General features: G+C 36.5%; 1 protein-coding gene across 4 annotated transcripts; it reads left to right on the top strand.

The window, feature by feature from the left end:
- Positions 1 to 21,356: 21,356 nt before the first annotated feature.
- LOC140796141 (uncharacterized) lies at positions 21,357 to 58,017 on the top strand. 4 transcript variants are annotated; one of them, XM_073149029.1, is made up of 8 exons: positions 21,357 to 21,778; positions 21,943 to 22,085; positions 27,911 to 28,016; positions 51,245 to 51,427; positions 52,585 to 53,064; positions 53,161 to 53,244; positions 53,327 to 53,421; positions 57,679 to 58,017. In XM_073149029.1, exons 2-7 carry the CDS (start codon positions 22,038 to 22,040, stop codon positions 53,392 to 53,394), a joined length of 969 nt encoding a protein of 322 aa, XP_073005130.1. In that variant the 5' UTR covers positions 21,357 to 21,778; positions 21,943 to 22,037; the 3' UTR covers positions 53,395 to 53,421; positions 57,679 to 58,017. The 4 variants fall into 4 exon arrangements, with proteins under 4 accessions (XP_073005130.1, XP_073005132.1, XP_073005134.1 ...); XM_073149031.1 differs by having other exon boundaries at positions 21,363 to 21,778; positions 53,170 to 53,244; XM_073149033.1 differs by lacking the exon at positions 51,245 to 51,427 and having other exon boundaries at positions 21,363 to 21,778; positions 53,170 to 53,244.
- Positions 58,018 to 72,089: the final 14,072 nt, after the last annotated feature.

Genomic DNA, 72,089 nt, shown 5'->3' with positions numbered 1-72,089 from the left:
AAAAAATAAGAAAATTGATGAATGATCATACCTCGCAAAAAGTGAAGAAAATCTTGAAGTTTAGGCCAAAAGACTTTAAAAGGGTTTGAAGTGAAAATTTTGATGAAAAAGATGAAGATCTTGAGGATTTGGATTTTTTTTTTTTTAAATTTAAACTAAAACAAATCAAAAATCTTTTTGGAGATGCACTTCTAGAAAATTCAAAATAGATTCAAGACATAGAATATTACAAACAAATGAAATAAGTCATACACAGATCAATCAAATCATCAAGAGCATATTATAATCAATTCTAATCCATCACTCAAAATTAAATTAATCTTGATTGATCATAACGATATGCATATGCAAGATGAGCATAGATAACATGAACCAATCTTTTTAAACAAACTTTTCTATATAAACAATGATGCAACACAGTAGTCAAACCGACTTAGTATTGAAATTTTACACTTTTCAACTTATTCTCCATAACATAATAGGAATTTTCCTGTATTATTTTTTATACATAAACCAATATAGGTGCAATGATGACTTTCACACATGAGTAGGTAGCCCTTTTCTTGTAATACAAATCAAACAAAGTGCAAGAAGAAATTCACATATATTTTTTTTGAATTTGCATATAATGTACTGAGTCAAACTGGACTCGAAACAAGACGGCTTTCACACTAACTCATTATAGCCCTTTTCATTGATTTTTTATGAACATATTTTTTATGACTAAGCATGAGGTCAAACTGTGCAAATCAAAGTTAATAGTGAGCTATTTTAAAAAAATATTCATGATATCATGCTCACACAAGAATACACATATGTTATGAGTGCATTAAACTTTTTATTATTATAGAAGTCGAGGGAGTGACAAAATCAAAATTGAAACAATATACGACAAGATGACAAAATTGACTATAATAACTCATAATCAAGAGAAAAATCATATTTTTATGTCAAGAGTATATTATTGAATCTAGGAGTGCATCAATTTTTTTTTTTAGCAAAAAACTCTCGACAAATCTGAAACTAAAAGCAAAGAAAATTTCAGAGTAAAATAAAACCTAAAAAGAAACGAAAAAAAAACTCATAAAAATGAAACATGCAAACCAAAACAAAAAGAAAATCAATCCAAAGCACAAATTCCTGAAGAAGTACGAAGATACTCAAATCTCTGTAAATCCAAAGGTTTTGTAAACAAATCACCTTTCTTGACCCATATAACCTTTGTTTTCATCCCATAAATAAAAGCACTTCTAGGTTTTTGCAAAAGTTTGCAATGAGGTCGAAAATGACCTAGAATGCCGCAATGATAGCATGTCGGAACAAACCTTTTTCTACTCACATTTTGTCGAGGAGTGTGACTAGAGTTTTCCTTTGGTACCGTCGAAGATTTACCAGTTTGTATATTCAAGTTCTGTTTAGAAGGGTTCATCCAGGATTGCTTTGTAAATGCGGTTGTTGGCTTCAGGTATTCCTCCTTTTGTATACCGCGTTAAACAAATACGATTTTATTATTATTTGAATTACCAAAGTGTATCCAACACCATACTGTCTTTTCTAGAGATCTCGAGCTTTTAGAATCTCATCAAGTTTGTTCTTCCCTTTTAGAAATGTCACTTCCTTATTCAATCGCTCTAGTTCAATTTCATCAGCCTTCATTTTATTTTTCACATTGTCAAGTTGTTCAGAAAGGTCTTTGACACGTTCAAGCTCCAATTTGTACTTCTCCTCAAATTTAATTCTTTCTGGTTCAATTACCTTGAGTCGTTGATGTAGTCTAAGATTGCTTTTCTTGAGTTTAAACGACTCCAGGTATAGGTCATTATATGCCTTTTGAATTTCATATTCATCTTCTTCAGCTGGTAAAATATCCTTATCATCTGTACTATCAGTATCAATAACGGAATCAATATTAAGTAGAAAAGAGGCAAAAGCTATAAAGTTTTCTTCATCTTTTCCAGAATCATCATTAGATTCATCTGAGTCATCCCAAGTAACTTTCATAGCTTTACCCTTCTTCTTAAGGCGATTAGGGCATTCTTGTGCGATGTGTCAAAAAACAGAACATTCAAAACATTGAATTTTATTCTCAGAATTCTTATTTTTCTGTTTGACATTGTTGTTGGTACCACCGTATTTGAACTCAACAGTATTCTTCTTTTTCACAAAAGCTTTTGTAACGCCCCCCGCCCGGCACGGCACGCCCACGCGCCCACACGGCACGCACGGCGCATGCGACAAGTCGGGCGAGGCCCGTCACGCACAAATACTCTCCTGTGCACATATAATCATGACATCATAAAAAAAATATCCTGCTAACCTATCCATGATCACATAATCCATCGCCAAATAAATCATACTCTTAACCAAATAAACCTGTTAACATATGAATATCAAAGTCCTCAATAATATACACTAAACTGCTACACAATCTGGCAGGGCCCACACAGCCACAACAAACCATCAAGATACCATTAAACAACTGATACAAGAGTACACTATGATTCGACCTGTATTATACAAATCATCGTCTAATACAAAAGAGTACAAATAGCAAATACTAGTACAACTCAATTTCTATATAAACCATCATCTATTCCATCTCGCATCTATAGCTCACCTCATCATCACTCTAAAATATCTTCTCAAGATATCTCAGGTCGCTATCACGTACCACAAATCTGAGGGGTTAGAAAAGAAATAAAGAGAGTCATGAGCAAAAGGCTCAGTGAATAGACCTTACCCTGAATCAGTGATGCCAAACAGAGAGTAAATCATGTACTGGATAATATGAATTAGAAAGCAACATCATGTCATGAATGAGTATATGAATGCATCCTAATTAATACATAATTGAAAAGTAGATAATATGTCATACTGATAAAAGTATACAATCCTCGACAATGAATAAATAAATCTCCATGTCATATGATCATCATAACTCTCTATCAAATATGATATATGATGCATGCCGACCATGACCATGCGATGATATCAAATGCAACCATATATGATATATATTGACCACTCAATAATCAGGTATGTCAGATAAAAATGAAATCATATGCATTTCTCAACATCACGATCATCACCGACATCTCGGTATAATATCATCATACTAGACCACTTTGTGCACAGTCAATACCGTACCCGGTCTCAACATCATGCCCGAAGGCTCAGAGCATACTCTGCCATCCGCAAGGAGTATCTCAAATATAATCATACCTCGCCACCTGCTAGGGTATCAACATCCATCCAGACCGGGCACACACATAGTTGATAGAAACCTCGTGAGGATAACTCGCCACATATGCCCCGGCGAACGGCATGTGTCCGAATGTTCGCTGCGCACACGGACTAACGACCTCGGACGTAAGGCCAACAGGATCGCGACCATGTCGAGCGATCAATCATCCACCAAGTGCGTCCTAACCCTCGCGCCCACTCGGGTATCCTCACGCTTTCTATCAACTATCCTATCAATCACATTTCATGCTTTCCTTCTAAATGACAAATCATATGCATATATCCGATACGATAACAAGTCAATGCATAATAGGAATTTAGGTGGAATAGGAATCAAGAGAAAATGATGCAATGTAGTCTCCAACCGTATCGTCAACACATGCATACTCATGCTAATCTATTACATGCATACTCATGCTACGGAGATCAACTCGGTAAACAATCATAACGGTAGAATCATCTCGATTATCTCTATATATATCACCAATGTACTCTTATTCCAAATCAGCGTAATCGAATGCATGATAAAATATGCTCGACTATAATCATCTCTAGATAAAATCATATAATCATCTTTGGAGGCCAAAACATGCATATACACAAATATATAATGTAACCTAATTTGAGAAAGGCGTCTAAGGGATAAGACTACTCACGTCCTGATAAGAAGACACGAACCACGCATCTCTCACGTCCGTCAGTCAAACATCAACTCATTTTTAGGATCCACGGGGTCTCACATAAGGGGTTCGGGGTCTGAAAATATTTAAATGATATGATGTCAGCCGTTTATCCCATTTAGAATTCATTGGTGTAAAATATAATAAATTATTTGGTTTTATTAAATAACTTGATATACATTATATATATATAATTATGATAACCTTATTCAATTATTTGGCAATTATTACTTTTACTTAACTAGTTACTAATCATACATATATTAATCATTATTCATAAATACAAAAGTAATTATCTGAGCTCAGCATTTTATTGCATAGAAAATAATATATAATAATAATAAGGTGCTAGAAACACATTGAATACTCAAATGTATTAAATATATGCATGTATAAGCATACATAAACATTAATAGAAACTTATAAAATTTATTTATTTTTAATAGAACTAACTATATAAAATATAAGATTATTATCAATATGATTACATGTATTAATCTAATAAACAGTGGCAAAACTATATATAATCATATGCAAGTACTTATAACTATAATTAATAAATTATTATACTAATAATGCTTAGCTAATACTTATGTTAGTGAGTATAAATTATCAAAATAATCAATCATCTAGATAACTGATTTACCTATATTTTAGAAACTAAATCACATGATTAATATAAACAAATTAAAAAGGGAGCAATCCCTTGTCATAGTGCTGGGCTCGGCACTACCTTTCTGATCCGGGCCGAGCCCAAAGACTATTGCGAAAGGGAAGAAAAAGCGAGGAAGATGAAGAAGAAGAAAGAAGGAGGAGAAAGAAAGGAAGAAGAAGAAGAAGAAGAGAAGAGAAGAGAAGAAAAGAGAAGAAGGGAAGAAAGAGGAGGGAGGTGCGGACGGGCTGGGAGGGGAGGGCACCAGGCGGTGGTGGTGGTGGTTGACCGCCCGGCCTCTCGCCGGCGGCTCGGCTCCGACGGGCCCGAGCCCAAGGTAAGAAAAGAGAGAGAGAGAGAGAGAGAGAGAGAGAGAGAGAGAGAGAGAGAGAGAGAGAGAGAGAGAGATAGTGAGAGAGAGAGAAGAAGAGAGAAGAAGAAAGAGGAGGAGAAAGAGCTCACCGGCGCTCGTGGAGGTGGCGACGGCGGCGATAGTCCGGCCTCGGTGAGAGAGAGAGAGAGAGAGAGAAATTTAAAGAGAGAGAGGGAAGGCGGTGGGAGGTAGCTGCGACGGCGCTGGGCCCGCCGCTGCTAGACGGCCGCAGCCGGTTGGCTGCGGCGACGCGAGGGGGGGTGCGTGGCACCCCTCCCACGCAGCCCCACTGCATGGGCACGAGGCCGGTCACACTGTGGCCGGCCACGTCGTGCCCATGCAATTTTTTTTTTTGGATTGGGTTGTTACAGCTTTGCTTTTATCAAGTTTTTCAGCATTCAACTTGTTTGGCTTCCGAAAGAATTTATTGAACTTTTTGACAAACTTGGTCAACATCTCAACATCTAAATCACCTTCATCATCAGACTCCTCTAAATTTTGTTCAACTGTGGATAGGGCCATCCCTTTGAACTTCCTTGGTTTTGAAAGACTGGACTCAAATGTTTGTAGATTTCCTACCAATTGTTCAACTTTCATAGAATCGATATCCTTACTTTCCTCAATAGCTGTAACTTTTGCCTGAAACCTTTCTGGAAGAGACCTAAGGATCTTACGGACAATTCTGTTTTTAGGAATTTTCTCTCCTAGGTTGAAACTAGAGTTGACTATATCACTCAGCTTTGCATAGAACTCATCAAATGTCTCATTCTCCTCCATACGCAGGGTTTCAAAACTACTAGTCAACCTTTGAAGTTTTGAAAGTTTTACAGCCATAGTTCCTTCATGAGTTGTTTCTAAGATCGTCCAAGCTTCTTTTGCTATCTCACAAGTAGAAATTCTTCTAAATTCTTCCGAGGAAACACAACTAAAAATTGCATTTATTGCCTTGCTATTCCATCCAACTTTTTCATAGTCTGACCTATCCCATGACTCTATAGGTTTATCAGCAAGTTTATCATCCACCATGTACATTGGTGGACTCCAACCGTTCACAATGGCCATCCATACTCGCTCATCTATAGACTTCAAATAAGCTCTCATCCTAGCTTTCCAATATCCATAATTTGATCCATCTAGAATAGGAGGTCTAATAGATGATAGTCCATCTCTATGAAAATCCATGACTATTTGATCTCTCTCAAAGGGTGAGAGAACCTGCTCTAATACCAATTGAAAAAACCCCTAGACACACGTACGTATCTAAATACTAGGCAATGATATCACTCGCTCGCTTAAGTAAAAGTCCGTAGATATATTAAGAACGAAAATAGAGATGAACGCCAAGATTTTAACGTGGAAAAACCCAAACGGGAAAAAACCACGGATCCAAACTCGGATCAAAACCAATCACTAGAATAGTAGCAGTTACAAGACTGACTCTCAAAACAATCCGTCGAACCAAACGACTTTCTTCCTCTCAGTCTTGCTCGCTAGAACCCACGATTCACCGCTTCTCGTGATTGAAGTCCAATCTCAGTAACCCTCGAGATTGATCTTTCGTCTAGATAGCCCTTAAGACGAAAGATTAAGATTTGTAGATGAGAAGAGCCTTGTTAGTTGAAGAACCGATGTAGCCTCAAGAAGTCTCCTTCAATAATGCTTCTTCAACCACCCTAGAGATAGGGTTTCACAATCCTTATATATCATCTCCAAGATAGAGCCAAATCCAAATATTATCCGTACTCACGAAAGTACAAGATAGAGCCAAATCATAATCTTATCCGTACTCAGAAAAGTACAAGATAGAGCCAAATCCAAATCTTATCCGTACTCACGATCTTCAAGATAGAGCCAAATTCAAATCTTATCCGTACTCACGATCTTCAAGATAGAGCCAAATCCAAATCTTATCCGTACTCACGATCTTCAAGATTCTTAAACTTTGTTGGTGCGTTCGAACGGGCTCGAGTGCGTTCGAACGCGACAGCTTGAATTCTTCAGGTTGCGTTCGAACGCATTTGTGAACGGAGCTCTCGGTCTGTGTGAACGCAGTACCCGCATTCGAACACATTTGTGAACGCGGCTCTCTGTCTGTGTGAACGCAGATTTCGCGTTCGAACGCGTTTGTGAACGCGGCTCTCTGTCTGTGTGAACGCAGATTTCGCGTTCGAACTCGTTTGTGAACGCACCACGTTCGAACGCGTTTGTGAATGCGGCTCTCTGTCTGTGTGAACGCAGATTTCGCGTTCGAACTCGTTTGTGAAAAGACGAAGAAAACTTTGTAGCTTTTGCCTCTTCTCTACTTAATATTGATTCCGTTATTGATACTGATAGTACAGATGATCAGGATATGTTACTAGCTCAAGAAGATGAATCTGAAATTCAAAAGGCATATAATGACCTATACCTGGAGTCGTTTAAACTCAAGAAAAGCAATCTTAGACTACATCAACGACTCAAGGTAATTGAACCAGAAAGAATTAAATTTGAGGAGAAGTACAAATTGGAGCTTGAACGTGTCAAAGACCTTTCTGAACAACTTGACAATGCGAAAAATAAAATGAAGGCTGATGAAATTGAACTAGAGCGATTGAATAAGGAAGTGACATTTCTAAAAGGGAAGAACAAACTTGATGAGATTCTAAAAGCTCAGATCTCTAGAAAAGACAGGTATGGTGTTGGATACACTGGTAATTCAAATAATAACAAAACTGTATTTATTTCTGCAGGTATACAAAAGGAGGAATACCTGAAGCCAACAACTGCATTTACAAAGCAATCCTAGATGAACCCTTCTAAACAGAACTTGAATATACTAACTGGTGAATCTTCGACGGTACCAAAGGCAAACTCTATTCACATTCCTCAACAAAAGGTGAGTAGAAAAAGGTTTGTTCCGACATGCTATCATTGCGGCATTCTAGGGCATATTCGACCTCATTGCAAACTTTTGTAAAAACCTAGAAGTGCTTTTATTTATGGGATGAAAACAAAGGCCATATGGGTCAAGAAAGGTGATTTGTTTACAAAACCTTTGGATTTACAGAGATTTGAGTATCTTCGTACTTCTTTAGGAATTTGTGCTTTGGATTGATTTTCTTTTTGTTTTGGTTTGCATGTTTCATTTTTATGAGTTTTTTTCGTTTCTTTTTAGGTTTTATTTTACTCTGAAATTTTCTTTGCTTTTAGTTTCAGATTTGTCGAGAGTTTTTGCTAAAAAAAGAAAAAAAAAATTGATGCACTCCTAGATTCAATAATATACTCTTGACATATAAATATGATTTTTCTCTTGATTATGAGTTATTATAGTCAATTTTGTCATCTTGTAGTATATTGTATGATTTCTGAGTTATTCACTCTCTCAACTTTTATGATAATTATACTGAAATTAATGCACTCATAACGTGTGTATCTTCTTGAGTGAGCATGACATCATGAAATTCTTTTTAAATAGCTCACTATTGACCTTGATTTGCACAGTTTGACCTCATGCTTAGTCATCACAAATGTGTTCATAAAAGATCAATGAAATGGGCTATAATGAGTTAGTGTGAAAGCCATCTTGTTTAGAGTCCAGTTTGACTCAGTACATTACTTGCAAATTAAATAAATTTTTTTTGCTACTTGTGTATATATTATCGCACATTGTTTGATTTGTATTACAAGAAAAGGGCTACCTACTCATGTGTGAAAGTCATCATTGCACCTATATTGGTTTATGTATAAAAAATAATACAGGAAAATTCATGTTATGTTATGGAGAATAAGTCGAAAAGTACAAAATTTCAATACTAAGTCGGTTTGACTACTGTGTTGCATCATTGTTTATATAGAAAAGTTTGTTTAAAAAGATTGGTTCATGTTATCTATGCTCATCTTGCATATGCATATCGTTATGATCAATCAAGATTAATTTAATTTTGAGTGATGGATTAGAATTGATTATAATATGCTCTTGATGATTTGATTGATCTGTGTATGACTTATTTTATTTGATTGTCATATTCTATGTCTTGAATCTATTTTGAATTTTCTAGAAGTGCATCTGCAAAAAGATTTTTGATTTGTTTTAGTTTAAATTTAAAAAAAAAATCCAAATCCTCAAGATCTTCATCTTTTTCATCAAAATTTTCACTTCAAACCCTTTTAAAGTCTTTTGGCCGAAACTTCAAGATTTTCTTCACTTTTTGCGAGGTATGATCATTCATCAATTTTCTTATTTTTTATTCAATTAAGTCTCTTGATCTTGATTGATTTCGTGCAGTTTCGAGTTTTCATCATATTAAAGTTAATATCTTGATGTTTCTTGTGCGATTGAATGTGATATCTTAGCGTTTTCAAGTGAAAGATGGGTTTCAATTAGGGCCTTCATGGTTTCTTCATCGTCAGTTCCCTCCGAGTTCCTAGTCTTTGGCATTTGTGTCAAAAAGGGGGAGAGTGTCTAGTGTGTCGTGTGTGGTGCGAGTTTAAAGTTTTAGAGTTTACGTGTGTAGGGGGAGCATGGCAATAGGGGGAGTTTATTAGAGTCTTTCTGTCTTTCTAATCTTGCTTATAACTTTGCTTGGAGAAATTGTGAACTTTGTCTGTTTAAATTTTTGCTCTTGTGATAACTTGTGTTTTGATTTTTTTTTATTTCAAGTTATTTTCACTTGATCTTGGATTGGTATATGTTTCTTTGCAGGGATTGATATGCTAAATACTCTAGACTTGTTGATTGCTCAGTTTGAAGTCTTTGTAATATCTTGTAACCTAGGTGTTTTGTCACAAATTGCTAAAGGGGGAGATTGTTAGGTTTTTATTTGTTGGCAATTGTGTACAAAATATTCTTAGTGTATTTTTACATGTATATGAGCTTTACTCAAGTCTAGAATATCTCTGGTGTGAAGAATTGCAAGATCATTGGAGAAAAGCCGTCGCGTTCACACCGCGTTCACAAACGCGTTCGAACATGAAATCTGCGTTCACACAGACAGAGAGCCGCGTTCACAAACGCATTCGAACGCGGGCACTGCGTTCACACAGACCGAGAGCAGCGTTCACAAACGCGTTCGAACGCGGGCACTGCGTTCACACAGACCGAGAGCAGCGTTCACAAACGCGTTCGAACGCGGGCACTGCGTTCACACAAACCAAGAGCAGCGTTCACAAACGCGTTCGAATGCGGGTACTGTGTTCACACAGACCGAGAGCAGCGTTCACAAACGCGTTCGAACGCAACCTGAAAAATTCAAGCTGTTGCGTTCGAACGCACTTGGGACCGTTCGAACGCACCTGAGATCAAGTCAGGCCGTTCGAACGCACACGGGCCGCGTTCGAACGCACCTATGAAGTTTGCAATTTATTAGATTTTCGTGAGTACGAATATAACTTGGATTTGGCTCTATCTTGGAGATCATATATAAGGATAGTGTTGCCCTAACTTAAGGGTGGGGGAAGAAGATTATTTAAGGAGACTTTTTGGAGGCTACATCGCTACTTCAACAAACAAGGTCCTTCGCATCCATAGATCTTAATCTTTCGTCGTAAGGGCTATCTAGACGAAAGATCAATCTCAAGAGCTACTGAGATTGGACTTCAATCACGAGAAGCAGTGAATCGTGGGTTCTAGCGATCAAGACTGAGAGGAACAAAGTCGTTTGGATCGACGGGTTATTTTGTGAGTCAGTCTTGTAACTGCTAATATTTTAGTGATTGGTTTTGATCCGAGTTTGGATCCGTGGTTTTTTCTCGTTTGGGTTTTTCCACGTTAAAATCTTGACGTTCATCTCTGCCTTCGTTTTTAATATTTCTTCCAATGTTTACTTAAGCAAACGAAAAATATCATTGCCTAGTGTTTAGATACATACGTGTGTCTAGGGATTTTTTTATGCTCTCAAAAATTAGGCACTACAAAGCTGTATGCTAACATTACCCTTATACAATGTCTTATGAAAAAGATATAACAGAAAAATAAAATAACCCTGATGTAACACAATTTTTGGTCATTATTCAAACATTGATAATATTATCTCTAATATCCTCATTGTTATCTTGATCTCTATCAAGACAATTTGCATAGGTTGCTACTCTATCAAAGGTTGTAGGTAGATATCAATGTTATTTCCAGAAGCCTTATCTAAGAATAAATAAAGTAAGCATTATATAAGGTTGCTTCATGCATAACCATGGAGGCAAATTATAAGCAATAAGAACAATGGGTCATGTGCTATTGGAAATGCTCATTGATCCAAAAGGATTAAAACCATCAGTAGCTAAACCAAGCCTTACATTTTGATTGTTGGATGCAAAAGTTAGGTGCATTACATCAAATGTCCTCCAAACTTGAGAGGCGACTTGAATATGCCATAATTATATCGAGTGAAGTAGAATGACCTACACTATGCCGTAACATATCTTTACCGGTTATTGGTGACATAAAAAATTGATGAAATAAAATCCTGTTTGGTATCTTACTAATAGTAGTAGAACAATGATCAACATCTGCATCTTTCCTCAAATTTCTAATCAATTTATACTTGGAGGCTCCACATATATTACATGAATATGTGTATTTGAAGTCTTTCCAGTACAACATGCAATCATTCACACATGCATCTAGCTTATCGTAGTTCAAACCTAGATATTTAATTATTTGTTTTGCTTTATACCAACTCTTTAGCAAAGTTTCTGTAATAACCCAAGTAGGGTTAAAAAAAAAATTCATTATGGGCACGACACGACTGGCCACACTATGATCGGCCTCGTGCTCATGCAAGCTGCTCTTTATTTTTACTTGCATGGTAGGGCGCCACGCACCCCCGGCCGCTGCCACAGCCAACCGGCTGCGGCCAGCTAGCTGCGGCGGGCCTCGGCGCCGCCACTACTCCTCCACCGCCTCTCTCTCTCTCTCTCTCTCTCTCTCTCTCTCTCTCTCTCTCTCTCACTCTACTCTCTTTTTATACCGACACCTTCCCTAGAGCCGCCGCCGCCGCCAGTGAGACCTCTCACTCCCCCTCTCTCTCTCTCTCTCTCTCTCTCTCTCTCTCTCTCTCTCTCTCTCTCTCTCTCTCTCTCTCTCTCTCTCTTGCCCGAGGTTAGGCTCGTCGAAGCCGATCCACCGGTGAGAGGCTGGCTAGCAGCGGCCGGTGCCCTCCCCGCCAACCCGGGTCCACACCTCCCTCCTCTTCCTTCCCTTCTTCTCTTCTCTTCTTCTTCTTCCTTCTTCCTTTCTTTTTCTTCTTCTTCCTTCTTCCTTTCTTCTTCTTCCTCAGCTGCTTCTTCTCTTATTGTTTTCTGCAACAGTGCTAGGCTCGGCCCAGCACTGTAGTAGGCCACTACTAGGCCAAGCCTAGTACTAGTACTAGTGATCCCTCATTTTTTTGTTAATTTTTATTATTTATTATTTTATTTAGGTATTTTTGTCTTAACTAATACAAATAGATTTAGACATTATTTATTTTAATAATAATACATATTCATCATTATGATTATTGTTAATTATAATTAATTAATGATTAATTAGGTTATAAACTATTACACATAAATATAGATAATACTAATATTTATTTGTTTATTTATTTACTTATATGTATATTAGATTAATATATAGATTTGTAAATTATAATTATTATATTTATATTATAATATTCTTATGATATACATTTTAAGTAATTCTATTAATTTATTATATATTGTTATTTTTGTATCAAATAAAATACTAGGCTTATGTATTTATTTATTATTATATAAAGTAATTTCTAATTAATCAAGATATACTTATAGTTAGGTTTTCATTTATATTTATATTTTTATTTTCTCTGTAATTAAAAATCTAGCTAGTTATAAAGATAAGTAGAAATTCTAAAACCTTCTAAATGATCATATATTACATGAAGGATTTTAATCAGATAAACGGCCACATCATACTACTTAAATAATTTCAGATTTCGACCCCCCTATTGAAGACCCCGTGGACTTAGTTATCGAGGCTTGATTATTGTCGTAGCAACGTGAACGAGTGGTTGTTTGGTATTTGCAGTGGTGGTGAGTAGTCTTATCCCCTATACGCCTTTCTCAAATTATGATATATTATATCTTATGTACATGCATGTTTTGGCCTCCAGCATGATTATATGACTTTATATAGAGATGATTTTAGTCAAGCATATTTTTATCATGAATTTGATTAGGCTAATCTGAGATATGAGTCTATTGGTGATATATATAGATGATTATACTGTTATAGTTTTTATGCCACGATGATCTCTATCATGAGTATACATGTGATAGGCTAGCAAAAGTAAACATGTGTTAGATACATGGTTAGAGTCAGCATTGCATCATTTTTCTCTTGGTTTCTTTACCACATAAATTCCTGAGTTGCATGATTTATTATCGTACTGAATATATATGCATATAATTTATCATGTATAAGAAATCATAAAAGTACATGTGTATGTGATGTGATGTGATATGATGTGATGGTTGGAACGGTATCTGATTCGGACTGGTACTGGACATATTCTTAGCGTATGACAAAGTATAGTGATGGTTGATGGTTATACTCTTAGCGTATGATAGGGTACAACTATCATTGATATACCCTTAGCGTATGACAGGATATGATTACTTTCTTCTGAAATACCCTTAGCGTATGGCAGAGTATGATTTATCCACAGAGATACCCTTAGTGTATGGCAATGTATGATTTATCTACAGAGATACTCTTAGCGTATGATAGGGTATGCTTTGAGCTTGTGACATAATGTGTATCGAGTTTGGGGCTGGGTACCGTAGTCTAGCATGGTGGATGATATTCAGATTTGAGACAGATGATTGTGATAGTGAGAGATATGTGGATTATATTTGCCTCTGACATATACGATTATCTAGTGGTTGGTATGCATCATGCATCATCATTGATATGACTAGTATCATTGGATCATAATTATTATACATGATATGTTGTTATATTCAATGATGTTATATGGTAATTTCATCATGTGATATATTTTTTGGTTGAGGATATAATATGCTCATTCATGAGAATTGATTTTATTCATATATATGTCATTGAGGATACATATATACATGCTCATACATGACATCATGCTGCTTTCTAATTCATATTATCTAGTACATGATTTACTCTCTATTTGGCATCACTGATTCGGGGCAAGGTATATTTACTAAGCCTTTAGCTCACGACTCTCTTTGTTTTCTCCCTTCTAAAAACTAAGTGAACGAGAAGAGTAGGATACTCTCTTAGAGATCTTATCGGTGGGTGAAGAGTAGTATGTGGTTAGTGTTATGCGCTAGATGAGTTATCTTATCTAATATATTAGTAAACATCCTCCAAAGTGTGTATGTATACTGTTGACAGTCAGACTTAAGTTATTCTTAGTTTAGATGTTATAGATGAAATCATGATATTGCTATAGATTTATTTGATTATCAGTAACTAACCAAATGGTCAGGTGCTACGCACGTGCCGTGTGGACTCGTGTCATACACGTGTTTAGGGTTCGGGTGTTATAGTTTCACCTAAGGGAGTACGTCTCTCAATAGCTTCATAATCATATGAAATCTCTTATTGCTCTAATTATTAAGACACTTTATATGAAATAACTTTACAAGGAAGATAGCTTGGTAAAATTTTCACATCCTGGATAAAGAGGCCTTCTAGCATCTTCCAACAATTTGTAAAGCCGTGCAACCTCTTCATTTGGTTCCTCTTCTAGATCTACAGTTGTTCCTCAATTTAAGTCATGTATCATTTCCTGTAAATTATCATGCTCTTCTTTGTCATAGTCAATTTCTTTTATATTGTTAAGTTCAACAATATACTCTCCATGTGCTACCTAATGGGTGTATGTTTGTAAAATTTCATGTATAATTAATTGATCGTTGACCTCTTTTTAAGTCCTGTGCGAGCATTATTATATTTCCAATATGGACACAAAATTTCATCTTCATGTATTTATGTTGAAAGGCAAAATACAAAAATGTCTAAACTCCTTTGTACGCGTTACTTAATCTATCTTTATTTTCCATCCACCTTTTATCTATTTGATCCATTTGCAATCTTAGCAATGAAAATTTTTACAATGATATACATATTACTGTATCACTAATTAAAGTATTAATTAATTACTAACGGTCATATTTATTAAAAGTATAGTCTATATGAACCGTCAATATAATTAATCATATCAATTCATAAAGAAAATATCATGAAAGTCAGAGAATTATAAACAGAAAAATCAAACATGGCTAAAATTTAATGAACTTTTAGGTGACCAAATGCATAAAGTTTGGGGCACATTCACTTCTCATTAATAAATCATGCTCATATCCGAGATGCATTGGAGCTAGATCTACCAAGCAAGAAATAATCTAGGTCTTCATATGCTTTTTTTAATATAATTTAGAGAGTAATTATAAAAATACTCACCAACTCTTACATCAGGGAAGTTTAACCAATTACTAGTACTACGGAAAAATAAAGGACTTCTTTCCATTGGAAGAGAACTAAAAATATTACATAAAAAAAAAAATCTAAAGGTATTCGACCTTGTTATGGAAGCGATGACTGTGATAATAAGTTTTTCGAAAAAAACTTCTCAGAGATTTAAAGAAGATTAGTGACTCAAGACATCTGATTTTAAATAAATTCTTGCAACTGAAATAAAAATGATAATATTCTTACATCAAGTAATACTTCTTGTTGAAAAGATATTAGAAATATAAAAAAAAAAGTAGATATTAATAGCTAAGCATGCACGTTGAAGTTAAAAGGAAAATTAAAATTATACTATCAAGTCGCAAGCTAGCTTACTCTTCAAACTATCTGTACAATTGTTAGTTAAAAATAAGAGTGTAGTAGTAATTGCATGATTTTCAAAAGCACAACACTATTTAAAATTAGTCAAAAAGAGGCAACAATTATAGTTGTATATGACCTATGATTTATTGATTGTTTATTTTAGGGCTAAATCAATAGAGTAAAGTTGATGCTAATCATTCGATCTTATAATAGGCTAAAACGGTCTAGGTTGAGAGTAAAAAAATGTAAACATATACTAATTTAAAATAATTAAATCTCGCTTCTTTTATGCATGTGAACAAAGATAAGGTAAAATGGGTGAGAAATTGTAAATGAAATTCATTGTAGCAATATGAGAAGTAAACATGAATAATACTCTACAATGAGAGATGTCAAGATTAATCTAATGCGTGAGAAAAAGAGGTGTTATCAACAAAGAAGACTGGTTAGAAAGAGGGCGAAAGTGAAGATGGCATACTTAACTATTTGCGATATAGATGAGAAAAATAATTAGGAATTTAGAAAAAACAACACGGGTGAGATTTTAATCTTGCGCTCGCGAAAAGAAATTTTCCATAAATTTATTAAGTTGCGGCCTTGCGGGGCCTTACTATATTGATTTACATAAATTTATAAAAAAACTTTTACTAGTTAACGAACACGTACTGATTTATAAAAGTTGCAGGGCCCACTACTATTCGACTTCTTTAATCCCTTTGAGAACTGAATGCTAGTGATCTTCTTATAATGTAGATTTGTATTTATCTAAACAAATCTACATCATCATGAATAAATAAAAATAAATAATAAATCTGTTTCAAATTAAAAAAAGTATTTGCAATCACAGGATTAAATTTTTTTTGTCTAGAGGTAAATTTAAAAAATTCAATAAATTTTTTCTTTTGCAATCACTCCATTAGTATGAAATTAATTAATTATGTTAGAGAAATTAAATAGATTTAAGGAAAATTATAAAGAACATCCCATTGAGTCAATGAGGGATGTTTTCATCATTTATTTTTTAGGATAATTCTACTTAGACTCCTTGAAGTATTTACCTATTTCCACATATGTTTGGTACACATAAACCCTCAAAACTATTTAGAATATGTGACTATATAATGAGGAACTAATGAGGGAGATTATAGACATTTCCCATAATTTAGGAATTGTAAGTGGAATTTTCCCTTATTTTTATCCATAAAGTAATATAATATTTTTTATTTTATTACTTGTTAGGAAAAAAAAATTAACTTATGATATTTATGAGGTATAAAAACAAAATATAGTAATAATAAAAGTAAGTATATGGTGTTTTTATAAATTTTTGAAATAATTTTAATCCAATGAAAATGGAAAGAAAAAGTTATCAAAGTTAATTTTATCTTTTATGTGGATTTAAGGAAAATGAAATTATTTAATTATATTTAATATTTTAATAATATGTTTCTATGAATCAATCCGGCTATTTTTCCTCTTATTATATGTTAATTTCTTCTTATAAAGTGTTTTGTGCTCGATTGTTATTTCTCCTTGTTTATGTATATAATAGTGATGACCGTACGTGAAGATATTATTTGTAATGCTATTAATTGTGCTTGAGATATTTTAAGAGTTGGTAATTAAATAGGTATTGAAATTCAAGTTTTGTATTCCTTATTAATCTTCACTAAGTCTTCCACAAAGTAAGTTATATATGGGTCTCTTAATTGAATTATTTATTTGGTTTTATATTTGCATCTACTGTTTACAAAAAAACTTATACTTTTGCATGGCCAACTCTATAATTATTGGTGATTACCTCGTAAAATAGTCACTAAAATAATACTTATTGTGACACTTATTTTCTATTATCACTAAAAATAATTATTTATGTCATCTTTTATACCCCGTCATGAAAATTAAAGTAGTTGTCACATATATTATATAATCGTCATAATTAAGATCCTTTATATGTCAACCAAACAAAAAGTGACGCAAAAAAAAAAAACATGTCCCATTTACTAACCATGACAAACAGATATATATTTGTGGCCAAATAAAATTTATCTCAAATAATATGTATTGTAGTGGATTTGTAGTCCATCATAAATACTGCGTCACAAAGGTACAATTTCTTGTAACCACCATGATTGGTCAAAAGTCTCTCCAGCGGTGGTCATCTTCCACCAATGGCGGAGTGTCATCTAGGTCACGCCATAGGTCAAAGCTCGCAAGAGGCTCCCCATTAGGGTAACCTCTCTAATGCGGCTCGACCATAGCCGGTCTATGCAGGACTAGTTGAGGTGGTGTAATGAGGGGCTCCCTTTATTGCGATGGAGCTAGTGGTGGCGCAAATGCCGAGGTCAGAGTAGTTACGGATGGCGTTGAGCCTTCGTATAGGATCTACGCATATAGCTTCGATATGCGTTCTTCAGCCTCTTTTGATGCTTTTGTCTCTCATAACATATTCTTAATTATTTGGTTGGTCATGGCGATTTGCTCAACAAGGTTATTGAGCTAGGCGTGGATTGAAGAGGGGTTGGTATTAGGGTTCTCATGATGATTCGCCCTAAAAATTGCAGCACCCAAAGTCTCCACCATCATTGGGTTGGTCTCCTCCGCTGCACGCCTCATTGACATAGTTCTTATCGTCATCATGAAGGTGAAAGCACGCCGAGGACAGCTTGGTTTTGATACTAAAAACTGATATGATCACATCTTAGTTTCTAGCTTAGCTAGGTAAAATCTCAGGTTGGGTAGATCAGTGGTGGAGCGAACTACCCATGGAAGGTGATGGCAGTGATAGTGATGGTAGGATGGTAATTGACAAAAAGAAGTAGGAGAATGAGGACTAACCCTAAGGGACTAGGGGGTATGGTTGGATAGGAGGAGGTAGGGGACGACGGTGCTAGGTTGATCGTGGGAGGAGGGAATTAGGATTGAGGAGAGTGAGATAGTTATGTCAAGAAATAATTTCAGTGTGCACTACGATGCTTTGTTGGTGGCTACTAGAATCTAGCTGCTTTGGCTAACCCAACTGATTAATCCAACTTGACTCAAGCTAATGAGCATAACTAAAACACAAGAACCAAAGTACAAGTACAATTGTCAATTGCAAAAGTAAGATAAAGTAAAAGATAACTAGGATCTAATCATGTCGTATATATCATGAGGCAGTTTGGTCAAGTCCAAACATATCACTACACTATATGCACACCAAGCTTTCATGGACAATCGTACCACAAAAGAAATAGTGATGGGGTAGCCATTTGTACTTGGCTTTCACCTCAAGGAATCTCCTAGCAGGAAGAGAGATGGATAGAGAACTAATCAAAGGTTTAGTGATATTGATAATGACTCTCATCCAGATGAACTTTGCCGACTTCGAAGGGTTAGTTGCACTCGATTCTATGAGCTCAGCGCTAAGGCATATTTCATGGACATGACCTATTGAGGGATACCGTAGAACTTGACTCATTATTTTGATTTGGAGAAGTCTCATGCTTCTACTAGGATATTTTGCTGAAATGGTGATAAGATGAACAAATCTCGGTTGAAGGACCATGGAGCACCGAACCATACGTTCCACTTATCGTGCTCAAGTTCAAAGGAGAGGAGAAATGTATTCTTCCCCACCTTAGTAAGCTCAAGGGAGCCTTCCATGTACCAAGATTTTGTAAGAGCGTTCTCTAGGCCTATTTGGTTGAAAGGTTTATCCAATAGGAGCTTTCAAACTAAACATAGGTTAGGCTTTTATTTAGAATTAAAAGTCCTCTATAAGAGGGATAATTTTTCACATTCTATTTTCAGACAAGAGAGCTGAAAACCTCAGCATTAACTCCTTATTTGCTGCAGCCATAGGTCGATGCAAAATGGAGAGAGTAAGGCGAGAACAGAAAGCAGAGAAAGAGAATAGCAAGAGGGGGAGAGGGGAAGGGTGACCAAAAGAGAGAGCAACCAAAAGGGTCATCGGATGGCCGGAGGAGGAAGAGGAAGGAGTAGGAGGACAATGTAGATGACGACAAGGGTTGTCAAAATAATGATACAACTCGGGCCAAAACACCTAGTTTAACAAGATAGGGGCCGAAACACCTAGTTTAACAAGATTTATTTAGTTTACAATTTAGTTCTTAGTCAAGTTAGTTGGGTCGAGCTCTTTAAGCTACCTAGTTTAGTCAGGTTAGGTAGCCACCAACTTGTGGTGTGCACTTGACTGTATAAGTGAAGTTAGGCACATTTGCTTTCAATTCCTTAATTTGGGTTAAGTCTAAGCGGTCAGACTAGCTTAATTGGTTTTATTGTGGCCACGTATAAATAATTAGGTGCGGACTACATTTTGATTATCGAATGAATATTGAAACTGTTGGCTTTGCCATAAAACTCTTCTCCTTTGAATATTGAAACCGTTGGCTTTGCCATAAAATCGTTGGCTTTGCCATAAAGCCGGACTAGCTTAATTGGTTTTATTATGGCCACGTATAAATAATTAGATTTTTTTTCATCTAATGGCTAAACTTCTTTCTCTCTATATAATTAAATTACACTTTATTTCAAGCTTGGTTCAAGCCCAAAATAATTGAAGCTTGCTCAGGCTCAAAAATGACTTGAATTGATGCTTAAAAATGCTCAATTGAGTAGTTCATTTAAGCTCGAGCTCAGCTTGAATTCGAAATAGGCTTAAAATTTGCTCAAACTGAAATAATGTCAATTGAAGCTTGATCACAAATCTAAGCTCACAATTAATTTTAATTTAAGCTTGATCAGGTCAATTATGCTTGGCTCATTTACACCTCTAATGACCGTAACGAAAACCATCTGATGGCAGGAGGAGGGAGGAGTAAACCAACATGGGAGGGAGATCTAATGAGAGGAAAATCGGAGACAGCTCCAAGAGAAAGAGACCAGCTACATTATTCGCTACCTATATCAACACAATTAAATCCATCTTAAATATATAAGAATTAATACAAGCCAATTGGTTTTAAGTTCAATTTAATTCCAATGCAAGATCTAGTAGTTCCAAACTATTAATAGTACATAATACTATTACGATATAAATTAAGTCAAGCTTTGTAGAGCCAGTCTGAGCAACTCGTCTTGTGCTCAAGGCTCAAAATTAAATTTCGGGACCAAGTTAGCTATTCAGGCTGGATTGATATTTGGGTCGGGCTTGAATTGAGGCCGGGCCCAAGCCTGAGTCCAATTCAAACTGCTAGTTTATTATTATTTTTTATTTTTATGCTAACTTATCTTGACAAGCCGAGTTGAAGACTTACCGAGTTGGCAAAGCAGCTTTTAAATTTTACCTGAGTCAGACTACTGGGCCGCGGTCTATCCTCGTACCCGACTTGAATAGTCCACTTAATTACGCTGGTCATGTAGGCCTGTTCCCCCGGACCGATCTTGCGTGAAATCCAAGTCACGTTTATTTTAGAGACTTGGAAGTTGGAACAACGCAACCTTTTCTTATTGCAGACCATACTCTGTCGCTAACCCAGCAAATGAATATTATCAAAAAACAAAAAGAATATTAACCGACCTTATTCTTTATTGTGTTTTACAAAATATTAAAATAAAAATAAAAAGATAAAAAGAAAACTCTTTCTTTATAGTAGCCATCGAGGCGGAATAATTCATAGCCTGCATCTGGTCCTCTTCTCTTTTCTCCATTATTTTTAATTCTCTTCCTTTTAGCTACACTCTTGCTCCCCTTTCGCGAAACTTCTCCCACTCTCTCTCTTCCCTTCGGTTTCGCTCTCTTTCTCTCTTGGATGCCCTTGCATGCAACCAATTCAGCTCGATCACTCTTGCCAAGGGAAAGTTTCGTGTGATCCTTGATCCGTAACTTGTGATCCCTATCTTTTGCCATACGTTTCGTGTAAACTCATCTCTTTATTTGTCGAATTGTTACTCTTTTGGGTGGATTTTAGTCTGCGCCGTCAAGGGAACGTTGCCAATATCTAGAATCCTCTGATCGCGGATTTGATCTTTTTGGCTGATCGAGCTGTGCTGTTCTGGTCCTTTTCATCTCGAACTATGATGCGGTATGCACGGAATTTGTCTATCTCTCTCCTTTTATTCTTTTTCTAGAAATTAGGTTTTTGTTATCTGTGCTATTTCTTTCTGTTTGTAATTCTTTGATAGGATTAATTTTGAATTATAGGGCCTGATCGCTCTACTTATGAGGGATTTGTGTTTGATCTGGCAGGAGACTAGCGTGATCCTTCAAGTAACGAGATATTTGTGATAAGTGGCTCTGATTCTAACGAATTGTAGCTGGATTTCACTATATACGAGAGGAAGATGTCAGGTGGAGAAGTTCGGAAAGTGTCTCGTCAGGATATACAGCTCGTAAGAAAATTTTCGTTCCTTTTCTGATATTTTGGTTTTAGGCCAGTCTTCTTCATTATTTTCTTTACCATTTATTTTATTTTATTTTTGGACGATGCAACTTCCAGTCATGTCTGTCTTTCATATTCCATTTGATAACTTAATCTTAGTATGTACTCATTGAACCTGTGACCTAACTTATGTAGACAGTAGATGCAAATCTTCTATACATTTCCAAGGATTATTCGCCACCTTGAGGAATTCCAGGAGCTCATGAAATAAGATGTTTTTTCTGTGATAATTCACAATCATCCTCATATCCACCATACACTGTCATCCTCTTTCTTCTTTTCTTCTTGTGAGGCAACTATTTTGTTGTTGTTGGGAGTGGAGGTGGGGTGGGATGGGGAGTTGCATCTTACCATAAGATTGCATGTTATAAAGAAAATTACAAAAGATGTATAGTTGTACAAAAAATGTATAGTTGCTACTTAGTTCTTGAGTCAATTTATGCATACCATTGTATGATTTTAACTCAAAATTAAATTAAGCTTCTTTTTGTAGTCCTAATCCATTGAGCTTCTTATCTGTTGAGATTGGTGATTGTTTTTTTTCTTACTTTTTAAGCTTTAATCCTTTCAAATCTCGTTGCTCTTATAGGATGGTGAAACATCTTTGAGGTTGACTTTGATAAATGAGCATAAGATTTTGAAGTCTATGATAGAAAGTGGCACTTGAACAAGAGTTGGAATAAGGATCAACCCACGGAATTAGATACAGGATTCAGTTGCAAACTAACTATTCATAACAAACTGTGTAATTTATTCTGTTTTTCCAGTTACTAAGATGTAAATGTGATTCCTTCTAGTTTTATGGATCATACAAAATGCCCTGACATGAAATTCTAATCTACGTCTCCTTTAAATTCATTAGTTGTGCCATCTAAAACAACATTAAACTTACATCAATGAAGCACGAACATGAAACACGGGACACGGACATGACACGATACGGACATGGCGACATAGCAAATTTTGAAAAAAATAGGACATAGACACGACATACGATACGCTGAAATAAATAAATAAATAAAATGCAATTATTGATACATCTAAAGCAAAAGTTTACAATCTAATAGTGTAGAAATATACATAGATTAAACTATAAGTACTAAAAAGCATTATTTAAAGAACAAAGAACTATAAAGTATACACGACAAATTTTAATATCCATTTTTTTTCAACAGCAATAAAACTATAGAGGAGAGAGGCTTTAATATAATATAACAATTTAACTCCCAATTTTCTGCCTATCACATTATCAGTTTCACACTAATTAGAATTAATATAAATAACAAACCCGAACCCGATCAAACCCGAACCTGGTCTTGATCCCGATCTAGATCTAGGCTCGATCACCAAACTCTCTCTCTTTCTCTGTTTCTTTGCACTCTATCTCTTACTCTTTCTTTCTTTCAGTCTTCATTTTTTCACTCTTTCTTTCTTTCTTTTTTCCCCCCCTTACCATATAACCATTGTTTCTCTTACAAAGAGATTTAGCTCCGGCGAACTCTGTCAAACTCTGGTATATAATTTTTTAATTTATTTCTTTAACCATGGTTCGCCGGATTGATCAAACCCGAACCCGATCTAGGCTCGATCATCAAACTCTCTCTTTCTCTCTTTCTTTGCACTCTCTCTTACTCTCTTTCTTTCTTTCAGTCTTTATTTTTTCAGCTTTTCTTTTTTTTCCCTCCTTACCATATAACCATTGTTTCTCTTATGGAGAGATTCAGCTCCGGCGAACTCTGACAAACTCCGGCGAGCTCTGACAAACTCTGGCGAGCTCTGGTATATAACTTCTTAATTTATTTCTTTATTTCTCTCTCAGTTTTTTTTATTTTTTTCACTCTCTCCCTTTTTCTTCTCTCTTCTTTTTCACTGCACTATGGTTTTTCTTTTTTTTGTTTGATATTTTTTACTCACTCTCTTTCTAATCTCTTCTTTTTAATTTTTATTGCATTTTCATTGCACTATAGTTTTTCTTTCTTTATTTTTTTATTTTTTATAAATTTTTTTATAAATTTTTAGAAGTTTTCCTGCATTTTAAAATAATATTTAGAATTTAATGTAATTAAAAAGTTTGATTTGATCCAGGCGACTGATACGGCCGATGCGTATCGTTTTTTCGGAAGGCCGATCTCGATCCCAATCCAATTTTTCGAACCTTGGAAATAACCTTGCTTCTCGGTCTCAAAGAAGCACAGCCAGTCATCGCGCCGTTTGTTGCAGCTGTTAGTTGCTCACTTTGCTCAGCTGCTCATCGTCACTGCACTATCATTTTTGGCTAAGTGGGATTTAGGGTTGAAAGGGGTTTTCGTTTGGGGTGGGAGGGTTTGGAGAGAATTAGTTTTGGGTTTGGGTTTTAGATGTAGGGTAAAAAGAAGTGGTCCAACTCGACCCATTAAGAGTAGGATTTTCACTCAACCATGTCTCGCCCATGTTCGGGACATTGTATCCTTTTTTATTATTATTTTAGTTTTAATTACAAATACTTCAGACTTGTGTCGGACACGCATCCGACACGGACACCAAGGAGGTGTCCATGCTTCATAGACTTACATTAATACTTTTCCTAAATGAAACCTTTTAATGCCAAAATTGAAGGTAGTAGTGTCCTTTAATATGACTTAAAAACTGATACTTATGGAAGTATCCAATACATAACCCATTGGCCATATGATACAAACATACCTAGAGAATGTAACCATCAGTGCTTCCAAGATGCTTCTTTTGAGAAATGGATAAATAAATATGTTGAAAGATTAAAAGCTAAACAATCTAGAAAGCCTAATACTAAAATATTTTATTCTAATTTCTAAGGTGTTCTTGTCCTTATTTGCACAATGGATGATATGAACTCGATGGGAATTGGACCCATTGACGGCACGTTGAGCTTGATGGCTCAAGCCTAGTTATCTACTTTAGTCATTTACATTTTTTCAGCACCTGATATTTTAGTTTGAGCCATAAACTCAAGTACTTGCTAATTCTGGACTCAATTTGTTATTTCATTAGTTAGGTCTAGTTAAGTCAATTAATTATTTTAGTCGAGTTAGGACATGTATTATGAGTCCAAGTAACACTTGGACAAGCTAAATCACTTTAGTTGACTGAGTCCGAATCTAAATCGGTCTAGGATTAGCCTCTATATATATGTGGAGCGCCACCATAATTTTCACTAAGAATTATTTGGCTTAGCCCTTGTTGCGCCCTATCCCTTCTCCTCTTGGCCGCGGGCCTCACCTCCTCCTTTCTCCTTCACCAAACGGCGCCACCTCTTTCTTTGGCAAGGTTTCATTTAGCTCATAATCACCCTCTTCTCTCCTTTAATCTCTCCTTCACTCTCCTTCAATCTCTATTTTCTAATTAACAAACAAGAGGACTTTAATTTCTGCACTAATTCAGCCAATAAGGGTAACAAGTGTGCAAACCATACCAAGCCAATTCGACCACGATAACTCGGGTTGTATCACTAAATGGTCTAAGTTTTCTCATTTTTCTTTGGGTTCCTGAAACCATATAGGCCAACTAGTCCTTAAAAGAGAATTATTTAAATCATCAATCACTTGGTTCTTCTTCACTTAGATATATAATTTTGTTTTTAGAATATGGCATGCAGTTTTCCATAGGATATGGTAGACGGATGGAAACTATAGTACCTAAACCACAAGAAGAAAAAATCCTTGAATTGATACGCGCTTCTTTTTCATCTTTCAGTTGCACGATGTTATGAACTAAATGTATATTCCCTGGTATAAATATAAAGCCAGCATTTAAATTGAGTTTAAGTTTTTGCGTAAACTAGTTTAGTAAATAATAAACTAGTTTTGTATCCAAACACCAGTTTAAGGTAAAATAGGTTTAGGAGCAACCTACTTAAACCCATTCTTTTTTCTCCTCTCCATTCATCATCCATTGAAAACATTTTCTTAGATTTCATTCATGACAATAGTCACGACTTTTGTCCTTTTCTTTGACTAACTAATCTTATACTTTTGTCTTTCCTTTGACTAATTAATCTTACTTTTTTTACTGGATTTCTTATGTTCTTTTCTTTGGACCTTTTGTGGTCTTTTGTTATGGAAAACAGAATTTTGAGATGAAGGTACACTACTTAAACATAAGAAAACAACTTTTGATTTGAAAGCTATCTTTTTTGGATCTTTACTCATGTTATCTGATGAAATAGGACATTATACATTGGCCATAAATGTGAAGAAAAAGAAAAGCTAGAGATTTATTTATTTGGTCTGTTGTTAGCATTTCTTGTCATCAATAAAAACTTACATATTTGAACTAAGATTTAGTTCATAGAGAATATCATATTTTATGGACTTACAGTGTAAGAATGCAGTCTTCTTGCTATCTTGTGATAACCCTACATGCAATGATATTGCAGTTTCTGTTCTGTGATGTACAACCTAGTTCATATGTGAAGGGCATTTTGCATACTATTGATGCAGAAACAAAGTAAGTTGACGTTAGACTTATTTGAGAGTTATATAAGTCTGTGAAGGATGTCAGTATTAAGCTGAATTTGATAAAAATTAAGTTAAAATATTTGGTTTATTAGGTTTAATTTTGTGTGCAGTTTTTGTTTGATTCAATTTGGGTCCAAAATAAATTAGTTTAAGAAATTTGCAACTAATTTGGATGAATTTGCATCAAATAAGTTAATCAAGGGCATATGGTCAAATTGGGTTTTTAATCCTCAACAAGAACCTTCTTTTGATCTTCTGCAGTGAAAGGAAAGAGAATAGTAGGAGAGGATAAAGTGAAGAAAAAGGAGATTCTATTCATGATCTTATTTTGGATGGGTTATCACAGTAATCATATTCTTTTTTTTTTAACTTAAAGAATTTTCTTTTGGAACTATGTTGATGTCAAAATTTTGGGGGTCATGGGTGTTCCATATCGTAATTAAGTTGATCCCAATTTTGATGTGAATGTTCTGCATGGAAAATTTCACATATATTAAGAAAAGAACTTGGGAAACTTGGACTTCTGGTATAAATGTTCTAGGAGTAAGGTGGTTGTGAAGGATAAAATTTGCTAAGTGACAACTGCTCCGAGTATTATCTTGTGTAGCAAATCATGATGGGAATTTGCTGAATCTATTTCCAACTTCAGAGATATTCTTGTTCAAGCATAGTTATTTTTGTATGGTAAACAGATAAATAATTTTTTTTAATTCCTGTTTGTCCTCCGAAGTTTCTTTCTGTAAAGACAGAAAACATATATTTTTTCCAGTCAATTGATTATTTATTAGAGCTTTTATCATCTCTTCATTTATTAATAAAAGAGAGGGTGTTACTTCCTTTTTTGGTATAAATTGTCTGACTGTACCATGCCATTTGGTGATCATTGTTTTGAGCAATGGACGCAACCTTTTCCATTGATTGGAGTTAGGCCTATATCTTCCCTTCCAGATCTAGCATGGATGATAGCCTTGTGCAATATGACCCCTTTAGATGTTTTTGTTGTTCACTGTATGCTATGCTGGGTTGTGCAATATGATCCCACCACAATCTCATCATGAATTGTGGGTTGTGCATGAGTAGTTTGTGATGCCTAGTGTGATAGAATTTCAATTTCGAAGGAGGCTAGTAATCATGTCTCAGCCTTGATGTGTGGTATTGTCCATATGTATCGATTATGATAGCAAGGATTGTGGTTGGCTCCTTTTGGGAGAAAATAGATGATAATAGTAGTTTTAGCGCCTCATTAAAAAGTAACCAAATTCTTATTTTTAATATTTCTCTAATGCCTATATATTTATTTCAGGTTCAAAATCTTATTGAGCGCTGTCTTCAGCTATATATGAACCAGAAAGAAGTAGTTGACACTCTCTCTTTCCAAGCAAAAATAGAGCCCAGCTTTACGGAACTTGGTAATAGCACATAAAATCTTTATGCTTTTTAGTTATTTATTGAAACACATGGAAATCCTTAAATTCTACTAGTTTGATGCAAGGTTCAAAAAATCGGGATCGGCCTCCTAGGAAAACGATACGTATTTGCCGGATCGGCCGTATCGGTTGCCCGGATCAGATCGTATTAGATTTTCTTTTTAATTACAAAAAATTCTAAATATTTTTTAAAAATGCGGGAGAATTTTAAAAAATTTAGAAAACATGACAAAAATAAGAAAATAACTATTATTCACATATGAGCCCTAAAAATTAAACAAAAGTATTAACTTACTCAAAAGTCAAAACTTTGATAAACAACAAGCTGGCTCTCGTAAATCCCTGTGGTCGTCTTCATCATAATCATCATAAGTTTGTAAATAATGGTGTTTAGGGTCTGGTACTCCAAAGAGTGATTGCATCATATCATTCATATCAAATAGATTTTGTTGTCTCTAAGGTGAATAATAATTAATATGTGGATCTTCTGTTTGAGAATACTGAGGAGAATATTAATCAGCATATGGATTATGTGATGGTTTGAAACAGTGAATACTTGATGAACCATAGTTATAGGAAGCAGCATCCTAATAATGACGTCGCTGATATGTATGCACATCTTCATTTTCTCTGTATTCAATCCCTATGCCTTTTTGATTTCCCTCAGTAAATATGGAAGGGACGATCTAACCATTAGGTATATCATCAGGATCATCAGGATTATCATTGGCAATAGTAGCTATACTATATCTTGCTGTTGAATGACTTATACCAGCTTCTGCTCTAGTCGTGGTCTCCCCCTAATGCCTCATCTAACCAAAAGTTATGTCTATCATCTAATAATCTATCTTCTACTTCTCTGATCCATAGAGTTAGGGGGTCTTCTTCATCAATAACATGATTTAAATTAATCAATTGATCATTTTTGGTAAAACACTAATTTCTCTAATCTCATATTATAATGGCAAAACACTAATTTCTCTCTCTTAATCTCATATTATAATGGCAAAACACTAATTTCTCTAATCTCTCTATTATCAATCGATTATGTGTTTTGGTGTAAATCAAGAAAAATGTAGTCCAATTTCTTTCATTGTAATGAAGATAGAGTTTGACTTAAGATCTTTTTTGCTATTGGTGTCAAATTTGGTGCCTTGTCCCATCCATTAATGGATCACCATTTAGCTGGGCTGTTATGAGACATAGCTGTAGCAACTTTAGTAGTACTAAATTGATCAGCTTTCAATTTATATTTCTCTATCTGAAATATATAATTGAATACATTTTATAAGAAATTGAATATATTAAAACTTGAAACAAATAATAATAAATTATTTAATTGAATAATAACTTCTCTATCAAAAAAGATTTGTTTATAAATATCAGGTTCTAGTCTGTTGATTACTTTTTAACTCCCAACAAGACTTCAGTATTATTATTGACATTTGTAGAGAATTAAAATTTAGGATTCAGAAAATATCTTGTAGAAATTTATAATTTAAAATTTGTAAGCATTCAAATTTCAAAATATTTAAAAAATAAATAAATTAATAAACTAATGCTTACCAACATCGTGTATATCTCTATGTAGTTGTTTATTCTACCTAGAATCGATCAACTTCCACCATTTCCTATAATTTTTGTCTACATTTTTTTTATTGACTCTTTTGCTGAGTCCATAGTCTCGTATAAGAAATTTTTTTAAGACTTGTCATCACTATCTACAAATCGTAATACCTTGACAAGAGGCTCAAATATTGTGGTAGCAATTGTAATATTATGCCAAAATGTATTTCCAAGAGCCATATTCTTCAAAGTTTCACCTAGACTTTGATCTTTAGGTTTCGTATTCTTAATTTTTGTGGACCACTCTGCAGATGTAAATATCTGTATAATCTCATCTTTATATCATATTATGCTCTCCAATACTAGAAAATGAGTGGTAAATCTGGTGAGGCTAGGTCTGATAATCTCTCGTCATTTACGTAAGCAAATTAAGAACCCAAACATGATTATATATGAAGTTTGTCAACTTTTAACCTTCATGTATTACTATATTAATTTTAGAATTTTTGGCAATATCTTCCAGCATGAGATCAAGACAATATGCAGCACATGACGTTCAATATAAATAGTCTTTTTGTCATAAGTAATTGTCCAGCAGCTTTATAATTTGCTACATTATCAGTAACCACTTGGATTACTCTTTTTTTCACTAATTTTTTCTACTACCTTATCCATTATCTAAAAAATATAATTTGTACTTTTAGATATATATTCATTGATCTAATATTTTAAGACTCTGCTATAAAACCTATAACACCAAGAGTACCAGAACTACTGCCCCCCCCATATTTTCTTTCTCCCTGCATATGAATTGACCTAGATCTTTGAAAGCTACCACCATGTCCACCATTGTTTCTTCTCATCTCCTCCTTTCTTTGTATAATTCTGCTTTCTTTCATTGCCTTCCTCATTTTTCTTATCTCTTCATCCTCCCCACTTTGCTTACTGCTATCATCATCAATATTTTCATGGTCATGCATCAATTCTTGACGAATCATTGACTCTCTTATTTGTCCAGCTTGTTTATCCTTCTTTTTGTCTATTAGATGAGCCAATATTTCTCTTTTGACTTCCAAACTAACTCGAGTGCAAGCTGTCACATTTCCTTGTCTTCCAGCCAAATGTTCTTTCAATCAGCTGATACCGTCACTCATTTCTTTTTCACACCAATTGCATTTAACACACTTTTTGTCTTGACTAAGAGCAACGTAATGGTGCCAGCCAATGTCTATATCTTAGACTTTTCTTTTGGAGTCATTTTAATTTTAATGTAAACACCTAAATAGAGATCAAATTAAAAATATAATTCAGCAAATATTTACTCTCAATTTCAGCAAATTAAATAATTTATCAAATATTTAATCTCAATTTTAGCAAACTAAATAATTCAGTAGATATTTAATTTCAATTTCAGCAAATATTTAATCTCAATTTCAGCAAATTAAAAATTCAGTAGATATTTAATTTTAATTTCAACAAATATTTAATCTTAATTTCAGCAAATTAAATAATTCAGCAGATACTTAATTTTAATTTCAGCAATTATTTAATCTCAATTTTAAAAAATTAAATAAATCAGCAAATATTTAATCTCAATTTTAGTAAATTAAAAATTGAGCAGATATTTAATTTCAATTTCAGCAACTATTTTATCTCAATTTCAGAAAATTAAATAATTCAGCAAATATTTAATCTCAATTTCGGCAAATTAAATAATTCAGCAGATATTTAATTTAAATTTTAGCAAATTAAATAATTTAGCAAATATTTAATTATAATTTCGGCAAATTAAATAATTCAGCAAATATTTAGTTATAATTTTTGTAAATTCAGCAAAGAACAATTTAGATTTTAGAGAGTTATTATATGAAAAAGAAATCAGTAAAGACTAAAGAGAAGAAAAGGAAGAAGAGACTAGAGAGAGAGAGAGACGGAAAGAAAAAAAATGAAAAATTATGATGTAGTGAAGGAGAAGAAGAAAGATAGAAGAAAAAAGAGAGTAAAAGAAATTAAAAAACTGAGAGAAAAAAATTTAATAAAATTATATTATATACCAGAGTTCATCGGAGTTCGTTGGAGCTAGATCTATGTCGCGGAGTTTGCCGGAGTTTTCGTCGGAGCTAGATCTCTCCGTTAGAACTTTGAGAGGGTTTGAAGAAAATAAGAAAGGAGAATAGAAGGGTAAAGTAAAAAAATTGAAAAAGTGGTCTGGCTTGGCTTGGGGACATCAATAAATGATGTCCCCGGGTCAGATTCGGGTCAGATCCATAACTAAAACTGGCCGATCCTGGCTGATCCCAGTCATTTGATTGGGATCGGCCATCGATCCGGATTGGGTCGGCCGATCTGACGAACCTTGGTTTGATGCATGCCAAGTTAAAAGTATTTGGGCAATCTGACCATATGTACCAAGTAATAAGAATGTACCTTTTGGACTATGAAATGTACACATTCTTTGCGTAAGTTCATAAATGGAGAGTTTACTATAAGACAAGTAGGCCTATTATACTCTTTTGAACAGTGTACCATATAATGAATTCATGCCTGTTTGACAGCATTATGAGATGCATTTTCCAGTCAGTTAGACATTTCTTTTTCTTGAACAATTGCGAATAAAGAGTTCTTTACATATTTCTTTTATGCATGAGGATGTGTTGGGGTTAGTTATTATACTGAAAAATTAAGATTCAAAGAATCATAGTTGTACCACTACTTGATTTGACTATTAGTTTGGCATTGGAGTGATAGGCACATATATTTAATGAAATAAATTTCTGTTCTATTATTCATGGATGCCACCCTGTGAAACTGTATCTTGCTACTTCCAGTCTCCCATGATTTTTGAAGTCTGAAATGTAATGGACCTTACTTCGTTTATATTTTCCTAAGAAAGTAGTAAGTAACTAAGTACTAAGTCATCATTCGCTCTTCATGTATCATGACAAACTGCTCGAGAAGTTATTGGTGCCATGTAAGAGATGGTGTCAAACAATTGCCATTTGGTATCCTTGATACTTGATGCATCTAGAGAATATGAATGACTATGTTATGGCTAACATTAGGTAATTAAGGGGGAGACAAGTTAAATAAATAAGATGAGCTACTTTGGTGGATTTTTTTATCGATGATATCTTTCAAACAGATAATTCTATGGTAGAGTTCAACCTTAAGCTAGAAGTGCGGAAAAGAGTATTAGAATCTGAAATGTGTAGAATAAGTAGATCTAACATTAAGTATATGAAATGTAACTTTAATAAATGAAGACATCAAGAAAGCATCATTCTTGATGAACGAGAAAACCTAAGATGGAGTATTGATCTCTAGTTTAGAAGGAATAGGAGATTGATGATATTACACATAGAATTAGATATCGATATACATAAAAAGAAGTGCGTAAGTTCATATGACTTGATACTTTTTGGTTCTGTGAGTATAGTCTCCATGTCTCTATCTAGTGTATGAACCTTTCAAAATTTGATATCCGTCATATTATTAACTTGGCATTCACTGAAAGATCTTTGATGGGCCCTTCTAGCATTGGATCAGCGGTCACCATTTTGATAGGAATGCTTCTTTTGGCTCTTTGACATGTCCTTAATGTGGTCATTGATTTCTTTTTAGCATCTTAGTATGGAATAACCCTTTCAGAGTCTTCTTCGCTGAAGGATCTTCACAATTCTTACTGTCCTTATAAAGATAAGTTTTGGAGTTTCCTTGAAGTCTTTTTCTTCGAAGTCTAAAATTGATGTGGGCATCATCTTCAATTTGACCAAAATAAAGTTGCTTGAGTCCAATTTTGGTCTAATTGATTTAATTAGGCTCAACTTATTTTCACATTTAATTTATTGAGTTGATTTTTAATTCAAATAATCAATTAAAATAGTTAATTGATAGATATGGTAAGCTTATATGTGGGGAATGTCCTATTAGTAAATGAATTCCTATTAGAATCTCCACATTTATCAATTAGGATCCTATTAGGAAATGAATTCCTATTAGAATCTCAATTGATAATTATAGTAAGCTTATATGTGGGGGAATGTCCACATTTATTTATTACCTAAATTGGGTTAGTCAATTTAGGTAAAATGATAAATTAGAGTCCTATTAGGAAATAAGTTCCTATTAGAATCAGCTAGAATCAAAGTTGTTAATCTATTTAAGGGTTATTGCATGAGAAACAAGGAACGATTTGGAATAAGATTTATTTGAAATCTCTTATTTTCTCTCTTGCAGTCTTCTTCTTTTTCTTCTTCTTCTTCTTCTTCTTCTTCTTATAAGATTTATATGAAATAAGATTTATTTGAAATCTCTTATTTTCTCTCCTGCGGTCTTCTTCTTCTTCTTCTTCTCTCTCTCTCTCATTTTCTCCTACTCTGTGTTAAGATTCTTCTCTAATCTATTCTACTTCCTCTTTAAACTTCTCTCCTTCTTCAATTTCTACTTTTTTCGGTTTGTTATCGCTGTTGTCTAGAAGATTCCAGTAGTGAAAGAGAATCTTTGGGTGCCGGACGTGAAGAGAAGGACTTGATTTCAAAGTAAAAGCACTACTATTTCATTTATTAGTAAATCTAAATTCTAAGTCTTTCCTTACACCATATTTTAGGCCTTTTTACTATCCACATACCTATTTGAGAGTTTAGGAAGCTACTGCCTTATCTGAGTGGTTTTCTGGCCTTCCATCTAGTAGTGATTCTTTTAATCAATTAACTTATTATCAGTTATTACTTACTATATTTTATTTTAGTTGTTTGGGTTGATTGTTCTCTAGAACATTGCATTTATACTAGATTTGCATCAATAGGTATCAGAGCAAGTTTTCTTTTCCTTAGGTTTGCTTGCATATAGATATAGTTCAGCATCTTTTCTATAAAAAAAAGAGGTTCTTTATCTGTCTAGCTTATTTTTAAATCATGTCAAGTGCAAATTTTAACACAACTGATATTAGAGAAGATGTCACACAACTACAACATCAAATTCTACAACTACAACAAGGAATAGATCGAATTTTACAAACTTAGGTAACATCCAAGTCAGTCCACAACCAGAGAATATTCCTAGAGCATCTAGACAAGGCAACACTTTTGTCCAAGATATAGGGAGTCATGTGATAAGCTCTGATACCACTTTGATATGTTCTCGAACCAAAGATAGGCTACGCAACGATTCCTTCAAGATCCGGGATGTATTACAGAATCAGTCCGCGCAACCGTGGAAAAATATTCGTCAAATATTCTCCAGTAGTAGATTCGTAACTCTCTGATCTACAACTTTTGTATTTATGCCATTCGCAGATTCGAACTGTAGCTAGGATGAAAATACGGAATAACGTGGGTGATGGTGGTGGTGATGGTTGAAGTGGATGTTAGGGTTATGGATGAGTATGGAAGTGAAAGTGGATTGTGGATGCCATTTAGGAATATAGACAAAGGGAATGAAGTGGTCGAGATTCCAAAGAAGAGGGGTGGCTCGACAGTCGAGGGAGATTAGAAGTTAGGAGAAACCTTACCAACAGTAGAGGTGGAAGGATGGTGAAGATGGAGGAGGGAGATTAGGGTAGATAGATGATAGAGCGGCAAGAATTCAATATTCCAATAGCATAATGAATTTGGCTGCCATCCACATATATATAGAGGCTAGCCAATAAGTCCTAAAATAATATGTAACCCTAATTCTAGAAGATTCCCGCTGATCGTGTTCGAACGCGTCCGATCGCGTTTGATCGCACAAAAGACGTTCTCTGTATGTGTGAACGCGATGTAGGCATTCGAACGCGGGCGTTCGAACTCGCACGACCGCGTTGGAACACACAATATGCGTTGTTTGTATTTGCGAACCTGATGCAAGCGTTCGCAAGGGCGTTCAAACGCGACCCCACTTGCGACTTACAGGAATTTTATTTTAATAAAAATAAACAACTAATGCAGTAAGAAAAGATCTTAACTAAACATATCATGATGATAATAGAAATTATTATGCACATCACATGAGACATAGGTTTGTTGATAGGTGGGATCAGGAAATTAAGATTGATGTTAGCGAATTTGAAGGGGGATTTTTACCTGATGAATTTTTGGATTGGATCGACCATATAGACCAATTTTTTGAATGGAAAGAATTCCTAGAAGATAAAAAAGTAAAATTTGTTAGCCTCAAATTGAAAGGTCATGCGTTAATTTGGTGGAAACAAATCCAAAATGATCGAATTAGAAAAGGAAAAGATAAAATCAATTCTTGGACCCGTATGAAAGAAATGTTTAGGGGGAAGTTTTTTACCTATTGATTATATACAAACACTTTTCCAAAAACTTCAAAATTTGTGACAAGGATCCAAAACTGTCCAAAAATACACTGAAGAATTTTATTCTTTACTTGCACGAAATGAACTACAAGAAAGTGAAGAGCAAAAGGTTGTCTGTTACACCAATGGGTTGCAACCTCAAATCCAAGATGAGTTAACCATGTGTGATGCCTTGCGCCTTGACATAGTCTATAGCAAAGCCACAAAGGCTGAAGCTAAACTTAGAAGACAAGGGTTTCATAGAATTGTTTCAGATAAAAGCACAACTAGGATGCAAGTTGGCGAGAAAGAACCACCAAAATCAACACAAATAGTCCTTCCTCAGTATAATTCTGATGTATTTTCTAAGAGTAAAGGTATATTAGGACCTATACCCTTAACTTGTTTCAAATGTAGGCAACCTGGTCATCGTTCTTCTGATTGTCCTCTAAGAAAGAAGATGAGTTAACTGATGATGAAGATCAGAATGAGTTAACTGATGAAGAAGATCAGAATGAACGTGAGAATGAATTAGAAGATGACATCTCTAAAGATGAAGCAATTGGTGATACTGTGGGCCAATTACTTGTCATGCATCTTGTAATGCTAACACCAAGGGCTCCACATGAGGATACGTGGCTCAAGCAAAGTCTCTTTCGTATACTTGCACATCGAATGGAAAATTATGTTCAATCAGCATAGATAGTGGAAGCACAGAAAATTTTGTTGCTCAGGAAATGGTCGATAAGCTTAATCTGAAAACTGATAAGTTTCATAAACCTTATAAGATTGCTTGGTTTAAAGGTAGGGGTGAAGTTCCTGTTATAACTAGATGCCTAATTAAATTTTCAATTAGTAAATCATATAAGGATGAAGTTTGGTGTGACGTAGTACCTATAGATGTATGTCATGTCTTGTTGGGTCGACCTTGGCAATATGATAAGAAGATAATGCATAATGGGGAGAAAAATACACTTTTATTAAGGACAATGTACAAGTAACTTTACATCCACAAAGGAATGCATCATATCCTAGAAAACAAGAGACAAAAGGCCATGTAAGCCTTGACAATAAAACTATGTTAATTCTTGAAAAGAATAAATTCCAGCATGACATGACTGAATCACCCTTAGTATATGCTTTAATGAGTAAAATTGATTCAGTTCTTGTAGTTGTTGACAGATTCACTAAAATGACATATTTCATTGCATGTCAAAATTCATATGATGCATCTTATATAGCACATTTGGTTTTCAAAGAAGTAGTTCATATACATGGTTTTTCAAAATCATTTACTTCAAATAGGGATATAAAATTTTTTAGTCATTTTTGGAGTACTTTATGGTCTAAACTGGGCACTAAATTACAATATAGTAATGCATATCGTTTTCAAACAAATGGTCAAACTGAAGTAGTTAATCGATCATTGGGTAATCTAATGAAGTGTTTAGCTGGAGAAAAACCCTCTCAGTGGGATCTAGTTCTTTCTCAAGCTGAATTTGCTTACAATAGTTCTATCAATAGATCCACTGAAAAATCACCCTTTGAGAGTATATATGCTATCCTATTTTTCACTACCTTGATAGAACCCCTATACCATATAATGGAAGAAATAGTGTTGATACTAAAACCTTTGTTCAAATAATTCACCAAGTGCACTAAGAGATTCTTGAAAAGCTGCAGGTATCTACAAATAAATACAAGGAAGCAGCAAACCAACACCGCAGGGAGAAAGATTTTGCCAAGTTGGGAAGTAATGCTTATTTGCTAGAACTTCCACCTAAGATGTCTACTTCACCGATCTTTAATGTTGCTGATTTGTTCACATATCATGGAGGCCCAATGCAACCAACAGATGTTAGCTCACTGCCTTTTGAGCAGTCGACATCCACTTAGCGGATTGATGACATACTTGATGTGTGTGAGATCAAGTCACGACGGGGTACACACCGACGATGTCTGGTTCGATGGCAAGATCGCTACATTTCGACACTAAGCTGGATTGAGGAAGATGAGTTAAGGAGACTACGAGAAGATCTATACCAGAAGTATATGGAGGCTATCTTGTCAGAGTCATGATTTTTCCCACCCACAGGGAATTGATGTGGGCATCATCTTCAATTTGATCAAAATAAAGTTGCTTGAGTCCAATTTTGGTCTAATTGATCTAAGTAGGCTTAACTTATTTTCATATTTAATTTGTTGAGTTGATTTTTAATTCAAATAATCAATTGAATTAGTCAATTGATAGATATGGTAAGCCTATATGCGGGGTAAGGATGGCTGTGCCGGTTGGCACTTGCCGTGTCGGCGGCGTACCGGCACATGGCACAAGGGTGCCGCACGGCACCCCTCCTAACGCATCGCTACTCACCATCGACCTCGCCGCCGCTGCTCGCTGATCGCTGCCCGCCCCCCGCCGATCGCCGCTCACCGCCGCTTCATGCCCTAGCCCCCGAGATAGAAGATGGATCGAGAGAGAGAGAGAGAGAGAGAGAGAGAGAGAGAGAGATCGGGAGAGGGTTTAAAGTTTAAGTTGTGGGATCGATCTGAAACACCAAAACCTCCAAATACACGTGTAAACTGCGTGGGTAAACCCCTCCACGCGGTGTATCACATGACCTGTTAGTACAAGGATTTCACAAGGTACACAACAGTACAAATTCACCATAATTAAACTCAACCATAAGAGTCCGGATACAAGTTCCACAGGCCACAACAAACCTTCCAAATATACATCCAAAATTCAATACTAAAGTCCAAAATACATCATCAATCATAACGCCCTCGCAGGGGCTTAATACAACTAAAAGACATACAGAAAAGAAAGGCAGCTACTCCTCGCTACCCGCACCTACGTCCCCTAGCTTTGAAATAATGCCACCAAGAGGTGGTGAGCTTACAGCCCAGCGAGTAGGATCCATACGATCTAAAATAATGACATCACATGTGTATATGCATGGTATGCCTATATTTGCTAGCAATAACAATATACTTGTTGAGATGGCTTAACATGAGTTACTAAATTAATACAATCGATAAAGATTATCAGTCACTATCCTGGAACATGCTAGTTCCTAACGTATCAAGATAAGTCCACATAGATATAAAACTTGATGCAATCTCTTATTCGTACACATCTCAATTATAGTGTTTACATGTCATGTATAGCAATAAAAGAGCAGTTTAGTCATCTTATGCCTACCAAAGCATTAATCATACTTATCATCGCTCATCGAGCTATTCACCACACAGGGTAAATACTCTTAAGAAAAAACAATCATCCATCACATAATCATCCATCATCTCATACATCGAGGGGGGGATATATACACATCTAGCGGTAATGCCACCCAAGGTTTCCAGTATCGGGATCGGGATCGGTATCGACCGTCCAGAAAAACGATACGTATCGGCCGTATCGGCCGTTCGTATCGGATTGGACTATTTTTTAATTATATAAAATTCTAAATATTATTTAAAAATGCAGAAAAATTTAGAAAAATGACAAAATAAGAAAACAAAAATTACTCACATATGAAGTCTAAAAACTTAAAAAATTGTATTAACTTACTCAATAGTCTTAAAAAAATGTATTAACTTAAAAAAATGTATTAACTTACTCGTAAATTTCTATAGTCTTCATCATCATAATCACCATAAGTTTATAAATATTGATGTCTGGGACCTGATGCTCCAAAAAGTGATTCCATCATATGAAGTCTCTGCTGCAGCAGCACCTGCTGCAGGTGCAGCACAATGGAAAAAAAAAAAAAAACTGAAAAAAAACTTACCGAAGGTCGTCGGAGATCGAGGTCGTCGAATAACATCGCCGGAGGTCGAGATCACCGGAGAGATGGAGATCTACTCACTATTCAGTCACCGGTGAGAAAGAGAGTAAGAGATCCGTGAGAGAGAGAAAGAAAGAAAAGAGAGAGAGAGGAAAGAGAGGAAAAGAGAGAAAGAGAGAGAGAAAAGGGAGAGAGGCAGGTGGGGGGGGGGGGGTGGGGACATCAATTATTGATGTCCCCCGGGTCGGATTCGACCCGTTCCCACCCGTTTCGGCAGCCGAAACCAATCAACTGACTGGTTTCGGCTAGGATCGGGATCGGCCGAAACTGGGAACCTTGATGCCACCTACACTTGTATGGTGACACTACAAGTGACCGGTTGTTTGTGGCCATCAGACTAAGGACCTTGGTCGTAAGCCCATATCTTACTCTCTCTAAATCATCACCGCCCTTAACGGGAGAATCGGGAGCCCTTGGCTCATCAACAGACGCCCTAACCCTGCGTCGTCGGGTACCGCTAGAGTTATATCCCCGCCTCACAATCATATTCTTCTATTATCATAATCTAGTCCTGGCTATGCAGTATAACTACCTGAATGCCACACAGGCTCCCGACCTCTAGTGTATGCCGTTAATAGTATAGTCATATAAAATACACTCTACCCTTAACCCTGGGCTGAGTGAGCAAGGGTACTTGTCTAGTCGAATCCGACTACTAATGATAGGTGGGAGTGGTGCAGTGTCTATGAGTGTATAAAGCATGTCATAGTCATCATGATCGTTACATTCTATATTCACAACAGATATACATATATGGAAGGGTATATCATATAGGATACGTGTAAGCATCATCACACTAATGTTTATGCTACATTAACATTTCGTCAGCTAACCGGCTCCTCCGGAATCCCAAAATCCTCACGCGGTGTCAATCTTATTAATTCACGCAAGTAACGCCATATGTAAGATTAGCGAACTAATATAATTAATTATCTTATTAGAGCATTTATGTTTGGCAAATACATTAGTCAAGGTCTCCTAGGGCGAGTCCTATGTTATCATAAAATTCACATGGTACTAAATTGTCATTACGGGGGGTTAGGCTAATTAAACCAGGTGGAAAATAGGTAAACGGGATTATAGGGTCCAAATGGCCCCAAGTGGGCTAGGCTAGAGGTAATGGGTTAGGTTGGGGGTATTGGGTTGGGCCCAAGCCCAACTCAAAAGATAAGGAGGAGATAGCTCGTGGGCTGCAGTCCAACTGCAGCCCATGGGCTCCATGGGCTACGGTCTGACCCGCAGCCCACAGGCCTTGCGGGTCCATGGGCTGCAGTCAGAACCGCAGCCCACTACTAGAAGGGCTCATGGGCTGCGCACAAGTCTCGTGGGCTGCGGTCTAAGCCGCAGCCCAGCAGGGGGTGTGGGTGGGGGGGTTAAACCACCCCCACCCTTGCACGCCCTTCCCTTCCAAGGGAAGGAGACGGAGGGGAGGGGAAGGCCCATAGGGCCGGCGGCGTAGCGACGAGGCCGACGGCGCAGCCACGAGGCCGGCGGCGCAGCACGAGGCTGATGGCATGGCCACGAGACCGACGGGTAAGTGAAAAGGGGAGGGTGTGGACCCGACGGCGACGACCGCGCTCCATGGCCGGCGGCCATAGGGAGTCCATCCTCCCTCCCTTCACCAAGGGTCGGAAGCCATCCTAGGGAGGGGGGTTTCTTTCCGTCCATCGGAGCCCTCGGACTGGCGGCCGGACGCGGGGCCGTCGGCCGCCGAGGTTGATCACGAGAGGAAACTAACTACCGAATTTAACGGGGTTGAGGCTTACCACGATCTGCGCGCTCGGCTTTGTCGGTTCTGGAGCTCCGTCGGCTCCGGCACTTCGTCGGCAACCCGCGAGAGAGGGAGAGAGGTAATGCAGTGGAGGAGGAAATGGGGGGAAGAATCGGGATGGCTGCGGTGATGGGAAGGAGATAAGGGAGATGGGGAAGGTGGCGTGCACGACAAGGGAAGGGGAAGAAGAAAGAGAAGAGGGGACGGGGGGCAGAGTGGCAGGGGCTGATGTACGTACTCAGCGCGTGCGTCAGTCGGAGGGAATTTTTTTTTAATTTTTTTTTTAAATTTGGGGTGTTACACTCTCCCTCTGTCTCGATCCATCTTCTCTCTCAGGGGCTAGGGCACAAAGCGGGCGAGCGGCGGCGACGACGACTACAATGACAAAGGTGAGTATTCCTTACCTCTTTCTCTCATTCTCTTACGGCACGGCCGGCAAGTGCCGCGACACGTGCCATGCCGTGCCGTGCCTGTGGCACGGCCATCGTTGATGCGGGGAATGTCCGCATTGAGTTATTATCTAAATTGAGTTAGTCAATTTAGGTAAGACCTTATCAATTAGGATCCTATTAGGAAATGAATTCCTATTAGAATCTCAATTGATAGTTATGGTAAGCTTATATGTGGGGGATGTTCACATTGATTTATTACCTAAATTGGGTTAGTCAATGTAGGTAAGATGATCAATTAGAGTTCTATTATGAAATAAGTTCCTATTAGAATCAACTAGAATCAAAGTTGTTAACCTTTTTTAAAAGTTATTGCATGAGAAACAAGGAACGATTTGGAATAAGATTTATATGAAATAAGATTTATTTGAAATCTCTTATTTTCTCTCCTGCGGTCTTCTTCTTCTTCTTCTTCTCTCTCTCTCTCATTTTCTCCTACTCTGTGTTAAGATTCTTCTCTAATCTATTCTACTTCCTCTTTAAACTTCTCTCCTTCTTCAATTTCTACTTTTTCGTCGGTTACTGCTGTTGTCTAGAAGATTCCAGTAGTGAAAGAGAATCTTTGGGTGCCCGGACGTGAAGAGAAGGACTTGATTTCAAAGTAAAAGCACTACTATTTCATTTATTAGTAAATCTAAATTCTAAGTCTTTCCTTACACCATATTTTAGGCCTTTTTACTATCCACATACCTATTTGAGAGTTTAGGAAGCTACTGCCTTATCTGAGTGGTTTTCTGGCCTTCCATCTAGTAGTGATTCTTTTAATCAATTAACTTATTATCAGTTATTATTTACTATATTTTATTTTAGTTATTTGTTTGGATCGATTGTTCTCCAAAACATTGCATTTATACTAGATTTGCCTAAAACATCTTTAGGTTTATGCTGTTCATCAATTTGAGAGTAACTTTGTCAATTCATGCAATATTTATCTAATCATAGATCTTCAATTTCTAATATGGCAACAAGTATTTCTCCTTGACTTTGTTGAACACCCACGTCTATCAATTTTGGATCTCGTAGAGGATGTAGTTGTTGAAACTTCTAATTTCCACTTGTCCTGCTTCGCCAGTTAATCTAACCTCTCTGAAATTCCACTTAACTTCATTACACTTTTATCTGGAAAGGCAATAGTTTCCATATCCCTAATAAGCTAATCAATGATATCATTTTTTTCTAAATCTCCCAAAAATTCTATATCAGAAGAATGAAGCTGATGCACATTATTCATATGGGAGGCCTATGCTTTGGATTGGTCATTTTGATGGACCATGATGGCTAACCAGAGGCATGATACCTAATGTGATGTAGGGCCATATTCTCTGATACTGAAATGGTGTAGGGCATCATTGCTCTAATATCAACTTAACTTAATCTATGCATAAACTGAACCCAACACGAAGCAAACACAAAACTAAACCTAATATGAACTTCCACGGGTGGGGGAGATTAATCTAATTATTCCCTAGATATGGAAAGGAAACAAAAAACCAAGGTCAAAGATTTTTCAAGGTGGAAAAATCTCTCTCAACATAGAGAGGAATAAACTACGGATCCAATCACACATATTAATCTATTGCACTCTGATTGTGAAAACTTACAATCCCCACGGGTAGACCCTCATGGCTAGTTGATTGAACAACTGGCTTGCTAGAAACCCATGATAAACCGCTCCCTTGCAACTAGATCCACTCCGGTTGATCTTGTCCGACTTGGATTGCCCACGTTTCACCAAGTCAAGATGTTGAAAGTTGAATGCTGATAGTGGTCGATGTAACTCCTGTGAAGTTTTCCAAGATCTATGCGGAAGTAGACAAGCACTCGGATAAAATAGAACTCTCCCAGAAAGCTCACTCTTTGTCTTGAGGGATCCTAATGAGTTGAGAACCCTGCTGAAATCCTTTATAGATGAGGAGTACCATCTATGGTTCTGACTAGAAAGTTCACCAAAGGAAAACAGCTGTCTGAAACCGAAACTTGTTCCTTATCTATGAAAATATAAGATCCTCCAAAGAGAATGAACATTAGAGACCTGTGACACACGTGTGTGAAGTTAAAAATCAATTTTACAAAAAAATTAAAATCTGATTCTCAAATTGGTTTTACACAAATTAATTCCAGCATAATTTCATCGCTTTCAAAAGAAATTCAATGACCTCCAAACATAGTCTTATCAAACAATTTTCAAAATTCTAGATATAGAACCGAAGTCGACGTACAAAATAACTATCGAAACATACACGAAATAATGTTCAATATGCTCCAAAAACGATTGCCTTGGTTTTCAATAAGTTCCAAAATAATATGATTTTCAATAAGCTTCAAAAATTCAATCCAATATATTCAATAAGCTCCAAAACCTACAAGTTAAGTTTCAAAACAATATTCTCAATGTTTTAGTTCAAGTCAAAGTCAAGATCAATCCCAAAAGCATAGCATAGTCGAACAATATAAAGTCAAGAATAGCAAGCATACGCATAGTCAAATTATACATAACTAGCAGTGGCACTTCAGAAAATACTCCCTCTACGTCCTCAAATTGATTCGGAAACAATTCATAGTGTAATTTCAAAAAGTTCGATTTCAAGTCTCAACATATATGCATACAAGTCCAACCACAATAATGGCCAACAAATAAGCCATTAATTATGTAAGCCATTAAGTATGTAAGTAACTAGATAGACATAATAGATTAAATAAATGTATATGACATGTAATTTCAAAAGACATCAAATATATATCTATATCTATATATATGTATATATGAAAGCCCATGCAAGTTAAATAGATGTATTTGTAATACCATAATTGCTAAAATATCTTCAAACTATGAAAGAAATATTTAAGCAAAACAATCAATATCATTTCTCTGTCTTTATCACAAATTTAGGGGTAACAAGATAACCATGAAACACCAAGGCAAAATGAGAAAGTCCCTTAAAAAGAATGCAATAAAGGTTGCTTGAACTATTCAAAGGTTCGGATCTAAAGTGAAAGATTCAACATAAAACTATGAATTCATAGTAGTCAGGAGAAAATGGTTATAAAATGATTGTAAGAAATATCTATTAAGCTGTTGAACTCAGAATTAGAATTGCCCTAAATAAATTAGTAATCAGCAACCAAGAGCAATTAGATCCATTTGAACGCATAATTCTCATTTGATGAATGGTAGTAAAAATCAATGATTGCCGTGCCACTCGGCACTTTCTGTGCCAATGGTGACACAACACCTAGCACAGGGTGTGCTAGTGGCACACCCCTACGCCAAGCTATGCCGATCTAGTAGGGGTGCTAGCGATGCATGCCAACTTATGCCGACGCGGAGCCTATTTTTTTTTAAACTTTTTCATACTTTCATCAATTATCATCAATCAAACTTAGTCATTTTCTTATTAAACATGATATGTCATATGGAGCCTATTATTTTGAACTTTTTTCTATTTCCATCAATTATCATCAATTAGTTTTAGTCATTTTCTTATTATATATATTCCTATTAGAATGATGATTTTATTTATCTAGCTACCACGAAGAAGAATTTATCAGAGGCAGAAAAAAGAAAAGGGAACATATCAAGCTCAACATGATTAGTCATATGAGGAAATGACATGAGTTTATAGATAACAAGACATCAAGAAAAGCATCAAGAAAGGTGCGCTCATAGGATGATATGAGTTTCATTATTGTTATCATCATGTCAATCACATCCACCAGAACCACCACACCCTTATTATACTCCATATTCACAATCTATATATGCTTATGATGTGTCTATACTAATTGTAATATCTCTATTATATCATAGAAGAATTATAAAATTTATATTTTTACGAAGATTATGTGAGACGTTATAATGAGCAATATTATTAGTGGATAAGTTTTAAAAATTATTGACAGCATTTAACGTAACATTTTCGTATTATTTTTGTGCCGGCAAATGAAGATTTTGATCATCCTCGTCATTTTACGTTTAACTAGATATTAATTTTAATTATTGAACTATTATCAATTAATATTATGCATTTAATATTATTATGTGTGCAATTACATTATGAAATATTCAATCATATTATAGAATATTCAATCATTAATATTAGTTTTAATGAATGTATTTAATCATATAATGTGTTAAATAATTTTTAAATTTGACTATTGCTATATCTTTAATAAAATAAGTCACTTACATAATTAATCTAAAGATAAAAAACTATAATGTAGGTTTTAATACATATATTTAAGTCAAAACTCAGATTGATTTGTGAAGACCTAAAAATATTTTTAAAAATCTTTTAAGTTTTATTAAGAATATGTTAAAGGTGTGCCAATGGCACGCAGGGGCGTGCTAAGGGCATGTTGTGTCAATGGTGGCACGGCTTGGGTATCGATAGTAAAAATTAGCAAAAATTGTGTTTTTAAATATTTTAAATTCTAATCCAAATATGATAAATTCAATTTTTGTATAGTCCAATTGACTTCAGGAAACATAAAACACTAATGATTGTCGATTAGAACCAAACATCTCAACAATCCAAATATCAAGTTATGTCAAAAATATTCAGTTTGAGATTATCACGCTTACATATGAAATCAACCACGTAGGTTCCAAACTGACCAAAACATAATAGACGTAGGCTAGAGTGATAGAATATGACATGCACTTAGAAATCTAGTGCTTATGCTAAGATGCATGACACTTAGTTCCAATTTCATGAAAGGTTCCAAATCATGTATTAGGTGATTGATGTAGGCTGACGCATGATCAAAACTAGAAGCCAAGTCAACCTTTGACACATGCATGAAGATTTTTAGATATCAATGGTGGCTTTCACACTCATGAGGTAAGGTAGTTGTTTCAATTAAATTTTCTTGAATAGATTTTCTTTCCTTTTCTTTTTTTTTTCATTTCAATTTTTTTTCACTTTATAGAATCATATAATGAGAAAATTTTCTTGAATGCTCGTGCCAAGGCGGCTTTCATTCCTGTCCCACTAAGGCAGTTCTTTCAAATGCACTTTCGAATGATAGACATTGACATGAAGTGCAACAAGGCTATAAAATCATATAGACACTTTTTAATGTGATTTATGCAACCTACTAAACATAGGGGATCACCTAAATGAAATATAGATTTAGCATACATGCTACCTAAAGCATGTACTTTAAATCTAAATGCGAAACCAATGCTTGATCACTTTCTCCATGAAAATAATGTAGTACTTATTCGTGAGAAGCATTATGATCAATTAAGGATTTATGTAATGTGACACCAAAATGCAAATAGCTATCCCACCGTTCACAAATTCAAGCTATTTTTAGTATTTTTGATATAATCAAGAAACAGAAACACAATAAAATCTACTCAAAACTGATAAAACACCAAAAAAAAAAAAAAGAAATCCTGAAAAATCCGATGAAAATAAATGTCAAAGAAATCAATGATAGAAAAAACATACAATCAAAACAAAAGCAAAGGCCAAAATCTACGCAAAAATCGTAACTAGGCTATAAAAGTCAATCAAGTAACTCGTAAAGAAAATGTCAAAAAGTTTTAAGATAAGTGTGTAGAATTCATTAAAACAATACGATAAGTCAATGGAAACTAAATCACAACTATGTCACAAAAATCTGTCAAAATTGTACAATAGATCAATAAAATCATCAAGGTCATATGATAATGTGTCAACAAGATATATCAATGATATTGGGAAGGCTAAAAGATATGACAATAAAATCTGCCCAAATCATAACGTATCAATTAAATCTGACAAGACGATACAATGTGTCAAGGAAATTTGACAAGGCAAAATGATTTGACAAGAAAATCTGACTGAAAACGCAAGACTAGGGTTAAGTTTTTTTAAAGAAGCTTTCCCTATATGAAATAATGCGATAGTGGATCACTCAGGTAACCATCCTGAAGTTGTGTTGTGAGGTCATTTTTCCTCACCGAAATTCCTCACCTTCAATTTCACATCATTCAACCGGGATTTTGATGAATTACTAATCTAGGACTTGTAGATATGCTTCTATCAAAACTCTTACTAGTCTTAGCCTTTCATTTTCTTTTTTCTACTCTCGCATTTTTGAGACATAGCATAAGTAGTATACACATCATCACAAAAATCATACATATAATCCAATTCATACAATTTGTTTTGCAAGAAGTAATTGAAGTGCCTGGATGCATCAAACATATTACAATTCAAGGACTTGCCAAGTTGAATAAAGCATTTAGACTTGGCATAACCCTTGATAATACATCTTGACAAGTGGGAATATAATATTTTTCTTTTCAATTCATTCCTAAGTGTGTAATAGCTCACATCATGCTTCTCCATATAAATATGCTTAGGCAAAGTAAATTATTTTTCATACAAGAAGCATCTATATCATATGTCACATTTATAGAGGAAGGGGTCAAAGGTACATTACATTGCCTTTTTGATGAAGAAGGTGCACGTGTAGATGATTCATCGTTGTAGCCTAGCCCTTTTTGATGAAGAAGCATCTTCATTTTCTCCTCCTTTTTTGCTCATGTAATTTTGTCCGCCACTTGGAACATTGTTTCCTCATCAAAGAATGGGAAGTAGATGTTCCATTTTGATATCCCAATCTTTCCTCCATTCCCTTCTTTTGAGCTTCAGAATGCTCATCGAGCTTTATTGGCCCTGTATAGAATTTTTCAAGAGCTTGATTAGCTTTTAATTGTTGTTCTAATGCGGATTCCTTTACTTTCTTAGAAAGGTGTTTCCTAGTTCATTGTTCATACACATGGACTTCTGACAAGTTAAGTTTATCAAATAAGGAAATTCTTTGGAAGTCAAATCATGAGAGAGATACAGGATTGTTCAAATCCTTTTGAATCTCTTCTTTTTCTTAAGTTGCTCCATCATCTCATCCTTTTCAGTTTCCAAAGTTTTCATTTTTTCCTACAAGTATCAAGTTTGCATTCATAAATTTGTAAGTATTTTCAAACAAAGCATTGTAGGTGGTTTGGACATCTATATCATCATTCTTGCTTTCGACCTACTTATTTGCATAATACATCTCACAAGATCCATCATCAGATAAAAGGAAGCAATAAAGACAATATATTTATCCTATTCGGACTCAAATTCTTCTTTATCAGAATAATTTGAATTATCCCAAGTAGCTTTCATAACCTTGTCATTTTTAGGGTTGAAAATAATTTTGTCTAGGTTTCTCATGATATCAACATGCATTTGTAAATTTGAAGCTAATTTTCTTTTGCTTAGACTAGACAATCAGAAATCTTCAAAATTTTGCGATCACCGGTTAATGAAATACTTTCTTCAATAAAACTTATGCTACCTAAAAACACATGATTGTGTATGAATGTGAGAAAGCTTTGGAAATTCATATCTATGTGATCTCTAAAATGAGAAGGATTTGCTCTAACACCAATTGAAATTCTGTTGGTGGGGGAGAGTCATTAATCTAATTAAGTCCTCTAGATATGGAAAGCAAACAAAAAACCGAGGCCAAAGATTTGTCTAACATGGAAAAACCTCCCTTAATGTAGAGTGAAACAAAAGACCACGGTACGATCACACACGGATCAATTCATTGCACTTCAATTTCAATTACAACAATACAATCCCCCACCTTTGATACGTAGATGATTATTTACTTAATAATAAAAAATAGCAAAAAGCTACTAATTTATGCACAAAGGTTTGGACTTAAAATTATGAAGTGTGTAATACATATTCAGTGCAAAGGATTAGGCGATTTCAATCTTAACTATCAACTGATTTGATGTTTTAGGTTATTCCAAAATTCCTAATAACTTACTAGTTACTAGATATACATTAATACATTATAGTAAGCATTTAAGTGGAATCTTAACAAAACTAGTTAGCGTGCAAGCATTATAGAGAAGAATCTAAGCATTATTTAATGTTTCTAGATTGAGCTTTAGTTTTTTTTTTCAAAATTTACAAACTACAATTATTAATATATTAACATGTGAAACTAAAATTTGAATGAAGTTGGAAAATTTCTTTTATTTTCATATAAGATAGAAAAATCAATGATAGCCATGCCAGTCGGCATAGGACGTGTCAACCAGCATGCTCTTGCGTGCCACGGGCACACCTTTGACACATTTTCAATATAATTTTTACAGTATTTAAAGATGTTTTGAGTCTTCGGTATGCCAATATTAGGTTTTTGATTTGAATATATGTATTAAGGTAAAAATTAGAGTCTTTTATTTTTGGATTATATTTGTAAATGACCTATTTTATTAAAGATATAGCAATAATCAAATAGAAACATTGATATACATATAATATGATTGAATATATTTATTAAAACTAATATTAATATTAAACACTCCAAAATATGATTGGTTACTCCATAATATGATTGGATGCTCCATAATATGATTGAATACTCCATAATGCAATTGAAATAGGAAAAAGTTAAAAAAATGGTTCTATGTGATGTATCATGTTTGTCAGATGATTAAAAAAGCCCCGTAGAATTTTTTTAGATTACCACCCTAATGGATCCGTTTCAAATTAATAAAATCCATTTCAGATCAATAAAAATCTGTTTTGAACCTCACATGATCCGTGCGGATTAGCACGGCTTGGCACGGTGGTTGTTACTAGCACTTCCCATGCCGGGTGCCATGCCACCGGCATTGGGCATGCCGACCAGCATTGCCATCATTGGAAAAAAACATTGCATTTTATAGCAAAAAGCCCACCATCACATTTATGTTGAAAATGGAACATCATCATTGGCGTGTTGAATCCCATGTTGGTATTATGCAACAATATGTGAATTGTGGGTTGCCAACTCAGATAGTGCCATCAGTGGTTTAAATACTTCTGGAGGTTAAATGAATTCCTGGCTGCAACTGCTCAAACCTATTTGTTTTTGGCTAACTTTCATTTGAAGTCTATGGTTGATTAGAAATTCAAAACTGATCTATGTATTGCCAAAACATGGGATTTTTGTTTTTGGTTAACTTTCATCTGAATGATGACATCTATTGATCGATTCCACTAACTCATATATTTGTTGCATTTAATATGTAAGATAGACTCCAAAATGAAGATAACATGATATGTATCTGGTTTAATATTTCTGATAGTATGTGGAAATGGCTGTTTCTTTCTTCTAATGATTAATTAGATCTGCAATACATAACCTTGTTCTTTTCTGGGTTTTATGAACTGACACTTTTTATATTGGAAACACTACCTAATAGCTTTATAAATGTGTAATAACTATGCCCATTTTGCTTATTTTCCCAGTTTGGCAAAAGCTTGAAGAAGAGAATCGCGAGTTTTTTAAGGCATATTATGTTAGATTGATGCTCAAGAATCAAATAATGGTCTTTAACAAACTTCTCGAGGATCAGTATCGCCTCATGAGTAAAGAACATCCTTCTGCAATTCCTTCTATCCCTCTATCCAATGGCTCCGACTCTTCTGGATGTATGAATTGATTTGCCTCTTCTGCTACTTTTCTCATATTAGATGTTGTTTTTACTATTTTGTATTTTCATATCTTTATCAAGATTGGAGTATCTGATAAGAGAAAGTAAAATTGGTTCTCTTAAAACTTTTGGCATGTTATATCTTTTGTTCTATCCAGCTAGACTATATCTTTTCACCTGTTATTCATGAAAAGTACGCCCCATTTATGCTCATACTAATGTGAGGTTTGGGGCATGGAATGGAGTTTTGGCCAATCCTAATAGTGGATTGGTCGAAAGGAATCGGGATCAACCATCCCACTTCAAAGGTTTCAGCTGGATGGGCCGAAACAACCCGATATGAGTAATTTAAATGTGTTGGATCCTATTTGGATCTGACCCAAATCTAAACCGGGGACATCAATGTCCTCATGTCCCTCTCCACCCACCTTCATCTCTCTCTCTTTCTCTCTGTTAGCGCCTCTCCTTTTCACTCTCCCTCTCTTTCTTCCTCTCTATTCTGCAGGTAGTTATGCTGTAGAAGCATTATATATATATATATATATATATATATAGAGAGAGAGAGAGAGAGAGAGAGAGAGAGAGAGAGAGAGAGAGAGAGAGAGAGAGAGAGAGAGAGAGAGAGAGAGAGAGAGAGAGAGAGAGAGAGAGAGTTTTCCTGTGTGTCATTTTAATTTTCCTATTCTTTTAAATTTTATATTTTATTTGGATTTTCTGCATTTTAAAATAATTTTAGAATTTTGTATAATTAAAAAAATAGTTTTGATAATCATTTTTACCTCTTCTTTTTCAACATATATTTTGAAACTAGTGCCTTTATTTGTCCAAGTTGATACTTATATACATAACAAGATCTTCCAAAACTAATAGTTTGTTGGCCCGCAATTAAAGATTTGATGAGTAAGCTTAATCTTGAGTAAATGATTGTTTTATGCAAGGACTAATGCTTCTTTTTTTATCAAGTACATCATTAAATCTCTGTTGTAAACTATGTATTGGAATTCTGTGACTATAAAATTATCCTTCCTGTCAATGCACTTGCTCTGTTGGACTCTGTCTGTAACCAACCTACATCACTGTGATAGTTTCTTAATCACAGCAGTACCGATTTGTTGTTGCAAGAGATTAAATGTCATATCTGCTACTTGTTTTCAGTGCATCAAAGTGCGTGCTATTTGTCAGAACATGCATCCACATCAGCAAGGAGTGATGGCATGCTGTGCAATGGAGTTTCTTCCAGTGGTATAATAAATGGTCTGCCATCTGGACAACAGTTTGTCCTGGCAGGGAAAGATGTTCCTAGTCTTGCTGGTAGTTTCGATCCTTCAGCAAGCATGTTATCAACACAAAACTCATCCATAGGAAGGTTCAATGAAGTGAATGGGACAGCAATAAAGACAGAATCTAGCTATTCAAGTAATTCGGATTTTCCATTTTGTACTGATAACACTTTCCTAGAGGCACGCCCCTCAATTGGAGATGCATCTGCTGGATCCTTTAGTAGCTCAGAATTGACTGGGCAACCACTGAATGATCCTCTACTGGACATTGATACATCATCGTTTGGTTTCCTGAGTCAGATTCCTCGAAATTTTAGTTTCTCAGATTTGACAGAGGACTTCACTCAAAGTGCTGGTAGCTTCCAAATTCTTCATGTTTATATATGCTGATCTCCTCATTTGCCCACTTATTAAGCATATGGATGATACTATTTTATGTGTTTGTTTTAAGATATTTTAGAGAATTATGGTAGATCTCCTTTCCTCCATCCTGAAGGAAACAACTTCTTAGATTCTCCTGAGGAAGAATGTAAAGGTGAGATTTTTCCTTCCTCTTGCTCCATCTTCTGCCTGGAATTATCTCATTTAAGCTAATAATATCTTGCTTTGTTCCTCAGAGGAAGAAAATAGAAGGCTAGGCACCATATCTGAAGGTGTTAGTTATGAAGATTTTACTAGCGATTAAATAGCTTTGACCGGGATTGCTTCTAAGGTAACTTTCTGTAATAAGAGTTTAAGAGCATTTTGATGTGCATGAATATCTTATGATATTCTTCAAATTGCATGCCACTGTTGATAGAGTCTTTTCTTATTGCATTAGTTATTTATTTTTATTAAAATAAATTTTCTGTAGGTCGTGTTTGAATGCTTGCATCACGTTTGCATCGACAAAAAACGTCTTTTGTTCGTTCGAACGCGGTTGGGCATGTTCGAACGCGATCGGTGAGAGTCTACTAGAATTAGGGTTAATAATTGTTATTTTGGCTTGTTGGCTACCCTCTATAAAGGTGTAGATGGCAGCCAAAATCATTATGCTTAATGAATATTGATTTCTTGCCTCTTTATCCTCTCTCTAGTCTCTCTACCATAATCTCCCTCTTCTCTTTTCACCAACCAGCCACCTCTACCGTTGGCAAGGTCTCTCCTAACTTTTAATCTCCCTCATTTGTCGAGTTCTCCTTCTTCTTTGGGATCTCGACCACTTCTTTCCCTTCGTCTTTATCCCTTAAACTACATCAACTATCCACCCTCATCTCTATTATCACCCATAACTCTATCATTTACTCCACCCGTCACCACCACTACCATCCGCATTATATTGTGTTTTCGTCCCAATTGTAGTTCGAATCTGCGAAGGGTGTAAATACAGAAAACGTAGATAGGAGAGTTACGGATCGATCCCATTTAGTTTTGTAATTTTCTGACTACGGGAGAATATTTGGTGAATATTTTTCCTAGATTACGCGGACTGCTTCTTGTAATAAATTCAGATCTTGAAAGAATCGTTCCGTAGCCATATCAACTGTTTCCTCCGGAAATCAATAAACTTATTAATTTTTGCTACATAATAAGGAGCATAGAGACTGCTGGTTTCCCCAAACCTGCACATCTTATCTTATCTTAATGATGAGGATTTCATTTTCTTTTTCTTGTTAATCTTCACTACATATATCAATTAATCAGAAAACAGAATGATAGCATCTATAACTGCATATGATGGAGAAAAAGGAATTGTGGCCAAATTTTTGTTTGATCTTTATTAATCCATGAGAGATGTCAATTGAGTTTACTCAGCATAAATTTGATTGAGTGCAAATGTGTTTAGATTTGTTTTTTCCTATTTACTGTTGTGTTTGATTTGAATTTGGTTTATGGAGTCCAAAATTAGTCAATTTGATATCAAAGCTATACATTCCTACCCAATAATTTCATGTTTTATACTGCACTTTAGTTTCAGTTTGATTTAAGGAAATTTGGGTCGAATTAGAACTTATTTGGATCATCTTGGATAAAGAAAAAGTTGATGGCATAATGGTTAACTTGGTTAATTCACAATAAAGATCCTGAATAGACCTAGGTTATGGAACACAGACTTCCTGGCTGTTTATGGCCTTACGGGTTCTTTTAACCAGATTTTAGTTCTGAAAATTATTTTTCTTTCTGTTTTCCATCTTATCTCTTCTTTTTGGTTGTTGTGCTGTTTGTACTGCTGATTTAATACTCATCTCTTCTTCTTCTTTTTTTCTAGTGTGTGAATTTTGTCCCTCTATATTTTCCTGTCCTATATGGAATATAAATTGGAGTAAGTATGTTGCTCTTTGTGATTACTAGAGACCTAGACAAAAACTGGATCAAAGCAAATCATTGATTCTAGAAAATACAAGTTGGAGATTTTAAGGAGAAATCTCAAAACCTAATGTGCAATCTAATTACCGTTGGAAATACAAAACTATTTTAAGTAGTATTACAAAAAATATAAGACTATTTATAGTTTAGAAAATATTACTATTCGAGTTGAGTTCAAGTTCAAGTTCAAGTCCGAAGCCGATTGTTGTCAAGTTCAAGATGAGTCCTTTGCTTATTATATTTAGTTCAGTTATTTGTTCAATTAATTAGTTTGAGTCTATACACGGTTCAATCTGAACCGATTAATGAGTTGCTTTTGTTGGTTCATAGTTGAGTTGGCTAGTCAAGTAAGTGGCTTAGTCTCTATAAATAAGTGGAGGAAGCCCTAGTTGGGCCATGCATGAATTGATTTGGATCCAGCTTCTCCCTCCACCAATAAATTCTCTCCTTTCATCTCTCTTTGCTCTAGTAGTCCTACCTCATACAACTTTCATCTCTACTGCCCACTACCACAGATCAAATATAATTGGTGGCTTTAGCTGTGTCACCGCATCCACTGCCTCCATCTCCTTGCTGAGCAACCACTACCACCACATTTGGCACCGTCACGCTCTTCGACCAGCCGCCACCTTGGTCGAGACTCTATCCTTAGCCTAAGCAACAATTATCCAGTCACAGCCACCATTGCCGACCTGCGCCGCCACCTCCACCTTCCTGTTGAGCCATGCCATCTCCACTTTCAGTCTCAGCTAGCATCCACCCCCCATTCTCCACATCTTAGCTAAGTCCTAATTGAAGCCCTCTATCAGCCCCTAAACTGCTGCTCCATCTCCTAGCCACAGCCACCTCCCAACTGTCACTAGTGCCTTCCCGTTCCCTCGGCTGATTGAACCACCTAGCCACTCTTTACCTTGAACCAAACCGCCTAGAAACCCTAGCTAAGGCTGCCTCCACTCCTAGTTGGCCATCCCAACCCCTATGCCCTCACATGCAAGGGGCCACCCAAACCCTAATCAGGCCCACCCCACCCTTGAGCACGCCAGTCAGCCTAGTCTAGAGCTTTCATGTGTTTCGACCTATTCCTCAGTCCAAACCCTAGCTCAAGCTAGAGTCTAACCCACTTCCATTTCAAATTTCGGTCTCAAGCTCCACCTCTAAGGGCATGAGCTAGCCCAATAGCCAATCCAGCCTGACCTAAGCCAGATCGACCAGTCCAGAGCTTTTACCCAGTTAACCTATCTCCTAGCTAGTTCCTTGAGCCTTCTCTGTAGCTAACTCTTTGTAAGACTCAAAATCATCCTCCAATTAGTGGCAGGCCCAAATCCGCACCAAAAGGGCATGAGACACCGCAAAGCTTTAGACGGCCATAACTAATCCTGCCGGCTAGACTAAGGCGCCTTAGGCTGAGTCACTTTTCTCCTTACCTTGGTTAACCTCTAGTTCTTTTGAGAGAACTCTAACCTAGGGCTGTATCACAAACCCTACTTTGATAAAGAACTTTCAAAAAATAAGATTTTGATATGGGCTCATAGAAGATTTGTTTTATGTAAGCCATACAATACTTTCCTGAAATAGAAAAAATACAGTTTTGAAGGACTAAACATTGGAATTTGACCCAAAAAATGCCCTTATCATGGGCTGAGTCATGATCCCTTTATTTCTCTTTGCATTTCCCATTGTCCCACCAAAAATTAAATATTTTCAATTTCGAGTTGGTTGCATTATGAGCCTTTTCCAAACTTGAATTTCAACGCCACTGACTGAATTGTTCTCAAATATAAACACTACACTGTCTTCACAGATTGATCTAGTTCTGGTGACTGCTTAATAAGTAACATTACCATGTGGGAAGCATTAAATTTGATGAATTTAGTCATTCTAGGGATTTAGGCTTTTGCTCTGTACTATTTTCTCCAAATACGATAGTAAGCATATTCTTACTTTTGAAGGATATTCGTTGCTGACGAATAATGTTGTCGATTTTATTTTATCTATATGATGAGAGAAATTACACTTTGAAACCACATTTTGGACGTGCTCAATTGCAAACCCCCAGATCCCAACCATAAAAAGAGAAAAGAAAAAGTGAACCGCATTCTGACAGAGCAATCCAAAACTATCCTCCAGGTGTAAAAGGAGTTGACTACCCAGCACCTATTATGTGCCAAACATAATCTACTCTTAAGAGTATATTTGATGGGGCAACTTTGGGACATTGTTGGGTCGGTTGACGAGCTATGGACAGCTGGCAATTTGGTGACACTGCAATTGCTAGGGGTAGCCAGGTGAGAGAGTAGCGACAACACAAAATGGAACAACATAAAAGGTTAATTGGGCTAGGTAGAATGTTGCATATTTAATATATTGCTTAACTTAATGTAATGAATTTCTTTTCTATTCTGTTTTATTAGTTGCTGTTAGTTTGATTTACTAGGGGATTATTTGTAAACATTAAAAACAAAGGCAGGGGTCCAATTGGGCATATCGTAAACAGAGGGATGTGAACCATATTATTCACATGTAGAATGCTAACCACAATTTCCCCTTACAATATATTAACTTCATGTGTTAAGAAAATATATTTACATGTCATTTCTTATGCAAATGGTGCTGCGTCCTGCAGGTTGGCTGAGCAGAAAGGCTTCATTTGTATATAGCAATTGAATGGACTGACAGGTTCCTAAAATTCCTGGACTGAATATTATCCTCTGGAAGGTTTTTTCTTGGTTAGATATTTTCATTTTAGTAAAGTTTGTTTGATCAGTTTGTAATAAACTATACCAAGTATTGCAGATAGAGGACAAGTTTTCTTTCATCTGTGATTATATTTGTAGTTTCTTTCTGTAGTGAAGAATGTGGGAGTAGGTTTTGTTAGTTTGGGTCGTGTGTAAGATAAATAGCTCCAGCTGTTATTGGGTTTGCGATATTGAAAGAAATATTTATTTGTTTACTATTTCGCTAACCCTTGGCCTACTGGTTCTCTCACAGCTTGTTCTCAAACATGAGTTTTTCACACTAGAGCATTTTTTTCATGGTTACTTTCAATAAAGTTTTTCTGTCAAAAGATTAAAAGTTGGAATAATTATTAGAATGGCACATCCTCTTTCAATGGTTAGATTGAAATATTGTTGGAAATTAGCTTTGAAGTGAATCATGCCGTCAGCCTAACTCTAGAGAAATATCTAACTCCAGATAGTTCGGGTTGAAGAAAATGCTTTGGAAACTAATTTTGGGTTATTATATATTTTTACCTAAACCCTAACTTTCTATTTGCAGTATGAAAGGACGATTGGCTTGACTATGTGCAATAGAAATATTCTCTTAAAAACTGCTGGAAAGGAAGGAAGCAGATTCTTTGAATTGATATTGGAAAAGCAAAACAAATAAGTAATACTTGTTTCGAAGCTAAAGGAAAAGAAAGAATGAGTGGTCCACTTGAGCCTAACTTACCTCAGTTGGGTGGAGAAGTAAATACACCATTGAAGGCCAATACTGGAATTAATACTATATCCGTCAAGAAGCCCCTAGCTGGGGTTAAAAGAGGCATATGGGGGCACCAAGGTGAGGAGAAATTTGATCCTCCAGGCAACAATGTTTTTAATGGTGGAAAAATCATTCCGACCTCTTGGCCTCGGTTGTTCAAGGCAGCTCGGTCGTCCATGGGGGAGTCAAGCTCCAATGCATGATGCCTCTTCGGACCATGGATTTAGAAAGGGTAAAGTAGAGTCGCGAAGAATGGTGATTTAGCCTTTTTGGTAAGTTTCTTGGACGGCCGTTCCTCTTGGCTTACCTCATTTAGGATATCACCTAGTGGTGGAAACCAGCCAAAACCCTTCATGTGATAGACATAACCTTTGGCTTTTTTACTTTTAAATTTTCTTTTGAAGGTGATATGATAAAGATGTTAACTAGGGGGTCCTTGAACCTTTAGAGGTATGATGCTAAACTTGATTCCTTGGCAGCCTAACTTCTAACCTCTCACTAAGGAAATTCTCTTAGCCTCTCACTGAGGAAATTCTCTCGGCTCCTTTGTGGGTTCAATCGGTAGGTCTACTAGAGGAGTACTGGCTTGAGGACCTCCTATTGGAGGTGGCCTCAAAATTTGGTCGTCCTTTAAAAATTGATGGGTATACCTTAGCTCGATCTCGTAGGGTTTTTGTAGAAATTGATCTAACATAGCCCATGAAGCAAACAACTCTTGTTGGGCCTCTAGGAGAGCAAGTGCAACAAGCAGTTGCTTATGAAAACCTCCCTATGGTTTTCTTCTAGTGTGGCAGGGTTGATCATAGATTGATTGTGTGCCTAGATATGATTACTGCCATAGAAGTTCAGTTTGCCCAAGTAAAGGTTGCTGGCCTCTCTTTAGAGGTGACGGTAAGTAATCAGGGTGCCCAATCTTTGGCCTCCACTGACACTGATAATTTAATTGATTCTATAATTTTTGGTCCTTGGATTTATGTTCAAAAGAGGGGCAGGTGGGGTCGCCGCCTAGATGGCACTAGTGCTAGTGCAACTGGTGGTGACCTAGAGGTGCAGGTGCCCTCATTAGTGGTCAAGAGGGTGGACATGGTTGTAGGTGAGCACGGTAAGGTTACTGTGAGCTCCGGTATGATTACCAAAAACTTGGGCAAGGGAGATGATAACCTTACCGAGGAAGAGGTGTTTGTTGTTCTACAGGCGAAACAAATGAGGTTGATTGGACAGAAAGGCGGCAAAGGGACATGTGCTGAAAATGAAAGGTTAGCAACAAGCCTCGAGCCGTGAACTATCTTGACCCCATGAGGTATGGGTTTGTCTTTTCGAGTTCGCTTATGACTATTACCAAGTCCTCTCTCCTATTGTTTGCCACAGGTATGGCCCCTGACACCTTGCCATGTGACCACATCGCTTTGATACCTACACACGTCATTTCCCCTTCAAAAGTAAATGCTTTTAGTCTTGAGCACTCCTCTCCTATTGTGAAGGTTACCGAGGAGCCCCTTGTGCCTTACCTAGATACTGAGAGCAGGGTGGATAACACTCTTCAGATCCCCACTAGTGATAGGGACTTGGATGGCACATCCAACAGTCCTATTTTTCTCTGACACGATTATTGATAGGCTTCTCGGGCCTTATCCCAACCCTAACGTTTAGTATAATTTTACTAATCACAACTTGCTTTCACCATCCCTACCGTTGGCAATAGCCATTATGCCCAATCCATGTCTCTTTCTAGTTCTGATCCTTCCTATTCCTACACTATCACGAACCCTTCCTATCACGACCCGAAATCGGAATCATAACCGGCCATGCACCTCAATTTGCTTGAGATACACGAAGTCTTACTAATACTTTCTAAGTGTACAATGGAAGAATAAATAAATGGAGAGGATTTGCTATATTTAATTTAAACTAACTGCAATAAAATAATGTCATTATTATTGTGTCTCCAAACAAAATTTAATTAACAATTAAATCTAAAACATAAGACCGAAAAAGAACTGAAAGGTAAATAGGAAGGTCTTAAGTGGAGGTAGGGTCCCAATGCATCACGCTTAGTCGCCATGCTGACCATTACCTGAGATAATAAAAGAGAAAAAAAAAAAGAAATCCACGAGCCAACAACTATAGCTCAGTGAGTGGAATTCACTCGAAAACTAAATAAATTCTAAAATTTTATAGTGTTAAATAAAACCTAAGTTCAACAATATAAATAAAAATTGTCCAACAGGCATGCTCTTAAAATAATGACAATGATAACAATAGAGAGTCATAACTTATAACTTTTCTTAGTTTCAACATATTAACATCTTTCCAATGTTTATAATGTAATTTATCTCAATGGGTATATACCCTATGGATTCACACATCAACTAGAAGTAACCTTGAGATGACGCTCTGAACTTTTCTTCATAGTTGATCTAATTAGGGTCATCAAATGGTGTCATTATGTGATCAACACACCTTGTCTTTTCCACTAACCATTGAGAGATGTTAGAGTCATCTTAGAAAATTTATCATTCATCCTAGGACTATTTTCTAACCCCGCTAGAGTCACCTAAGAAAGTCACCGTAGTGATCTAATATAGGATTTTCCCTTGGACTTCATGATAGACTTGAGTCATCACAAAAAACTGCAAGCGGCCTATACCGGAACTATTCTCTAAGTCATACCAATACTAGTTTTATTTTTCTTTTTACTAAAATTTGTAATTTGCACAAAGTATGGCAATACACTGAGTATAAAGATTAAATGCACAAAAAAAATGTAATAAATAAATTTGTACATAAGAATGAAATAAATAAATTTGCACATAGTAAAATTATACGGTTTGACAAAGGTACGTAGTAAAATATAAATAAATGAGTGAGTGAATCCACTCACCTAAGTCTAGCCAAGCAAACTGAAATCTCTAACCTCTAGCTCACATGCTAAAAATCACCACCTTTAATAATAAATAACAATAAATTTTTTAAATTAAATAATATCAAAATTTCTTAAATTTAAAACTAAATTAACTAAAATGGGTTAAATTACCCACTGGATTGAGCTGGGCTGTTGCTGGCTCGTAGCCCACTCCAATAAATTAATCAGGCTAGGCCAAGGCCTAACTAAAAAAATAATGGACACCCACAACCGACCCTCCATTTAAGTGGTTCGGATCGAGTCTTTGGATTCGAAATTCAGACTCGAACTCGAACTTGCAATCATAAGAATAGGGTTGGCTCGAGTTAAACCTAGGCCCAACCAAATCCTTCCCCCGCGACTGACGTGAGGAAGAGAAGATAGAGGGAGAGAGAGAGTGTCCACTAGCGACCACCGCCGGTGACGGTTCAATGGCCACACCTCAAGCCCCTCGACGCTCTTGCAACGCCGCCGTCCTCAAAAGGTGGAGGAGAAACCACATAAGACGATTGACTCCATGGCCGATGGTGACCGGAGCCACGAGGGCTCCAAAGGTGAATGCCCACGACATGAGCGGCAACGACCTAAAGCCGTCAACTAGTGTGACTCACTAACAAAGTCGAAATCTCACAAATTAGGTATTTCTATTTTAACCTATTAAACTGAAAGTAAACTTGAGGGGTGGGAGAGGGCTTACCAAGGAGTCATGTGGTGGTCTTCGATGGTTCCGGTGGCACTCCGGTAAGTTGATTCCAAGGTGTGACTCCGACGATGAGAAAGAAGAAAATAAAGGAGAAGAAGAAGAAGAAGAAGAAAAGGAGAAAGGAGAATGGGGGGTTAAGGAGACAGAGAGAATTAAGGTTTTATTTATAGAGTAAAAATCCAAATCTAAATTTGATTTGGATTCGACGAGATTTCTGCAGCCGCCTCATCATGTGCCGGAAAGGGAGAGGGGAGGGGGTTGCACATGCTCCCTCTTCTCTCTCAATTTTTTTTCGGTTCTCACACTTGCCCTTCGTGTGACGAGGTGCATGGCCCCACTTTTCATTTTCCTCTAAGACTATCTATGTGCATGGCAGCCAAATTCATTATGCGATTAGAATGTTGGTTTCTTGCCTTTCTATCTTCTATCTACCCTAATCTCCCTCCTCCCTCTTCACCAACCTACCACCTCTACCATTGGCAAGGTCTCTCGTAACTTCTAATCTCCCTCATCTGTCGAGTTCTCCCTCTTATTTGAGATCTCGACCACTTCTTCCCCTTTGTCTTTATCTCTTAAACAACACCACCCACCCACCCTCAACTCAATTATCATCTATAACCGTAACTTCCACTCCACCCATCACCACCACCATCATCTGCACTAAATATAGAAAATATAGATCAGGGAGTTACAGATTGATTTCACTTGGTTTCATAATTTTCTGACTATAGAAGAATATTTGGTGAATATTTTTCCTCGATTGTGCAGACTGATTCCTATAATAAATTCAGATCTTAAAGGAATTGTTCCGTAGCCTATCATTGGTATCAGGGCCAGGTGAACCTCAGACCTCTGTTAATGGTTGAAACAAGGAAGATGACATCAACAAGGAGACTAATAGAGAGCACACCAATAAGGGAAGACTCAATCCACGATAACCCTAACCGTGAGGCCGATTCCTTTGGAGCAACCATGGCAGGACCGAGTCAACAACATCCATGGGTATGAACATGGGCTTGGCAGATGAACCTAGGGGCACGCTCCAAAGATTGCTGCATAGAGTTGACGCAATACAAAAGGATCACAATGATCTAAAGGAATATGTCATGAACCGATCGGCTTCGTCATCTCCTCAATGATGATTGGTGCCTCAAGAAAAATGACCACACCGAACTGATACCCGATAGGTCAAGGTTTGATATGTTAGTGTCAATGATCCTCTTTAACCTATGCCTACACATCATCCCCCACCTCCGTTACAAAACCCAAGACCGACGGTGGTGGAACCCGAGAGGTGTGCAGCACCGGTGCTCTTCGTCGATGAGGTCGATTGGCATTTTGAGGATGAGGTTAATCCCTTTGGAGATGGTGATGGACAAGCTCGAGGATTTAGAGAAGGTGATCAACATGTACAAAGATTCAGACCTGAACCAAGAAACTTTCACGAACCCGACATGATACGATTACGCCTCTCGCTATGGAGCTCTGATACCAGCTTGATACGATCTCGCCGTTTTGGTGAAGGCTCGATCTCTTCCAATTCTTGATCTAGACTAGAACTGGCACGGAACTTTGAAATAAGATCTCGAAATATGCCGCCGTTGGATCAATGTGAAATTTTGATATGTTGTAGCCATAGAAACGAGCTTCCCAACAAATCAAGTTTCAGGCGAATCGGATGTGGGGATCTCGAGATATCGTCCGATTTGTGGACAAAGGTCAGATGGTCTGTTTTGGATCCGTGGATGGAGGCACGTGATCCTAGGTAATGGTGGTTGAAGGTGGACTGGCGGTAATGTGGTGGCACCAGTGAAAAGTGATGGTGGAAGGGTTGTGGTTGATGGAAGGATTAGGGCAAGTGTTGGATAGATTGGACGAAGGGGGAGAAGAGGGCCACCCCTAAGGGACTAGGGTGATTAGCCGGACGAGGGAGGTTAGAAGCGGCGTCGCCGGGGATTGAGAGAACGGGAGCGAAGAAGACGAAGGAGGCAAGGCAAAACTCAATCTCAATAATCAAATTTGGTTGCCTACCACATCCTTTTATAGGCTAACCAACAACTCAAATTAACCCTAAAAACACAATTTTTGTCGATTGCGTTCAAACTCGCCAACCGCGTTCGAACGCACCGAGTTCGCTCTTCTGGATTTGCGAACGCGATGCAGGCGTTCGAACGCGCGATCGAACGCGCCTGTCGGTATTTGCGAACGCGATGCAGGTGTTCACATTCTCTTCACCACGTTCACAACCCCGTTCACAAACAGCGTTCGAACTCACTCCACCCGCGTTCGAACGCGACTTACAGAAAACTTATTTTAATGGAAATTAAACACTAAAACATGAAATAAAAACACTCCTAAAGTGAATCCATGCTCGAGACGACATCGGTGAAGTCCGAATCGTATCAATCCACCATGCTTCCGCAACCTTGTCCTAAAGGTTTGAAGTTTGTGAAGCGATCTTTGAACTCTGACTCAAGTTCCTCCATGGTATGATCTTCTGCATTGGTTCCCCACATATCTGAAGATAAAGGAAATGCTGGTGCTGAAAGAGAGGCAAGCTCACTTGTGTCCGGTTGGCGCGAAAGAGCATCGGCGGCTCGATTTTCAATCCCCTTTTTGTAGACTAATTCGTAGTCATACCCAAGGAGTTTCGTGACCCACCGTTGTTGGGCTGGGGTGTGCACACGTTGCTCCATGAAGTAGGGTAAGCTACGCTGGTCCGTGCGGATAGTAAACCGTTGGCCAATCAAGTAGGGTCGCCATTTGGTGACGGCGTGTAGAATCGCTAGCATTTCGCGCTCGTAGGTAGATAGCTATCGTGACTGACTTGACAATGCTTTGCTCATATATGCCACGGGTCTGCCCTCTTGCATCAAAACTGCTCCAATGCCCTCACCCGAAGCATCGCACTCCACCACAAAGGGCTTGCCGAAATCTGGTAGTGCTAGAACCGGAGCTGTAGACATAGCTGTCTTCAAGGCTTCGAAGGCCTCCGTTGCTTTGCCCGTCCATTGAAACCCACCTTTTCTGAGTAAGGAGGTCAACGGGGCAACAATTTTGCCATAGTTGGCAACAAATCGCGGTAGTTACCCTGTCAATCCAAGGAATCCTTAGCTTCTTCTACTTCTTTCTGCACAGTGCTAGGCTTGGCCCAGCACTAATGGTAGAATTAATTAATTAATTTATTTATTTATGTTATTTATTTAGGTATTATCTTCTTAATTAATGCAAATACATTATTTAGATATTAACTATTTTAATAATATTATATATTCTTCAATATAATTTTATTAATGATAATTTTTATAATTAATGATTAATTAGGTATAAATATAAGTAATATTTATATTATTTTATTTATTTATATGTCTATTAGATTAATAGATAAATTTGTAAATTATAATTATTAGATTTATACTCTAATACCCTCATCATATATATTTTAAGTATTTCTATTAAATTTTTTATATATGATTATACTGCAACAAATAAAATACTAAGCTTATTTAGTTATTTATTTATTATTTTATCGAGGAAAGACTGCATTGTCCCTAATTAATCAAGATAGTGTATGAATTATAAAATTAATTATAATTAGACCTTGTCTATACATATAGTTACTTAGCCTTTTATTTTATTTTATTTTATTTTATAATTATATATTTAGAAATACTCTTATATAAAAGGAAACATACCTCTTCTACTTACGTTATAACTAACATTTTATGATAATAATATAATTATCGTATTTGAATCGTATCTACAATATAGACATAGTTATGTAATCAAAAATAAAGAGAAGTGATTCTAAACCTAATAAACCTTTATATTCTAGTTGAATTAATTCTAATTAGATAAACGGCTAACATCATACTACTTAAATATTTTCAGATCCCGAACCCTCTTATGTGAGACCTTGTGGACCTTGACGATGAATTGATGTTTGATTGACGGACGTGAGAGATACGTGGTTTATGTCTTCTGATCAGACTGTGAGTAGTCTTATCCCCTAGACGCCTTTCTCAAATTAGGATATATTATATCTTATATACACGCATATTTTGGCCTTTAACATGATTATATGACTTTATATAGAGATGATTTCAGTCAAGCATATTTTTATCATGTATTTGATTAGGCTGATCTAAGATATGAGTACATTAGTGATATATAGAGATGATTATACTGTTATGGTTTTATGTCAGGATGATCTCTATCATGAGTATGCATGTGATAGACTAGCAAAAGTGTACATGTGTTAGATATATGGTTAGAGTCGGCATTGCATCATTTTTCTCTTGGCTTCTTTACCATCTAAATTCATGAGTTGTTCGATCTGTTACAGTACTAGATATATATATATGATTTATCATGTATAGGAAATCATAAAAATACATGTGTATGTGATGTGATATGATGTGATGGCTAGAACGATATTTGGTCTGGACTGGTATTGAACATACTCTTAGCGTATAGCAGAGTATGGTGATGGCTGACGGTTGTACTCTTGGCATATGACAGAGTACAACTATCATTGATATACCCTTAGCATATGGCAGGGTATGATTACTTTCTCCTGAGATACCCTTAGCGTATGGCAGGGTATGATTTATCTACAGAGATACCCTTAGCGTATGGCAGGGTATGATTTATCTACAGAGATACTCTTAGCGTATGACAGGGTATGCTCTGAGCTTGTGACATGATATTTATCGAGTTTGGGTATGGGCACCGTAGTCCAGCATGGTGGATGATATTCAGAGTTGAGACGGATGATTATGATAGTGAGAGATATGTGGATTATATCTGGCTCTGACATATACGATTATCTAGTGGTTGGCATGCGTCATGCATCATCATTAATGTGACTAGTATCATTGGATTATAATTGTTATACATGATATGTTGTTATATTCGGTGATGTTATATGGTAATTTCATCGTATGATATAGTTTTTGGTTAAGGATATAATATTCTCATTCATGAGAATTGATTTTATTCATATATATGTCATTGAGGATACATATATACATGCTCATACATGGGATCATGCTGCTTTCTGATTCATATTATGCAGTACATGATTTATTTTCTGTTTGGCATCACTAATTCGGGGTAAGGTCTATTCACTGAGCCTTTTATCATGACTCTCCCTATTTCTTTTACCCCCACAGATAATATGGCATGTGATACTGACTCAAGATATTCCGAGTAGATATTTTAGAAAGATGAGGTGACCTATAGACGCGAGATGTTATAGAAGATAGTTTAACTAGATATTGAGTTGTACCATTATTTTATATTTGTACTTCATTGTATATACGATAATTGGTATAATACAGGTCAGATTATAGTGTTCTCTTGTATTAGTTGTTTAGTTGTACCTTGATGGTTTGTTGTGACCTGTGTGGGTCTTGTTAGACTAATTAGTGGTCTAGTGTATATTATTATGGACTTAGATATTCACATGTTAACAGGTTTATTTAGTTGATAGTATGTTTTATTTGGTGTTGAATTATGTGAGCATGGATATGTTAACAGGTAGTATTTGATAATGTCATAATTGTATGTGCACAAGAGAGTATCTGTGTGTGATGGGCCTCACCCGACCTGTCGCGTGCGCCGCGCTTGCCGTGTAGGCGCGTGGGCGTGCATGTGCCCGTGCCGGTCAGGGGCGTTACAGCTTAAGCAGAGAGCTTGTGTCGCCAGGTCGGTATATGGGTGCAAGGACACGACATCATCGCAGACTTGTATTCATTGGCGCTGCGAGGAGCGGACATTGTCCTTAGCACTCAATTGTTACAAAGCTTGGGACTATTCACTTTTGATTTCCGAAGTATGTGGAAGAAATTTAAGCAAGGACACAAAATATGGGGCTTGATAGCATTCGATCTTCGCCGATTCTAGTGATGCAATCGATGGTGGGGCTGCCTTGTGCGTATGATTTGGCCTATTTTCTTTAGTTAGGACCAGCGGGAGATGAGCCTCAAATGAGTTTAGAAACTATAATTGAATTATCTAATTTATTAGATAACTTTTCTAGACTGTTTGAGGAGACAGAGGAGTTGCCACCGAGGTAAACGGTAGATCATCGCATATAGATTATGCCTAGGGCTGCACTGGCAAACATGAGGCCATATCAGTATCCACATGTGCAAAATGAAGTTATTTCCAAGATGGTAGCTGTGATGTTGGAGCAAGGCCTCCTTCAACCAAGTCATAGCTCATACTCATCGCCCATGCTATTGGTGCAAAAAGAGGATCGGACATGGCATTTTTGTGTTGACTATCGGGCACTAAACGCTATTACCATCAAGGACCGATATCCCATTCCGATTATAGAGGAGCTATTGGACGAGCTTGTAGGGGCGACTATATTCAGTAAGCTTAACTTGTGGGTCGGGTTTCATCAAATTAGAGTTCACCTGGCGGATATGCACAAAACTGCATTTCAAGACTCCGACGGGCACTACGAGTTCCGGGTGAAGCCTTTTGGTCTCACCAATGCTCTAACTACCTTTCAAGGCCTCATGAATGATATATTTCGGCCTCTATTGTGAAGATATCTTGATATGTTTTGACAACATTTTGGTGTATAGCAGAACTGAATTGGAGCATTGGCAGTATTTGGAGGATGTGTTGAATTTATTGAAGCAAAACCAATTGAAGATCAAAAAGTCCAAGTGCCTATGGGGAGTACCACAAGTGGAGTATTTAGGCCACATCATCTCAGCGGAAGGTGTAGCGGTGGATCCTCAAAAGGTAGCATGCATGAACACTTGGCCTATTCCTACTACCATCACCAGATTGAGAAGATTTTTGATGTTGACCGAATATTATCGCCTCTTCATCGTCGGGTATGGCAAGATTGCTTCTCCTCTCATTTCTTTGTTGAAGAACTCTTTTACATGGACGGATGAAGCCACTACAGCCTTTGAAAAACTAAAAACAGTAATGACAACGACACCCGTTTCTAGCTCTACCGGATTTCACCAAAGAGTTCGTTATGGAATGTGATGCGTCGGCAGTTGGCATAGGAGTTGTACTAATGCAAGAAGGATATCCCATTGCCTATCTTCGCAAGGCTTTATCACAAAAATCTCAGCAATTATCGACTAATGAGAGAGAGATGTTGGCAATTCTACATGCGGTGACAAAGTGGAGGCCTTATTTGATCGGTAGGCGATTCATTATCCGAACCGATCAAAGAAGCCTTCCATACTTTATGGGACAGCGTACACACTCTGGCACAGCAGAGATGGGTCACAAAATTTCTAGGGTATGATTATTAAATCTAATACAAGAAGGGAACAGAAAATAGAGCAACGAATGCACTATCGCGCCAACCCGATACCGCCAAGCTTGCAGCCTATTCTTTTCCTACCTTTTCCTTCCTTGACGAGCTGAGGTATGCATGTACATCTGACCCATATATTTTGAGATTATTGTAGGAGGTGTTGGATGATCCGGAGAGCCATCAAGAGTTGGAGAACCGAGGCAGTTTGCTTCTAGACTGCGGATGAATTTAGGTGCCCACAAATGATGGATTGCGGCAGAAATTGTTGGAGCACTTCCGTGAAACTCCAAAGGCTAGTCATGAGGGTGTCTTGAGAACCTATAGGAGGATATCTTAGAGTTGTACGTGGCGAAGATTGAGGCGGGATGTGAGGGGTTTTGTCTTTGCTTGCGAAGTTTGTCAAAGAGCTAAAGCAACCATATTGAAACCGACCGGATTACTCCAACCTTTACTTATACTGGATCATGTTTGGGAAGACATTTCTATGGATTTCATAGAGGGTCTTCTGCTGGTATGTTGTTATTTTGTTATCTTTGTGGTGGTTGACAGATTGAGCAAATATGTGCAATTTTTAAGTATTTATATATGGTTCTTTGTAAGGAAATGTAGAACGTGTACCAGGTTCTTGCCTTATTAAAATACAGCCTAAATTCTTTGTTTATGCTCGCTTATTTTTCATGATAAAAATGTGTACAAGGTTCAGCAGAAAGTGTTATTTTTAAATTTTAATTGATCTTTAGTTTTTCAAATAATGGACTTCACTGATCATGTAAGGACTGAGTGCTACTCTGTCTTATTTTGGAGGTACTGCAGCATCTGCTGACTTTTTTCCACTTTATTCTTTCCTTTGGAACCTATTCATATTTAGACATTGGTCATAATTGCTGATATCTGGAAACATATTTAGCTGGATGCATCTTGATCCTTGTGAACGGAGTGTGTGATAATCCATTGCTATATGAAGAGGGATATGTAACTTTCTTGATATAATTCATTCTCCAGAAATATGTCAATTTAGTGAACATTGACAGCAGCATAGGGGAGCCTCTACTGTTACTGTTCTAATATGATGTCCATGCACTCATGTAGGAATAGGACCCACATGTTATTAATTTCAAAATTTTAATTAAATTTAAAATTAGTAATTAAAAGAATTTAAAATTCAAATGTTACAAGAATTTTAAAAGTTTTGTAAGGGTTCGGTCATTTTAAAATGATTAATTGGCTGAATTCATTTGGAGATTACAAATTTTGAAAAAATTCAAAAGGCCTTAAATACCTATAAATACCCTATTTGTTCATGAGATAAAACTATAATAACAACAACACAAGATTCCAAGTCAAATAGAAAACTTTGGCTACCTTTATCTTTCAATTTTTCTCTTATATATTATTTATTTGAATCGGAGGAGTGCGGTTTTGACAGAGAAGCATCAAAAGATTGTGCTGTCCGGTGATGTAGTAAGAACGAGAGGCGGGTAACTCTGCACAGAGGACGCCATATTCTTTTAGGACAGTTATGCTTCGGTGTGCCTCATAAGCCAAAGTTCATAAACTTTTTATTTTTATTATTTATATTAAATAATATTTATTTTAATTTTTCAAAAATACAAAACTAGATTTATTTCGTGCATAAATATTTTATCTTAAAGTTTTTAAAAAATAAAAAATAACAATCTAAAGGAAAGTGGTAGCTCCAATTTGGATCCATGGAGTCTTCTCCTGCGGCCTAAGACGGACCGGTTCAGTGGGGCTATCTTCCTCCATTGGTTCGGGCAAGGCCGAACCCACCACATGGTTAGGCCTGATCTGGGCCTTCAATGCCGATACATGGAAGACCGGATGTATTCTGGTTCCCTCAGGTAGGTCCAACAGGTAAGCTACTAGCCCGATTCGTTGTAGAACTCGGTACGAACCATAGTACTTATAACCCAACTTCTGGTTCAAAATTGGTCTCAATGTAGATTGCTGGTACGGTTGAGCTTGAATGAACACCCATTGATCCACCTCATCAAACACCACCGATTGTCCTCGGACCTCCGGCAGCCCTTCGGTGAAGTCCATGGAAATGTCCTCCCAAATATGCTCCGGTATAGGTAGTGGTTGCAACAGCCCGTTGGGTTTGAACGTCTGTAATTTGACTCGTTAGCAGATTTGGCATTCATGCACATATTTCTTCACGTTCGACTTTATCGTTGTCCATGTACAGTTTTGGGCCAGCCACTTGTAGGTACGTAAGACCCCTTCATGGCCTACTATAGGAGTATTATGGAAGTGTGCCATCAATAGTCTCTGTAGCTCTTCGTCCACGGGTACCTTGATCCGCCCGTGCTCGAGTACCAACCCATTGCGCTCCTCGTGCTCGGGGTGGCTTGATGGGTTCTCTCTTAACTCCTCCATGAGTCGGACCAGTTCACTATCCCATGCGCTAGCTCTCCGTAGATCTAGGAAAAAAGGAAAAGTGTGTGCTGAGAAAGAGACGAGCTCACTTGTGTCCCTTATGCTTGGAAGTTCAATCAGCTGTTGATTTACATACAGCAGCACTCTCTGGTCATTCCTCTAAAATGTCATTGAGAGGTTTGTAAAGTCAAATGTCACATGCCCCAAGCTTCGAATCCATTGAGTCCCCAAAATTTTGTCGGCACCTCG

The sequence above is a fragment of the Typha latifolia genome, chromosome 10 (assembly GCF_019914945.1).
Source record: "Typha latifolia isolate L0001 chromosome 10, TyphaL0001v2, whole genome shotgun sequence".
NCBI lineage: Eukaryota > Viridiplantae > Streptophyta > Magnoliopsida > Poales > Typhaceae > Typha > Typha latifolia.
This window is presented reverse-complemented; position numbering and strand designations above follow the sequence as displayed.

Excerpts from the sequence above, each read along its gene's own strand:
- LOC140796141 (XM_073149029.1), top strand. The coding sequence starts at position 22,038 with ATGTCAGGTGGAGAAGTTCGGAAAGTGTCTCGTCAGGATATACAGCTC. Across the intron at positions 51,428-52,584 it reads TGGCTCCGACTCTTCTGGAT|TGCATCAAAGTGCGTGCTAT; the intron begins GTATGAATTGAT and ends ACTTGTTTTCAG. Across the intron at positions 53,065-53,160 it reads GGACTTCACTCAAAGTGCTG|ATATTTTAGAGAATTATGGT; the intron begins GTAGCTTCCAAA and ends GTTTGTTTTAAG.